General features: G+C 62.3%; 3 protein-coding genes across 3 annotated transcripts; 2 read left to right on the top strand and 1 right to left on the bottom strand.

Annotated features, from left to right (window-relative positions):
- Positions 1-20,615: 20,615 nt before the first annotated feature.
- Positions 20,616-25,453, top strand: C2H1orf174 (chromosome 2 C1orf174 homolog). The gene is made up of 4 exons (XM_004596141.2): positions 20,616-20,641; positions 23,051-23,152; positions 24,105-24,566; positions 24,959-25,453. Exons 1-4 carry the CDS (start codon positions 20,627-20,629, stop codon positions 25,064-25,066), a joined length of 687 nt encoding a protein of 228 aa, XP_004596198.2. The 5' UTR covers positions 20,616-20,626; the 3' UTR covers positions 25,067-25,453.
- Positions 25,454-27,971: 2,518 nt separating this feature from the next.
- DFFB (DNA fragmentation factor subunit beta) lies at positions 27,972-33,358 on the bottom strand. The gene is made up of 7 exons (XM_004596142.2): positions 33,147-33,358; positions 32,273-32,399; positions 31,342-31,530; positions 30,502-30,581; positions 29,168-29,338; positions 28,555-28,655; positions 27,972-28,263 (listed from the first exon to the last, which is right to left on the bottom strand). The coding sequence occupies exons 1-7, from the start codon at positions 33,258-33,260 to the stop codon at positions 27,972-27,974; spliced, it is 1,074 nt and encodes a 357-aa protein (XP_004596199.2). The 5' UTR covers positions 33,261-33,358.
- A 44-nt stretch (positions 33,359-33,402) lies between these two features.
- Positions 33,403-65,483, top strand: CEP104 (centrosomal protein 104). The gene is made up of 22 exons (XM_004596091.2): positions 33,403-33,554; positions 36,640-36,791; positions 41,199-41,372; positions 41,643-41,781; positions 41,938-42,000; positions 42,226-42,302; positions 44,039-44,207; positions 44,696-44,851; positions 45,959-46,183; positions 48,120-48,320; positions 49,708-49,875; positions 50,397-50,570; positions 53,641-53,817; positions 56,151-56,357; positions 56,669-56,776; positions 57,879-57,921; positions 58,633-58,699; positions 59,566-59,674; positions 61,834-61,972; positions 62,101-62,168; positions 64,332-64,422; positions 64,910-65,483. The coding sequence occupies exons 2-22, from the start codon at positions 36,679-36,681 to the stop codon at positions 65,023-65,025; spliced, it is 2,784 nt and encodes a 927-aa protein (XP_004596148.2). The 5' UTR covers positions 33,403-33,554; positions 36,640-36,678; the 3' UTR covers positions 65,026-65,483.
- Positions 65,484-67,902: the final 2,419 nt, after the last annotated feature.

Genomic DNA, 67,902 nt, shown 5'->3' with positions numbered 1-67,902 from the left:
ACCTGCACAGTTCCTCCCTCACGTCCCTTAGCTCCTTCAGGTGGTCATCACCTCTCACCTTCCCTGGCCACCTCATCTTACATCACAGCTCTCCTGTCTTCCAGACATCATGGCAGCACTTCCTCTCAGGCTCAGACATGCAGTTTGCTTTTTAAAAACAGATGTCTTGGGCCCGGCGGCGTGGCCTAGCAGCTAAAGTCCTCGCCTTGAAAGCCCCGGGATCCCATATGGGCTCCGGTTCTAATCCCAGCAGCTCCACTTCCCATCCAGCTCCCTGCTTGTGGCCTGGGAAAGCAGTTGAGGACGGCCCAAAGTTTTGGGACCCTGCATCCTCGTGGGAGACCCGGAAGAGGTTCCTGGTTCCCGGCATCGGATCGGCGCGCACCGGCCCGTTGCGGCTCACTTGGGGAGTGAAACATCGGATGGGAGATCTTCCTCTCTGTCTCTCCTCCTCTCTGTATATCTGGCCTTCCAATAATAATAAAATCTTTAAAAAAAATAAAAAAACAGCTGTCTTGCACTGGGGCATCAACTGCCCCTGTCACCACATGGTTCATCCCAGTCGGCAGTACCTGGCTCGGAGCAGCTCAGTGATGTTCTCAGCTGAGCAGCCACAGGCAGAGGGGCCACGCCCGGCGCACCTGCTGCCTTCCTCCCATCCTCCCAGACAGCGCCGGCCGTGTGCCTCCCACCCTTCCGGGCAGCATCTAATGCATGCCTCCCATCCTTCCGGGCAAGCCACTTCCAGCCACTACAGGCTGTCAGCCTCCCTGCCTCCCTGCCTCCCCCTCGGCATGGGAGCCGCCCAGACAGCACCTGCTCCTCACCCTCACTTCGCTTCCTGATGCATTGTAGAGTCTTCAGCAGGTCTGAGTCCAGGACTCCAAACCTTAAAAGAAAACCTGGAGCTTGTCACGCTGGAAAGTGTGTGCGTGTGTGTGTGTTCGCACACGCAGCTGTGAGGAGCCTGGGCCTGTGTGTGTGTGTGTGCAGGCACACAGCTGTGAGACACACACCAGCAGTTTGCCCCTGACTCCTCCCCAGCTTCATCTTGTGCTCAGGCCACTCAGTCCTGAGACAAAGAGGGGGTCTGCCTCACCTAGGACAACCTGCGGCCAGGGTTCCTCACCACCTCTGACATCATGGTTGATGAGGCCTCTCTCCCCACCCCTCTGCCCACCCTTGACCATCCTCAGTCCACACAGAGGCAACAACTGGGGATGCGGGCTGGCCGGCAGCAAGCTCAGCTCATGCTGCCTTCTACCCTTGGTCAAGGTCAGAGAATAATTGCTTTCTAGGCCTGTGTTTAACCTACTGCCCACCCCAGGACTGAACAAGCAGGAATCCATTGCCTGTGCTGCTGGCAGTCATGGTCACAGTCCCCCACAGCCACTAACTCCCCCAAGATTAGCAGCAAATCCCTCGCCAGGCCCCCAGCACCGCTGGGCCTGGAAACACCCCAGGGATGCTGAATGCCCAGCTGGCATGGTGTGTCAGGGCATGCTCAGGGGGCGGGAAGGGCACTGTTGTGGACCTGGACCAAAGTGGAGGATGTAGTGCCAGTACTGCTGTGCAGTGGTCTTCCTGCCAGTGACCTCAGGGCTCTGACTCCCAGCTTTGCCCCTAGTCCCTGTGTGGTCTCAGACTAGGACCTTCACCTCTCTGTATCGCCTCCTCGCAGAGTGAAATACAGGCGGGCAGCCATGCGCATGGCCTTCCTGCAGGCTGTGAGCAGCACAAGAACACACGCGAGCCAAGCTTCCCCAAGCTGGACACATACAAGCACCTGCAGCTGTGAATTCAGAAAGGGCAGCCCAGGTGTGGGGCTGGGGACCAGGTACAGTGAGTGGGATGCTGTGAGCAGGTGGGAAGCCCAGGTGTGGGGCTGGGACCAGGTACAGGGAGAGATGCTGTGAGCAGGTGGGCAGCCCAGGTGTGGGCCTGGGGACCAGGCAGTGAGTGGGATGCTGTGAGCAGGTGGGCAGCCCAGGTGTGAGGCTGGAGACCAGGCAGTGAGTGGGATGCTGTGAGCAGGTGGGCAGCCCAGGTGTGAGGCTGGAGACCAGGTATGGGGAGGGATGCTGTGAGCAGGTGGGAAGCCCGGGTGTGAGGCTGGGGACCAGGAATGGGGAGGGATACTGTGAGCAGGTGGGCAGCCCAGATGTGGGCCTGGGGACCAGGTATGGGGAGGGATGCTGTGAGCAGGTGGGCAGCCCAGGTGTGGGCCTGGGGACCAGGTACAGGGAGGGATGCTGTGAGCAGGTGGGCAGCCCAGGTGTGGGGCTGGGGACCAGGTACAGTGAGTGGGATGCTGTGAGCAGGTGGGCAGCCCAGGTGTGGGCCTGGGGACCAGGTACGGGGAGGGATGCTGTGAGCAGGTGGGCAGCCCAGGTGTGGGCCTGGGGACCAGGTACGGGGAGGGATGCTGTGAGCAGGTGGGGAGCCCAGGTGTGGGCCTGGGGACCGGTACGGGGAGGGATGCTGTGAGCAGGTGGGCAGCCCAGGTGTGGGCCTGGGGACCAGGTACGGGGAGGGATGCTGTGAGCAGGTGGGCAGTCCAGGTGTGGGCCTGGGGACCAGGTATGGGGAGGGATGCTGTGAGCAGGTGGGCAGCCCAGGTGTGGGGCTGGGGACCAGGTATGGGGAGGGATGCTGTGAGCATCCGTGGTGTCTCTGTCCAAAACCCCCAGAAGAAGTGCAGAAATGGGAGATAAGGATGAACACACCCCAGATGTCCTTGAGTCTCCTAATAGCAAGGAGCCCAGGCTGTGTCCTCCCCAGGGAGTGATCAAAGAGACAGCCAGCAGGCATGGATCACTCAACAAAGTTTAGACACAACCCTGCTGCAGGGGCTGGGCTGGGCTCAGGACCCGGAACCCCTGTCCTGCTGAGTCACTCACTTTCAACCCAAACCTCCTCGCAAGGTGGGGAGAAGAGGCCTGAGCTGGCCCCTGTCTGGGTTTCTTTGAGGGCAGTTTAGGGAATCCTGCAGAAGCAAAAGTCCACGGTAAGGCACCCCACGGAGAGAATGTTCCAAGCAGAGGGCAGCTCCTGGGGCTGCCAACATCAGAGGTGCCCACACAAGCTACATGGCTCCTGATCCCCAAGCCTGTGGGCGTGCCAGGCAGTGGCCTGTGGACGCCGGGGTATCCTTCCACCCAGGAATCACAGGTGACCCGTGGCACTCATCTGCAAACACACGCAGCTCCTCACGCATCCCCAGGCCAGGCCTCGTGCCCTGAGATGGACCAGGGCTCTGAGAGCCTCAGCATCTGGCAGGTGGACAGCTGAGGTCCCCACCCCCGCACCTCCTCGCTCCATATTGCCCACTAGGGGAGCAGCCCTGGGTCCTCCGCCCTCAGGAAATCCGAAGCTGGTGTGGAAGCTTCATCTCCTCGTGCTTTTCACTGGTGCTTGGGAGACCCACCCAGGGCCACCCACTCCCAGCATTCCCTCTGCCAGGCGCTTCTGCATGTCCGCGTGTCTGGTGCTTGGGAGACCCACCCAGGGCCACCCACTCCCAGCATTCCCTCTGCCAGGCGCTTCTGCATGTCCACGTGTCTGGGCTATCAGTCCCTTCGCCTGGGGTTTCTGCCGTAAGCAGGGTTGGACATGTGTAGCCCTTGGCGAGCATGCCAGGCCCGTCACTCGCGGACAGTAAGCCTGATGCCTCTGTTAGGATGGGGCGGCCAACAACTCTAGAGTGACACTGGCAGGAGAGAAAACTAGGACGCACTTGCCAGAGTGCAGGAGGAGCAGCGCCCTTCCCGCCGGGCTGCACTAATGCGCCCACCGCCTTTGTGAAACAGCTGACGTTGGTCCCCAAGAGCCCACACGGAGGAAAATGGGGCAGACACTGTTTACCACAGTCGGAGATTACTGTATCCTAACCCGCCACACCAGAGGCTCCAGCAGACCACTCAACCAAAGCACAAACAGCTGGGCTGGTGCGGGGGTCTTCACCGCACACAGCAACAGCTGATGCCCTTGGCTTCCTGTATGGACACAGCTTGGTGAACAAGTTACAAGCAGGCGCCCAGCTGGTGTGGGACACACGGTGCAGCTGTGTCCTGCTGGAACTCACTGGGATTTGGGGACCTCAGTGGAAGCACAAGGAGACAGGCAGACACCAGGAATGCAGAACAAACATGCTGTGCGTGGCAGGCAAAGCTTCTGGCAGCTGAGAAGATGTCAGGGTGACAGCCATGAGCTAGCTCTCAGCCTGCCTGACCTCACACAGTACAGGGGTGTAGCTCTCCCAGCCCCAGGCCCAGAGCATGGCTGTTTTCTTAGTTCACACCTGTCTGATGCAACAGAGGCCCTTGCCGCAGAAACACAGTCCAGTGAGAAGATAATTCCAAAGGAACCTGAAAAACCAGAGGACAAGAGTTGATGCATCAACAGCTGACTTCCCTTCCTGCAAGAGGACATTGAGAAACCTTCAGCATGGTCCCCGCTAAGTGCCCAGTACGCCTGACGCCCGCCGGATGCCCAGTGCACCTGATGCCTGCTAAGTGCCCAGTACGCCTGACGCCCGCCGGATGCCCAGTGCACCTGATGCCTGCTAAGTGCCCAGTACGCCTGACGCCCGCCGGATGCCCAGTGCACCTGATGCCTGCTAAGTGCCCAGTACGCCTGACGCCCGCCGGATGCCCAGTGCACCTGATGCCTGCTAAGTGCCCAGTACGCCTGACGCCCGCTGGATGCCCAGTGCACCTGATGCCTGCTAAGTGCCCAGTACGCCTGACGCCCGCCGGATGCCCAGTACACCTGATGCCTGCTCAGAACAACTAGAAGCATCGAGTAGCAAACCCTTTCACTGAGGTTTCCCCTGCCCTACTCCACTCCTGCCACCTCTTTCTCCCCTTGGGTCAGCTTCCCCGGAAGCAGCTGCACCAGAGAGCGGGTCTGAGGCTCAGCTCTGAGGGACCCTCAGGGCAAGCCTCAACGTGGAAACCTGGGACTCGAGTGCTCCCTGGTGGAGAAAGACCTCAAGCGATCTTCCTCAAGTCGCATCACCTAACATAATACATCAAATTAGCATCCCTTAGTGCTGCTAATCCCACTTGTAACAGGCATTCCCAAGCTCCCCCCACTGTGTGCTGAAATGATGTACAAGTGTGAGTGACAAACTTCTCCTATCACGGTAACTAGCTCTTGAAGTGTATGCGAATGGAAGCTACGGTAAGTCGCAAGAGGGGCACGTTTTTCTGGGCTTTGCTAACTGGCTTAGGATTGATGAAAGGGAATGACCAGCTCAGGTCAGCCAGTTACCAGCTCAGGGCACGGTCGAGGGCAGAGTGCCTCCCTCATCTCCTGCAGCCAGAGGGCAGATTCCTCCAAGATCGAAGCCTGTAATTAAGGGTGGGAAAGCTATCAGCAGATAGTGCGCAATCCAGCTTTCCTGGGCCAGTGTCAGTGAGGCCCTGAACCCGGCGATGGGTACCCTAGAGCCTGGGCCTTAGCTTAGGAATCCCTCAGGTGGGAGAAACAGCCCCCACCCGCGCCTTACAGAGCAAGCGAAGTGTCTCAGAAGACATGGCTTCCTCTGGGGAGGAGGCAGCTCTTCTCCCATCAACCCTGGGCGGCCAGCTGGTGTCAGCAGTGAGCACAGCCCTCGCAGGCTGGGCAGGCGGGAGCAGGAGCTGCTGCCCTTCCCTCAGGGTCGCTCAGACTCAGCTCAGCCCGCAGACCCCTCAGGTGTCAGCCTTAGAAAGTTCAACTGGCACCGGCTCAAAGCCTGGAGGATGCTGTGGCCCTGACGAGGGGCACGTGTGCTTCCGGACAGTCGGGGGACAGACTTGAGACCGTGTGACTGCAGTCCTGCCTCCTGCACAGCACCACGTTGTGGCAGCCCTGCCCTGGGGACAGCTCTGCTCTCACACTGTGCTGCCCTCCATGGTCTGCCTTTGCAGGAAGTTCCACGTGCCTCGGAGGTATCTCGCTTCAAGCCTGCACCGTCTTCACTTGCTGTGTTTTCTGCGCCAGCATTCGTCAGAATTGCTCAGGGGTTCTCTGGCAGAAGAGAGACCCGGTCACCCACAGCAAACACCAATCCCACAATGAATCCCTCACTGATGCCTCTCTCCCTCACCCCCTTGCACTCTGGAAATCCACTCAGTCCCTCTTGCTGCACAGAGTCCCTGCCTCAAGTCTTGTATATGCAGAACATCAGATAACATGTGCTGTGGCCGTCAGACAGGGTCACTCACAGGGCCCAAAATTCTGTTTAGGTAAAGGAGAAGCGGGGACTCTTGGGTCACCTACACTCTGGTTGGACCAGACATGGATATGTAAATGATTCTGCCAATATGCATGAGTGCCAAGTCTAGGGGAGGGCTGGGCCAGGCCACAGTGTCTACTGGCTCATGCCATATCCAGGTCTTAAGGCCAGCCTGATGGGGCCCTGGAATGCCACTTTAACCAGGACAGGGCATTTACCAGAGGGCACAAGAGTCAGGTCTGGGGGAGACTGTGTTGAGCTGTTATTTCCACTGGTGCGCAAGAAGACCAGCCTAGTAGGGCTCAGGGGTCGCCACAGCTGGGCCAGTTAACCCTGTGATACACACAAGAACTGGGGTTGGGGCAGACCAAATCAGACTGCTGCACCTGCAGCTCTCACAGGAATTGGGGCTAGGGGCTGACCAAGTAGGGGATCTGGACTCTCCTCCGCAACCAGGCCAACACATCCACAGATATATACAGCAGATAGGGTAGGCGGCTGTCTGGACAGGCTACAGCACCTGCCAAGGAGCGCGAGAGCTAGGGCTGGGAGCAGGCCAGAGGAGGTGACCTGGTCAGAAGAGGCCCCCTGAATCACATGAGTACCTCGAGCAAAAAGGATGCTAACCTCAGGGGACATCTTATGGACCTGTGGCCCAACCACACAGCACATGTTGGAATCAGGCCGACCCCATTGCTGAGGAAGGACGCACCCCAGATACACGTGAAAGGCAGGACACGTGGATTAGGTGAGCTCTGATTCAGCAGAAGACCAAGAGCACGTCTCCAACGGGTGGAAAGATGCAGTGGCGCTTCAGGCCAAGTTCTAGAGAGCATCCAGGCGTGGACATTCTGAGACAGCCAGCAGGCTTCAGAACTCATACCGGGAGAACAAGAAAGAACTCCCAGGAGGCTGGCTGGGACACATCACCTCTCCCGCAGTGACCACCCAACACCCCCAGGACATGGACAGCCAGCAGGCTTCAGAACTCACATGGAGAAACAGGAAATTCCAAGGCAGAGCCCTCAGTTCAAGAAGATGCTGACCCCAAAATGTCAACTAAAATGTAAATTAAAGTGGCCACCCCTCGCTGGCCAGCTCACCCTGCTTGGCCTGAGCACTTGTCCCAACATGGACACAGTGGGAACAAACGCAGAAGAGTCTGGGCAGCTTCCCGGGGTCCCAGGGTCACACAGCCCACGCCGAGCAGGGGCCTGAGCCTGCCCCCACAGTCCACACCAAGCAGCGGCCCGAGCCAGCCCCACAGCCCACGCCGAGCAGGGGCCCACACCGAGCAGCGGCCCGAGCCAGCCCCACAGCCCACGCCGAGCAGCAGCCTGAGCCTGCCCCCACAGCCCACGCCGAGCAGGGGCCCACGCCGAGCAGCGGCCCGAGCCAGCCCCACAGCCCACGCCGAGCAGCGACCTGAGCCAGCCCCACAGCCCTACCAGCTTCTCAAAGGAAAGAAGCAAGTTGTGACGCTAGCAGGCACGAATGCCCAAGCCACCATGTCACATGGCCTTGTGCAAGTACGTGTGAGCATGCCTGTTAGTGTATGGCGTGCAGGTGCGTATGTGCATTTGCAACTGTGGGTGTGAGCGGTTGTGAGCGTGTGTGTGTGGCTGTGTGCAGAGGTGTGAGCAGCTGTGAGTGCATGTAGCTGTGGGTGTGAGTGGGTATGTGTGCGTGTGGCTGTGGGAGGGTGTTGAGTGTGAGTGGTTTTGTGGGTTTCTGTGGTGTGAGTGGGTATGTGTTTCCCCAGAGTTCCCCATTTCCTACAGAGCCCAGCCGTACTGGATGAGGAGCAGCCTGCGGCTCCCCCACACCCACGGAGGTCACATCTGGGGTCCAGCTGGGAGAGTCATCCAGGCCCCACCCCCTAGGGCTGCACGTGCCACTGCGCGAGCTGGAAGGGGTCCTCCTGTCACCCGGCTAGGTGCACGGTGAACTGCCAGGTGCCCCAGTGACCGGCAGCTGGGCCCAGCAAGCGAGCGTATGGGGGAGTTGGGAGGAGCAGCGTGTCCCCTCGGGCGTCCCCGTCAGGTCCACACAGTGGCATTCCCAGAGGTCCCAGCTGTGCTGCCAGACGTGCTGTCGGCGGGAGCTTCACAGACTGCAGCATGGGCTATTTATCCCCGCACGAGAGTTTAAGTAATTTAAGTTTGTTGGAAATCAACATCGTGTTTCCATTTTTAATGAACCTCCTGTAAGCGGCCTCTTCTGTCACTGGCAGGTGTTGGAGCAGCAATGGTCCCTGCCAGCTTAGTTACCCTCACTTGGCGCACCACACTGAGGCACATGCCTCGTCTGCCAGAGCTCTGCCCAGGGCAGGCTTCTCAGCCCATGCAAACCCGACACTCCGCTGCCAAGGCTGAGCCTGGCACCTCCTGCCCGCCCACCCGCCTCCTCCACACCTTGGAAACAGCTTGTGCCTGAGACGCGATGCCTACATGCTGTGCAGCCCGAGGCTGGGTGCATGAGGGGCTGACCTGCAGCGGCCACCCCGCCATGGGCCCAAGCACAGCCAAGGCAGCGGGAGCGGGAGCTCTCTCCCAACCCTGGGCCAGTGCCTACCCACCTCGCTCTTCAGCCTGCCTGGCTCCCCAGGGACTTCTCCGCCTCCCAGGAACGTGAGCCTCATAGCATGACAAACTCTTAGGTGTCTGTGTTGACGTCCAGACAGGCGGGCCTGGCATTCATGGGCAGAGCTTCAGAAAGATTACAGGCAAGCAGGTGTCCACCTGCAGTGCCAACATTCCACACGGGCATCCGTTCCTGTGCAGGCTGCTCCACTCCCCACCCAGCCCCCGTCTGTGGCTTGGGAAGGAGGATGGCCCAAGTCCTTGAGGCCCCTGCCATCCATGTGAGAGACCCAAATGAAGCCCTTGGCTCCTAGCTTCAGCCCGTCTCAGGTCTGGTTGTTGTGGCCATCTGGGGAGTGAGCCAGGAAAAGGAAGCTTGTCTCTTTCTGGCTCTCCCTCTCTGTGTCACTCTGACATAAATCCTTTTTCAAACAGGCAGCGATGGTTAAGATAATCTGCACACACTGATGGCAGGTGGATGGGCGCAGACACGGGACAGAGGCCTGCATATACAGCAAGGTGGGTAAACAGCTAAGTGCAGATGACTGCAAGATAACCTCATAAATACACGCAGATAAATGAGCATTCAAGAGAGAGAAAAAGAAGTTTGAGGGCAAGATCCTGTTGGCTCTGTTTCTGTAGACAACCCTGGCTACTGTGGGAATTTGCCCGGAGTTCTCAGGCGCGTCCAACATAATCTTTCTACGGGGGTGGGGGAGAGGAGGCAGGGCTGGTGTGAACACCTGCCCAGACCCCGAGGGAGCAAATGTGTGCTGCTTCAAGCTCTGCTCAGGGCGCAGGAGGCAGATCCAGGGGCCACGCGGTGTCCTCGCCATGTGGGCCACACACCCTCCACCGCTGTTCCAGACGCTGTGACCAACCATGGGCCGCGACTTGTCCCGGCGGTGCCTGCGTGACCTCAGACGTTAGGATGGCAGCGTTCGCCCAGGGTCACACGGACTGAGTGTGAACAGCACCCCACGCCACAGTGCCCCTGCAGGGCTGTGTGAGGGTGACTGGTCACTCCCACACTGCACAGAAGGCGCTGGGCAAGGGGACAGCCCACACAGCAGAAGGCCAGGGGACGTGGGATGGCTTCCCATGCTTGCGTCGCCAGCTGTCTCAGAAAAGATGAGCGAAACATGACCATGTGGCTCCCACAGCCTGGCAGGAAGGTGTGGAACCACCAAGCCTGAGAGAGGCTAGGGGAGGGCTTGGGCGGGCAGGACTCTGGTGCTCACTCACCTTGGGGGGCCACCCACCTTCCTCCTGCTCCCAGCTCCTCCCTGAATATTCTGGCACGGAGCCCCTGTTCTGCTCCCTGGCGTGGAACTGACTGACCCCGGCTGAACCCCATGGGTAGAGAAGGAATTACAGTCACCCCTGGAAGACCCAGGCTAGCCACCGGGGTCACCTGTGGAGCCAGCACTCCCAGGTGGGGCCCGTCGGAGCCAGGGGTGGGGGGGAGCAGGTCCCACCTCCCCGAGGAGCTGAGTCGGCTCTGCGGGCATCATATGCCCGGTTGTAAACCTCCGGCACTCAGGAACAAATCCAGGCAATCCAGCCACGGGCACCTGCCCACGGCACCCCAGGGCCGTCCACCCAGGGCAGAGGGCAGGGTGCGGGCAGGCTCAGGGGCTGCTGGGCAAATACGATTCCCTCCACTGAGAGGGGGCCGGGAGGGAAAGGCGGTGGCAGTGGCTGGGTCAGCCAGGGGAAGGTTGTGCCCAGGACAATAGCTGAGTGTGGCATGGGGCTGCAGGCTTCCAGGTCTGGCCAACCCCACCACACAGTAAGGCAGCCCTGGCAGGGGCTCACTCGAAAACCCCTCAGCAGTGAGAAGAGCCCAGCCGGAGCTGCCAGGAGCCACTGTGAGCAGACCACACCCCTGCCTGCAACCAGCCCTGCGACCCAGCCCTGCGTCCCCACCCGGCCACTGAGAGCTGGAGGGCACCTGTGGGTTGCTCGCCCACTCTGGCAGGCAGTGCCTGGATGCCAGGTGCTGCTTCAAAGACAGCCTGGAGAGGCGGGGTGGAGGGCAAGCCGAGAGGACCAACCCTGCGGAGGGAGGGCTGCCCCCAGGCTGGCATCCTCCTGGGCTGGCCCTCGCAGCTGCCCCGGGGTCAGCTTCTCCCACAGAAGCCCCGGAGGACCAACTTCAAAAGGGTCCTCAGCCAGCAGCCGTCAAAATCCGCAAACTGAGACTTGAGCGTAATCCCTCTGACTGCGAGCATCTTACACAATCCATCCATCCGTCACCGGGTGGCGTGGAGTACAATGCACACCTGTCCCCACATGACCCTGGACCACACGCCGCTGGAACGGGACTGCCCCCCATTCTGCTTCCCACAGGCACAGGGGCATTCCCAAGAGGGAGAGGCCAAGAAAGGCCTGGTGCCATTGTGTCCCAGCACCCTGCCCAAGGCCGGAACACAGGGGTCGCTGTCTGCCAGCACCCCGCCAGAGGCTGGAGCGCAGGAGCCTCTGCTCTGCTCTGCTCACCAGGCAGCCCCTGCCTCTCGTCCTGTCTACCCCACCCCACCCTCTGTGACCTCAATGCAGGCGGTGCAGACTCCGGTGTGTCATTAGGGACCCAGCAGACCCAGCAGACCCCATGCGCAGGCTCCCAACCCAGACCCAGGGGGGATACCGGGTAGGTTCAGGATGAAGTGTGAGGACAGAGGGCGGGGCTCCATTAACTGGGAAGATGTCCCGAGCTGTGTCTAGGGCATGGGGGGCACAGGACCCCCCACAATCACTCCATCCCCTCCACCTTGGGGGCCTGAGGGAGGCAGCCTGCTCCGGGGTCTCTCGCCGTAATCTACCTATTGGTCAGATTAAGCCCGGGCATGCGCGCAGAGACTGGGTCCCCCACGGTCACCCTGCCAACCACTGCCCTGGTCTCTAAGAGGCCACAGGGGAAGCCCAGCCCATGCCCACATGCAAAGGGGCGCATCCTCAAGCTGGCTGCTGTGCTGGAGGGCAGGGTTGAGACGCAGGCACCCGGGCAGCCCTGTGGGTGGGGGTGGGGAGAGGGGATTGCTGGGGGAGGCGGCCTGTACTGCTGGCCTTCTTGGTCTGAACCAAGGAGACCCACGTGAACAGCAAAGCCACGAACAGCACAAGGTGGGGTGGGGGTGGAGGCGCAACGGGGACCCTTGCTGGGGGGTAAGGAGCCTGCGGCCTGGCATGTCAGCTCGGCCTCTGGTGCCTCCTGGGCCAGCCCGGGTGAGTAAGAGAAACCCCTCGGGAGAGACCAGCCCTCGGGAGGGCTCCTGGTCTCCGTGAGGTCCTGGCCTGTCACTGTCACTCCAGCCAGGGCTGCTGCCCGCAGGTATGTGTGGATGGCAGCTAGACCAGGAATTCGCTCAAGTGCCTCCAAGGAAACCTGCCTGGGGTGTCAGCAAACAGGCTGTGAGAGGCCGGAGACCGCTGCACTCAGCCCGGGCAGAGTGGCCGCGGTGGCCAGCCGCCTTCTGCACTGAGCAGGCAGCTGTGGACGGAGCCTGGCTCTGCAGCCAGCCGGGCAGGGCCCCATCAGAGCACACTCCGGAGGGCACCCGAACCGCTGAGGCACCTTGCGCCCCCACCCTATCCCTGCAAGTGCTGACAGCCATGTGGGGTACAGGCTGGGCCTGGACATGCTGTTCTCTAGCTTGTCCCTCGCCATCACTGGAGGCCAGGGAGCAGTGACCGACCCTCCGGCACAGGCAGATGAGGCTTGTGGCCAGGTGCCCAGAGCTGAGCTAACCTGGGTCTCCCTGGTCTGTCTGGAACAAACCACACACCCTTCTCGGTGGGCCAAATTGAAAACAAATTTCAAATGGTGCCACTTGTCACCTACAGCCCTAATTTAGAATTTGTCAGCCATGTCCCCACTTGATGACAAATGCGTAGGAGACGGAAAACACAGTGAGACAAATCCACCTTTCCATACTTCCTCGTGGTCAGAGCTGCTTCCCGAGACCAGCCACCCCTGCCAGCCAACGGCGTGGACACAGTGAGGTCTGCCAGGCACACCCAGCTGGCGTCAGGAACGGGGCATTTGCTCAGCGATGGTCTCTCACACACACGGCTGTGTGGAGGAGTCAAGTTCCCAGCACTTTGTGCCTGCCCGAGTTTGCACGCTGTCCTTTCCAGAAGGGGTCATGAGCAGGCTCCGGCCCTACACGCACCTGCTCGCTCCTGACCTCTCACTTGCTTCTGCACACAGCTCTGAGAGGAGCACCTCCCGGGGAGCCCCCAGGCTGAGGCAAGCACCCCAGCCACCAGCATTTCAGAGCAATGCCCAGACCTCATCTTCAGCTTGCAGCCCCCAGAGCCTGCGTGCCGGCTCTTTCCAAGGAGGGAAATACGCCGAGGTCGGGAACAGAGACAAAAGCAAAGCCATTGTGAAAACATGCCTACAGTCCTTGAGGAGACCCGACAATGTCACCCTTCTCCCCACCACGTTCCAAACCCAGCTAGAGAAGGCAGCCCAAGCGCCAGGAGCAGGCACTCCCCATGCTGGGGGTGCAGCGCTACAGGAGAAACAGAGGTTCCCGGGGGGCCTTCCCAGGCAGCCTCACCCGCTCACCTGAGCCGGCCCAGGGGGCCATGCCTTCAGCTCATCGGCAAAGTTGGATGCAGGGCTATATCCACACCACTGCCAGGCTTGAGGCCAGGGTGTCACCAGGGACCTCCCCCCGCCACACACACATCAGGGTGGGCAACAAAGCCCCCCACCCCGACCTATGCTGGCCATCTTGACTCCAGCGTGTCCAAGGCATCATCTCGTTCAGGGTTGTTGGGGAGCACACCAACAGCCCGGGCTACCAGGCAGCACAGGGGCTGGACAGGGGAGCAGCAGGCCCCCAGGACATATGACCCCCAACAAACTGCAAGCAAGGGGGCCGAGGAAGGGGCGGTCCGCAGGCGGAAGGGAGCAAAGCCACCTCATGTTGGTAGGCAGATGGAAGAGCGTAGCTGTGGATGGGGGGACCTCAGGCAGGCGGACACCTCAGCTGTGGACGGAGGGACCTCAGGCAGGTGGACACCTCAGCTGGGGGTAGGGGGACAGAGACCCTCAGAGCCAAGACCACATGTGTCTGGCCCCCAAGTAGTACCATGTCAAGGATGGACAGTCCAGGGGCTCAATCAAACCATGGGGTCAGACACGGTCCCGGCCAGAGACTGCCTGCTTACGGCACCTACGTGTGCGTGTATGTACTTGAACGGCAGAACTGGAGAGAGACGGAGAGGCAGGGAGAAAACGAGATCTTCCACCTGCTGGTTCACTCCCCACGTGGCTACAATGGCCAGAAAGGACCGCACTCCGGGACACAGCCCCCGCTGCCATGGGCCCCGAAGCCTGCAGGTCAGAGGTCAGAAGTCCATCCCCAGGAGCCCAAGCGGGCCACCTCCACAGCCTCCAGGGTCAACGGAGGTCAGTCCGACAGCAAAGGCACAAGCAGAGAGGCCCGCGATCCGGCCGCCAGTGGTCCAGGCCTGCCGGGGATGAGGCAGTTCAAAGAGGGGCTGGGGTTGGAAGAGAGTCCCCCCACCCCCGCCACACACACACACACACATACACACACACACACACCAAGCTGCAGGGCTGAGCAGTGGTTCCATGGGTGTGAGGACCAGGAAGGCCAGGCAGGCAGCACACAGCCCCTCTCCCAACGCTGGCTTCCTCCCGGGCCCGGAGCAGGTCGACAGGCAGCAGTGCTGCTCACCGCATCACTGGATCTGCATGGCTCTGCAAGCCGAACCGGAACCAGCCTCCCGGGCCTCCAGCACAGGCTGTGCCCAGCCACTGCCACACATGCTCTGGTCAGGACGGGCGGCAGCTCTGCCTCAACCTGGGAGATGAGCCTGCAGTGGGTGGCTGGGTGGAACAGACCTGCAGCCCCCACCCCAAGCCAGGTCAGGACCAAAATGTGTCCCCAAGCTGTGACTATACCCTCAGGTCGGGCCAAGCCTGTTCAGTGCCCCCGAAGCCCATGGCAGCAGCTGCTTGCTGGTATGGCCCATGCTGGCGTCTGTGTGGGTGTCGGCTCCTGGGTCCCAGGGGCAGCCCTGACCCAGCGGCTGGCAGGTAGCAGGCCAGATGCAGATCCTGATGCCAGGCCCATGACCCTCCAGAATCAGGGCACAGCCAGCTGCCCTGCCCAGGTCCCCGCAGGCAGCCAGCAGACCCGCGCCACACACACACACACACACACACACACAGAGCACCTGCGCTCCCCAGCGATGTGGGGCTGCTGGATGGAACTTCATGTCAACCCTGCCTCTTCCCCCTCGCTGACTACAGACTTGGGATAGACGTGCGAATATACACCTGGAAGTCCAGAGACAAAGGGCTTGTGGGGCCACCCTGGGGAGGGCTGGAGGAAGGGAGAGGGGTGCCAGGGAGGAGGAGGGGGTGGGAGTGACAGAGCTGAGGCCAAGGAGACAGACAGACACAGCTGGGCAGCCCAGCCAGTGGGCGCCGGGGTAGCAATGTGAGCTACACCTGCACCTCAAGCTCTTGGGGGTTTCCTGGGTCCCAATGGCAGAGGACCCTGTGAGTGTGGGGAGTTACAGCACTCGTCAAGGCCCTGGGCAGGGGGCTGGGCACCCAAGAAAGGCCCTGCATGCAAAACGGCAGAGAGGGAATGAAGGATGCTTAGCGCGCGTACACACACACACACACACACACACACACACGTGCGCGCGCACACCCAGGAGGCCCCCACGGCAGGGGAGGGTCAGGAGGGCAGGGAGTCTCTACAATGACAGATTACCCCGCTGGCATGGGCTCCCGGGGTGGGGCTGGCCCAGCAGGGAGCCCGTTCCCTCAATCCAACTCTCCTGTTCTGATTTCACCCCAGGAAACAGAGAAGCCTCGCTTTTCTTGCAGGCAGCCGCCGCCCACACCAGACTACCTGGGGGCTCCGAGGGTCACCAGAAGGGGAGCTGCTGCCCTCCCGTAACCAGAGAACCATCCCTGAGATCCAGACCTGGCTGACTTGGGAGAGACCACCAGCTTTGCCTTCTGCTGCCACCTGTTCTCCGGTCTCCTCCTGCCCCCTGCTGTCAGGGACAGGAGCTAAGAGGCCACGAGGTGGACTAAGCCAGGCTGAGGCCTAGGGGAGAGCTGCCCTCCACTCCCACCGGCTCTGCACCAAGCTCCCTCCCCAGCAGTGAGCTGTAGAGAGGAGGCAGTGAGGGAAAGGAGCAGCCAAGGTCCAAGCCAGGGGCTTGTGACAGCTCCTGGCTGCAAGACCTCCAGCAAGGTGCACGCCCCCTCCACTTCAGCATCCCCGCTCCTGCAGGATGAAGAGTCACGTGACAGGATGGACGCTGTGGGCCTGCCCCGCCCAGGTGGTGATGTCACAAAGCACCCAGCCCTTCAGAGTGACAGCCACGACATGGTTACTGGGTCAGTGGCCCCAACCAGCCGGGGCACCTCACCTGTGTGCCAGCCGCAGGTTCTCTGTGAAGGTGAGAGCCGGTGCCACCCGGGAGTGAGGTCCCAGCCATGGCTGAGGCTGGCCCATCCTGCCCACAGGCACGGTGCTGAACCCCGGGTCACACAGCTCAGAGTGTGCTGAGCACAGACACCCAAACAGGAGCATGGAAGGTGACCGCCAATCCCAGGCCAGCAGCTCAGGGCACCACTGCCAAGAACCCCTCACCCCACCTCCCACCCAGACACAGGGCCACCCACGAGCAGACCTGCCTCCCTGCGGACAGCCTGCAGCCCCTGGGCCAGGGGACCCACACCTGCAAATCAATTTTAAAAAAGAAAAAATCTCCAGAGAACACTTCCCCTGATAAGCAGGCACACGTTGTGAGCACCTGGCCCTTGTGGCCAGCCTGCAAAGAGGCGAGCTGCTACATACTCTCCCTGTGCCAGCATGTGGACCGCTCAGTGAGTAGCCCAGGGGGCTGGCATTTGACCTTGGGCATCGAGAGTAAACGCAGGTGTGTCGCAGCTTGCCGGGGGTCCTGGATCACCCCAGCAGTCCAGCAATTTTGGGATGGGGCGGCCTGTGCCAGGAAGACCAAGCAAGTGACCCAGGGTGTCAGCCTGCAGGAAGTGCAGGACTGGCCAAGCAGGCAATCGATCGGACGGCTGATCAAGCCCCCTTAAGAACTCTGGGGGCCCAGTTCACGCTCTGGCTGCTCCACTTCCACCCAGCTCCCTGCCGATGACCTGGGAAGGCAGCACGGGCATCCCACGCAGGAGGCCTGGCTGGAAGCCCAGGCTCCTGCACTCAGCCCGGCCCAGCCCGGCCCACTGCAGCCATTTGGGCAGTAATCCAATAGAGAAATGATCTCTCTTCCTCTCTCTGTCACTGTGCCTTTCAAGTAAGTAAATAAATAAGCCTTTAAAAACGTTTAAGAAAACAGAGCTCTGTCCCTAGGCTCAGGTGTCCTTGTGGACAGAGGGCAGCACACCCCCATGGCACAGGGATTTGGGGCCTGTCCCTTGTGTGCTTCCTGCCCCCTGTCCTGTAGGAAGTTATCAGTGTGGACCCAGCAGCCTCCAGGGACTTCTGTGTGTGTCTCCAACAAAGGATTAGAGAGGGTGGCCCTGGGATGCCCCAGACACATAATGGGTGGTCAAGGGAAGTCATGGATGGATGAGTCTTTAACTGTGTGTGTGTGTGAGAGAGAGAGAGAGAGAGAGAGAGAAAGAGAGAGAGAGGGAGAAAGAGAGCGAGCATCTTTCCCCAACCTCCTGAGTTGGCAGAATCCCACATCCTGGGCTTGGACGCTAACACCTCACCGTCTGCTGACCCCAGGGAAGGCCTGGCCCAAGAGCTTCACATCGAATCCAGACCAACAGTGGCAGCGGCAGGATGGACAGGAGCCCCGGACAAGCCTCGTGCCCGGCACCCCGCAGATGCAGAGGCAAGCGGGGGCATCCGTTTATACCTGCCGCCTGCAGGGGCAGGTGGCGCGGCCAGTGCCACTTTTCATACACATCTGGTGCCGCTTGCCTGAAGCAATGCTGGCTCTCTGCTCTGCAAGCTTGCAAGACAGCGGGTCAGGGCACGTGCGCCCTTTAAGAAAAAGGGTGTCTCCCATGCAGGAGAGCTGGCCACGGTGGACGCAGGCCAACGGGCGCCTCTTCACCCTGACAGCATGGGGACGCATGGCCCCCTCTCGCCTTTCCTGGACAGTTCCCACCGTCCCCACGCCCAACCTGCCAACTCTCTGCCAAACAGATGTGAAAACCCTTCCCCCACCAACCCCTGCCTTCGTGTAGGCCAGCAAGTGGAGCGTTCCGTCTGGAAGTCACTGTAGGCAGAATCTGCCGAACCCCCAGGGGACTGCAGGGAACACGTGAACACCCGGCCTTCCCAGTAGCTGGAAGGCCCCTGGGGGAGACCTCAGGGTGGGTGTCCCCCTCAGCAGGGACCTCTGCCATCCCCTGGCAGGGCACGCTGCCTGCCTCCCCCAGCAACCATGCTGATTTGCAGTCTGGTGCAGCTCAGCCCGGGAGGCAGCACTGGCCTCCTGAGGTCTCCGGTCTGGTTATCCTGCAACACCAGTGAGGGCCAGCAGAGGCCGCTCCGCCTGTCCTCCGCAGTGACCTTGCCGAGCTGTGGCAGCGGCAGCAGCTCCCTCACTCCGCACAGGTGATGTCTGGGACCAGGAGCCTGCTGGAGAAACTGTCCCAGGGCGTCTCAAGTCACATTCAGGGGCAAAATCCACCTCCGTGGCAGCTGTCCCTAACATGTCAAGAACCTTAGCCAAGTGAGTTAAGGGGCTGAGGGGGCCCAGGAACCCATGTGCGGGAGCGGGAGGCTGTGCCCCCCTCCAGGCTCAACAGCCCCCCCAGTGCCCCAGCCTGCCCAGAATGCCCCACACCCAGCGTCTCTCCATGTTTCCCTCACTATCTGCCCCAAGGTAAGGCTGAATTGGCAGTTTTGTACGGAGCCAGGAATCCAGGCTTTCCCAAGCTGTTTCTCCACAGGGTGTGGCCACAATGACCTGGTCACTGACCACCCATCGCAGCATGCAGTATCACTGGTCCCCAGCTGCTGACCTGGCACTGCCAGACTCCCTGCCCAGCAGGTGTCTCTGCTGCCAGTCCCGGGCCGCAGTCAGCACTCTCCCTGCCTGTTCCTCATGGTGCGGGAGCTCAGCTAAGGAGCCTGTCTGTCCCCATTAGCCTGAAATTCTTGTCAAGTCTCTGCCCAGTCCTGCTGTGTGTGCCGAAGGTAAATACGTCACCGTGGACACACGTTTGCACAGAGCACGCGTAATCATCAGGCACGAGGCCAGGCACACAGCCGAGTGTCCTCGCGCTAGGGTCTGGACAGGCAGCTAGTGCAGGGTCAGGAGTGGACGCCGCACCTTCCCTGCCCGGTAGCCCTTTCCGCTCACGCATGCGTCAGTGTGGCCATCATTCCCCGGGGCCACTGCCCTCGCAGGCCCTGGAACAGCAGCGTGGCAGGGGCCTGTCCTTCCCCGCATGCGTCCACGCTTGGCTTGCTCTCTTCACCTCCCCTCCCCACAGTCTCTTGCTTCCCGCAGGCCCGGCTCTTCCTTAAGAACAAAAGTCTCAATCGCTGTGCCTCACCCTTTCACTTCCGGGTTCACTCCCCCTGAACACAGTGGTTAGTTCGCGTTCCTTACCCTCTGAATAAATCTGCCACTTGTTTAAGCCCTCCAATAACCTGCGCTTAACATGCTTTTTAAGCAAAAGGTAAGAACCTAGGAAATAAACTTGTGGCCCAAACCTAGAGCACAGAGCTCGGACCCTGCGTCCCTCCCTCTCCTCCCGTCTCACGCTGGATGAGTGGCTGGCTTGGTGGATGGATGGACATGTAGATGAGTGGACGGACGGACGGATGGACGAGTGGCTGAGTGGACAGACGGGCGGATGGATGAGTGGCTGGCTGGGTGGATGGATGGACATGTAGATGAGTGGACGGACGGGCGGATGGACGAGTGGCTGAGTGGACAGACGGGCGGATGGATGAGTGGCTGGCTGGGTGGATGGATGGACATGTAGATGAGTGGACGGACGGGCGGATGGACGAGTGGCTGAGTGGACAGACGGGCGGATGGATGAGTGGACGGACGGGCGGATGGACGAGTGGCTGAGTGGACAGACGGGCGGATGGATGAGTGGCTGGCTGGGTGGATGGATGGACATGTAGATGAGTGGACGGAAGGACGGATGGACGAGTGGCTGAGTGGACAGACGGGCGGATGGATGAGTGGCTGGCTGGGTGGATGGATGGACATGTAGATGAGTGGACAGACGGGCGGATGGATGAGTGGCTGGCTGGGTGGATGGATGGACATGTAGATGAGTGGACGGACGGGCGGATGGACGAGTGGCTGAGTGGACAGACGGGCGGATGGATGAATGGCTGGCTGGGTGGATGGATGGATGGACGTGTGGATGTGTGAGTGGACGGACGGACGGACGGACGGATGCCTAGGTGGACGGCTGAGCGACACTGCGGCCTCCGAAGCGCTAGGGGCCGCCTTTCTCAAACATGGCCGCCGCCCTTGTGCGACATGGCCGCCTCGCCGTCAACCACGGCAGGACCCACCGCGGCCAGGACAGGCGGCCGCTCCGCCGGGGAGGACAGGGGCGCGCATGGACAGTAACCCTGCCAAACAGCGCGGCCCGGCCCGGCGCCCGCACCCTGATCCCGCAGGGCCCTGCGAGGCGCGCCCCGAACTCGCAGACTACGGGGCCAGCGCCGGGTCACGTGCCTGCGGTCGCCGGGCTGTGACGTCAGACGCCGCGGCGGCGCGTCCGGGTGCCGCGAGGGGTCGCTCCGCAGAGCAGCGTTGGGCAGGGCGCGGGCCGTCGCTCAGCCCCATGAGGAGCCGGAAGGTGAGGGTCCCCCGAAAGGTGGGGTTCCCGGGCGCTGCCCCGCTGTCGGGGCCTGGCCGAGGCCACAGGGAGCCTGGGCCGAGGGGCGCCCCTGCCGCACCCCCGCAAAGGTGGGGTTCCCGGGCTGGCTGCGCCCCCCAGGAGGGTGGGGTTCCCATCCAGGCCGTGCCCCCCGCAAAGGTGGGGTTCCTGGGCTGGCCGCATCCCCCTGCAAAGGTGGGGTTCCCATCCTGGCTGGCCCGTCCGTGCCCCCGCAAAGGTGGGGTTCCCATCCAGGCTGGCTGCACCAGGGGCTCTGCCCTACTGGGCATGGGGTTTGCAGGCGCCCAGGGGACTCGGCCTCCTGGCTCGGGGTGACCACAGGAGCTCACTCACTCCGGTGATGTGGGTAAAGTTGGGGTGCGGGGTCCCGTTTCCCTCTGTGGCCTGGGGAGACTTAGGGCTGTGTCTCCTGCTGCTGTTGGTCCGCACTGGGGAGGCTGCGGGGACCTGTCAGTCCCTCGTGTCCTCGGAGCCACACGACTTTATGTTTTTGGCAAATCTTCCATAGATTCATCTTGTCTATTATTTATTTTTTAGTAGATTTTTTTTTTTTAATTGAAAGACACAGTTACACAGAGAGAGGAGAGACGGATTCTCCTGCTGGTTCACTCCCCAAGTGGCCAGGACAGCCAGAGCTGAGCTGATCCAAAGCCAGGAACCTCTTCCAGGTTCCCCACACGGGTACAGGGTCCCAAGGCTTTGGGCCGACCTGACTGCCTTCCCAGACCACAAACAGGGAGCTGGATGGGAAGTAAAGCAGCCGCAGGTAGGGGATTAGCTTGCAAAGCCAGCACGCTCCGCCCCACCCCTTTATTTTAGCCACCCGGGGTCAGGCGTCTCAGAGAAGCTGCAGCTTGGAGAGCTGGCTCAGCTCGCGGCACCTGGCAGGGCCACACCACACTCAGGCCACTGCCTCTGGCAGGCAGGACCAGAGATGGGGGGACCCTGCCCTGCCATGGGGCATCTGAGGGACAGCCTTGTTCAGGACGGGGAGATGGGGTATCATCCCTGAGAAGTTTGTGGCTGCCCTGGAGCTGAGGCCCAGGCATAGCTGCCCTGTGAGCCACAGTAAGGAGCCCCCAGCAGGCAGGCCACACAGCAGGTGCGACCCCCAGCCCAGGAGCCCCTCCCCGGCCAGCCACACAGCAGGTGCCGCCCCCCAGCCAGGAGCCCCCCAAGAGGCCACACAGCAGGTGTTGCCCCCGGCCAGGAGCCCCCCAAGAGGCCACACAGCAGGTGTTGCCCCCGGCCAGGAGCCCCCCAAGAGGCCACACAGCAGGTGCCACCCCTGGCCAGGAGCCCCCAAGAGACCACACAGCAGGTGCCGCCCCTGGCCAGGAGTGCCTTCCTGGCCGGCCACACAGCAGGCCAGGTGCCTTCCCTTCCCACAGGTTGTAGGCCACTCTCCTTCCTTGGTGACATGCGCTGCCGCTCTCGCCAGCTCTGGGCGGCCTGCCTGTGTCACAGCCTGCAGCCACTGTCTCTCTTCCCTTCCTCTGTGTCCCTGTGTGCGTTTCTGGATCAGCTCTGTTTATTCCCCATGTCCTGCTGTCATTCAGGTGTTAGGGAGAGCTGTAAGGTGCACCACTTCCTACGTTTGGTTTGTTACCTTGCTTTGGATTCTGGGTCAGGTAGGGAGGTGGCAGATGCTATGGAATCGGACCTTGAGCCGGCAGTACTGCCGCCGTGGGGGGCTCCTAGCCGGCAGATGCGGGAGTAGGCCCGGGGCCACGTAGTAGGGGCTCCGAGCCGGCAGATGCGGGAGTAGGCCCGGGGCCACGTAGTAGGGGCTCCGAGCCGGCAGATGCGGGAGTAGGCCCGGGGCCACGTAGTAGGGGCTCCGAGCCGGCAGATGCGGGAGTAGGCCCGGGGCCACGTAGTAGGGGCTCCGAGCCGGCAGATGCGGGAGTAGGCCCGGGGCCACGTAGTAGGGGCTCCGAGCCGGCAGATGCGGGAGTAGGCCCAGGGCCACGCAGTAAGTGTCATCTTTCTTTCTGAAAAGTGCAGTGGTTCCTGCACATTCAGGATGAAGTAGAGGGGGCAGAGCCACTTGCTGCGGACCCCAGACTGTGATGGACCTGGGGGACGGGAGATGCCGCAGGGACCACGGGCATAGCGCCCAGGCATTAGGGCACCCCTGAGGCAGGGGCGTGGCTCTCTGAGCCCCGAGGTGACCTCATGGCTGTGAAATTGAGATGGTGGTTCCCAGGGTAGACTAGTGCAGGGCAGATCCTCCGCCTGACCCCAGGTGTCCTGGGAGGTGGGAAGGCTGGCAGTGGTGGTCTGCAGTGTCCTTCAAGTGCCCCACACCCTATCTGTGTGCCCGTGGCTGCACCACCACTGCCTCACCAATCCCGTGCTGTCCAGCTCACAGGTGAAGCACGGTCTTCGGCGCGCCTGAGAGCCCGAAGCTGCTCGGCCCCCACGCAGGATGCCACCGGTGCCACATCAGCCAAGACAGCATGCCAGGTGAGCCTGCGCCCCCCACAGCGGGCCCTGGGCTCCCGGCTCTGCCCTGTGCACGGCTGCAGCCTGCGCCCCCCACAGCGGGCCCTGGGCTCCCGGCTCTGCCCTGTGCACGGCTGCAGCCTGCGCCCCCCACAGCGGGCCCTGGGCTCCCGGCTCTGCCCTGTGCACGGCTGCAGCCTGCGCCCCCCACAGCGGGCCCTGGGCTCCCGGCTCTGCCCTGTGCACGGCTGCAGCCTGCGCCCCCCACAGCGGGCCCTGGGCTCCCGGCTCTGCCCTGTGCACGGCTGCAGCCTGCGCCCCCCACAGCGGGCCCTGGGCTCCCGGCTCTGCCCTATGCACAGCTGCAGCCTGACGCATTGTCAGGGAAACATGGCGCAGCCTCGTGTCTGAGCAAGGGATGGTGACAGCACAGAGAAGGAGCACCAAGCCCGGTGGGTCCAGAGGGCCTGGCACGACACCACCCTCAGCCGTAGGCTTGGAGGGAGAGGAAGGGTCCTGGGCAGAGGGATCCCCTCTCCCGGGCAGCCGGGGAGTGTGGGTGGCGGGCAGGCTGCGTGTGGCGGGCCGGGCCGTGGGGTGGGGGGGCCGGGTGCTGTTGTGCGGGACAGAGCCTTAGGTTGTTACTTGCGTGTTTGAAAGAGAGTGAGAAGCACATCACTGTCTCCTCCTGATGCCCAGTTACAGTTAGGCCAGGAGTCAGTGTGGGCTCCCATGGGGCAGCAGGGACCCCACGGGGCAGCGTGCATCAGCAGGAGGCTGGACCAGAAGCTGAGTCCAGACGTGAACCCAGGCTTTCCTGCTTGGGGTGAGGCATCCCATGTGCCCGCCCTGAGTGCTCTGATGACCTGTGCCACATCACCCGCCTGGCTGCTCTGGCCCTGAGCAGGAGGCCTCACCCCTGGTCTTCATCCCTGGGTCAGTCTGATTTGCCTTTAACGTCTCTTCCCAACAGACTTCCTTGTCACACAAGGCCATAGACAAACGATCCTCCAAGAAGTTCAAGTGTGACAAAGGCCATCTTGTGAAATCAGAATTACAGAAACTCGCCCCCAAAAATGATGGTGCCTCCTTGCCCAGAGTGGCACCCGGGACCCCTCCGGAGTGTGTGTTTGCTGCGGACAGTGCAGCGCTGTCGGGCCCCGTGGCTGATGCCACTGCCCACAAGGAGGTAGCCGGGCTGCCACTCAGTCCCTGCTCAGCCCAGACTGCAGACAACCCATCCGGGCTGCAGCCCGGGGCTGCGCACGGCCCCGAAGATGCCCAGGGCTGCTGCGCCCCCCAGGCCGAGCCTGGGCCGGAAGCAGAGGCTGCCCGGGCCCCAGGGCTGGTGATGGACAACAGTGTCTTCCTAGACGAGGACAGTAACCAGCCGCTGCCCGTGAGCCGCTTCTTCGGCAACGTGGAGCTCATGCAGGTGAGCGGCGCGCCCACGGGCTGCCCGCAGGTCACGTCTCCCCAGGCAGGCAGGGCGCTAACTTCACCGGCTCACAGGCGGAGAGTCAGCCACGGGAACGGCCTCAGTGGCCCCCACTGCAGTGGGCCGTCAGCCACAGGTGGGAGGGGAGCCCTCTGGTCACAGGGTTAGGGTGGAGAGCCCCATGACCACAGGATAGGACAGGAGCCACATGGTCGTAGGGTCAGGACAGAGCCCCGTGCCCTTCTGCTGAGGCAGTGCTGGGACTTGGTGGTCTTCACTGATCCTGGGGAGGGGAGAGGAGGACAACCCAGCCAGCTCCAGAGCTGATGGACAGTGTGGCCCCCAGGGTGCGAACCCTCAACTGAGGTCCTGTTTCCTTCCCCTCCAAGGACCTGCCGCCAGCGTCTTCCTTGTGTCCCTCCATGAGCAGACGAGAGTTCAGGAAAATGCATTTCAGAGCCAAGGAAGACGAGGAGGAGGATGGTGCTGACGGGTAGAGGACACGCTCGCCCGGTGCCCGGGAGGCGTCTGCCTGAGAGTGTAGTGAGGCCTCCGAAACCGGCCGGGCAGCACGCAGGGACAGCTGGGTGCTGCTGGCCATGCCAACGTCACAGCCTGTTCCTATGCGCATCCGAGATGACCCGGCCGGCTCCGAGACAGCTTTCAGTACGCGAGGCCTTAATGAAGACGAGCCCCTCCGCGGAAGCACGTCGGTTTTATAACATGCAGATGTAGTTTTCATTGTCTGAATTTGATCATTCATGTGATCCATGCCGTGCCAATGATTAAAGGACTTGCTTTTATTTCTGTATAGGAAGTTAACATTTGCCCTGGAAATTTTGCAAACTACTTATGAGAAAGAAATAAAATTATTTTGGAAATCATTTTCAAGAAGTCTCAGGTGTGAAACTGTTCCCGACAGCCAGGGAGGCGAGGGCTGGTGTCCTGCCGTGTCCCTGGTGTCCCTCGCGTGTGAACCCGCAGGAGGCTGCTGACCCGCTCCTGGTGGCCGCCACCTTGGGTCACAGGGCGCCTCGGGGCAGCTGACCCGGCTCCTGGTGACCGCCACCTTGGGTCACAGGGCGCCTCGGGGCAGCTGCAGGTGTTCCCAAGCTGGCCCGTCAGTGCATCGCACAGCCACCTCAGGTGTGTGTGTGGAGAGCTGCCAGCTGCGTCATCCTAGAGCCGGGGGGCTGGAGGACTTTACCTCCTGCTGGGAACACCTCCTTTCTAGAACAGGCACCTGGCACCTCCCCCAGTTTGGCCAGAGCAAGCAAAGGGCCATGTCTGAGGGGCACCTCAGAGGTGTCGGTCCAGCCTCCCGGTGCAGTGGCAGCTCCAGGGTTCCAGCAAGTTCTTCAGCCTTTGTGAGGGTGATCTGAGAGGAGCAGGTGCCGCCTGCCCTGCCCCTTAGTGCCCTGCTGGAACCCGTTTGTACCGGGGACTGTGCCCAGGGCCCCTGAATGTCCACACACCGGCCACCTCGTATTCCAGCGACGGCGAGAGCCCCCAGCCCACAAGCCCCCTCGGCTCCTGGGTGTCCTGGGTCTTAGCGTTCTCAGCCAGGGCAAACTTGAACCTGTCCTCAGAGTCTTTATCATGGGCCCCACTGCTGGCCTCAGGCAGGCCAGGAACACAACGTGTTCTAGGGGGTCGCCAGCTGTGCTAGGCCAGGGCCGGGGGTGGGGGGCAGCCCCCACTGATGGCCTTTGTGCTGCCAAGGAACCCGGGGTTCCCAGTCTCAGGACCAGAGACCGGGGTGTGTGTCCAGGCATCGGAACGCACGGTGCACAATGTGCCACCACCCGTGCTGGCCCTGGGCAGGGGAGGCAGTCATGCCCAGACACAACCCAGGGCGAGTCGGCCTGCTCCTGCCCACCACCCAAGGTCCTTGGATGCCACTTCAAAAGACAAAAAAGGCAGTGACCCCTCCCCGCGACGGTGACCGTGCGGGGACACGGCTAGCTACACTCCCTGCGGCTTGAGATGGACCCACTGGATGAGGTAATTTCCAAACCCGGGGCACACAAGGCTCCCGATTAGCAGGAAGCAGCCGCAGGAGAGACAACAGGACACCGCCAGCACCGTCCACAACGGGCAGGACCGGCAGGGGCGAGCGACGGGACAGGCAGGAGGCACGCCGAGCCACGAGCTGGCAGCCGCAGCTCCCATCCTGCGCCCCAGGGCGCACCCCTTGCAGGCCTAGCGAGGGGCGCCCGCTCCCCAGACAGCAGCTAAAAGCAGAAACATCTGCCCCGTTCCCCTTCCCGCCCCCTCTGGCCTTGAACGTCTGTGGTTTCCTCCTCACCTTGTAAATAAACTTCACAACAAAGGAGATACCTTCACTGCATTTTCTGATTCCACAACACATTGAAAATTAAGCTACAAAATGTATGGCTTGTAAAAATATATTTAAAATGTTATAAATGCCCATGTAAAAAATTCAAGTATTGGGGCCTGGTGTGATAGCCTAGTGGCTAAAGTCCTCACCTCACACGCTCCAGGATTCCATTTGGGCGCCGGTTCTAATCCTGGCTGAACCACTTCCCATCCAGCTCCCTGCCTGTGGCCTGGGAAAGCAGTCAAGGATGGCCCAAGGCCTTGGGGCCCTGCACCACGTGGGAGACCTGGAGGAGGTTCCAGACTCCTGCCTACAGATTGGCTCAGCTCTGGCTGTTGCAGCCACTTGGGGAGTGAATCAGCAGATGGAAGCTCTTCCTCTCTGTCTCTCCTCTCTGTATATCTGACTGTCCCATAAAAATAAATCTTAAAAAAATTTCAAGTATTATCAGATGCCTGACTCAGGACTGTCCCTCCCTGGGATTCCTGCTGCTGGCAAGGCCAGGTTTCCCACGTCCACGCAGACCCGCTCACCACACAGCCTCCGAGGCCAGCCGCTCGCATGCCCACGCAGCCTGTGAGGTCAACTGCTCCCACGTCCACGCAGACTGGCTGAGCACACAGCCTCCGAGGCCAGCCGCTCGCATGCCCACGCAGCCTGTGAGGGCAACTGCTCCCACGTCCACGCAGACTGGCTGAGCACACAGCCTCCGAGGCCAGCGCAGAGGGTTCGGGCTGAGCCGCAGCATGTTTCACCTGCAGAAATGCCTGTAGCCCAGCCTCATGCCCCATCGGCTACTCCCCCAGTCCTTGGCAGTGACTGTCCATGCATACGCTGTGTGGACTGGACATTTTGTCCTGGCCTCTCAAACATCTAGAAGTCTGGAACAGCCCAGGGATCTGAGCTGTCATGGCCACAACCATGGAACCGGCAGAGAGCAGAGACATAGGTAAGGCAGGTTAGACTCGCTCTGCCAGCCAGTGGCTGAGTGCAGCCAGGACGTCGCTGGAGTAGGGGTGCCACACCAGGGGGCACAGCCATGCGGCGGGCACGTCCTGAGCTCAGACCTCAGCACCTCGGCGACCCCCCAACAGGCTGCGGGCCCGGGCGGGCCGTGCGCGCCTCCGGCACTTCCTGGCGGGCCCTCCTCGCGGCCTCGACGCGCGTCTGTAGACCCTGCTGGGGTCACAGCTGAGCTTGTGGGTGGTCTTCTTGTGGCAGGCAATGTGGACCAGCTTCAGGTTCTCGGTGGTGAAGAGCAAGCTGTAGAAATACTGCCAGTCCACCTCCCTGCCGCCCGCGTCCTGGACGGCACCAGCCAGGGCGGGGACCACAGCGCGCTTCTTCTCGATTCTGCGGGCAGGATGGGTGCTGCTGCTTCCTGGGCCACAGGCTGTGTGCCCCGCTCCCCCAGAGCACAGCGAGGTCTGCCAGGCCCATGCGACCACCAGCAGCACCCGGGAGAGACAGGCCAAGCTGTCCTTGCAGCATGAACAACCCAAGCACCTCTGCCCGACACGCACCCCAGGGTCCCTCCCCGGGCCAGAACCGCTCAGGGTGGGCCCGCTGGCCTGGGCAAGGCCAGGCTGGGGAGGGGCGTGGCAGGTCCTGGACGTGGTCCTGTCCCCAGGGGTGGGCACTCACATGTGGTCCAGGTTCCACGTGCTGAAGAGGACACGGCTCTCCCTGTTGCTGTAGGGGTTGATGGAGTGTCGGGACGAGCAGTCGTCCACGTCAAAAGGACCCTGAGGACCGACAAGGGGAGGAGACCCCTGCAGCTGTCCACACCCGGGGAGCCAGGCAGAGCTACACTCCTGAGGGGACACCGAGCACCCCTCTCCCTCGTTGCCACGGACACTCCTCTGCGTTTCCAAAGAGGACAAATGAGGGGCCTGTGACTGTCATGTCGGTGCCTGTCGCTCCAGGCGGCCACAGGACCGCCATGCCAGCCTCCCTGAGCTTCAGGCGGCCACAGGACCGCCATGCCAGCCTCCCTGAGCTCCAGGTGGTGATAGGACCACCATGCCAGTCTCCCTGAGCTTGGCATTTCCAGGGCCCCAGCCAGCACCTGGCCAGCCAGACCCGCCCCCAATGAACAGCCTCTGCATTCACAGCCTCACAACAGCTCCCTATGGTCCCAACAAGGACACGGGGCTGCCAGGCTCAGCAGGCAATGCCATGGCCTCACCTCCCACACACGGTCAGTGGGCACACCTGGGCCACGGACCCTCCTCCCCGTGACGGGGCACATGCTCACCTGGCAGGAGAACCAGCCCTCCGGCGTGCAGAGCCGGCTGCCAGCAGCCGCCCCTCGGTCAAAGTAGCTGCCATTGTAGTGCACAGACCTGAGCTTCTGGCCCATGGCGCCCAGCACCCGCAGGAACTCCTCCCGGGCCTCAGGGTCCACCATGGTGACGTGAGAGCTCACCTGGAGACGCAAGGATCACACTGAGCCCGGATGCACCCCCCACCTGACACCTGGGCCCAGCCAGCCCACTGCACCCCCGGAGACAGGGATCACACCCAGGCAAGGGACCCAAGGACCAGCCCTCTGCGGAGAAAGAACACTCCCCTGGGAGGGTCACCAGGCTGCTGCTTGCCTGCTGAGCAGGAAGGGGTGAGGGGACCTCAGCAGCTCACAGCACCTGCCAAAGTGCTGCGGAGGCCAGTTGGCAGCCGGCATAGCCCGGGCCTCCCCACCCCCAGGGCAGGCAGCTGACCCAGCTATGCCCAGCCTGGTAGCTGGCACAGCCCGGGCCTCCCCACCCCCAGGGCAGGCCATCGTCTCAGCTATGCCAAGCTGGTAGCTGGCACGACCTGGGCCTGCCCACCCCCGGGGCAGGCAGCCATTATCAGCTGTGCTGGGGGAGGGGGCGCTCAGGAGGGGGCTCTCAGCATGAACAGCGCAGGGTGTTTATTTGGGGGAAATTCATGTCAAGACACAACAGAAAAATGAAGAAAACCAGATTTCTGGTCACAGCGGAGGCAACATGGCACCCCAGGCACAGGTGGCTGGCCTGGGGCTGCCCACACTGACGGGCACAGCGGAGGCAATGTGGCACCCCCAGGCATGGGTGGCTGACCTGGGGCTGCCTGAGCTCATGTCACAGCGAGTGACAGTGAGGCAGCAATGCCTCTGGTCCCCTGCTGGTTCAGCCTAGCAGGGCGGCCTGACCAGGAACCCTCAGGTGTCCAAAAGCCTGGGGACCAGGCCCTAGAGCCACACAGCTGGCACTAACACAGGCGCAGCCACCAGCTTTGTCATTACGGCAACATATTGGAGGGTATGACCTTGAGAGGAGAAAGGGTTTATTTAACCGGAGTTTTCAAGGTTCAAGTCCAGGACTTCACCGCCCCAGAGGTCTGGCCCCTGTGAGGGCAGTGGCTGACAATGGCAGAGTGGACAGAGGGAAGGCTGTACAGCAGGGCAGCAGGCAAACAGGCTCTGACGACCCTGAGAGCCACTGTCCAGGGGCACGCCCTGGTGGCCGCAAACCTCCCAAGAGGCCCAGCCAGCGCCTGGACCCACAGCTCTGTGCCGTTGACTGAAGCCCGGGGGCCAACTCGGCCAACCGCGAGCACCGGCCTCACCTCTCTCAGGTAACTCCGGATCCGGCTCTCACAGCTGTATCTCAGGTAGCTAGACTTACTCTGGAACCGTGATTCCAAGCCTGCCAGGAGGAAGAGACAACAGTGCCGAGTCCATGGGGCGGCCGGTGGCACTCCGGGCAGGGGCCCCCATGGAGACCATGATGGCCAGAGGCCCCACATGGCGAGACGGGCTCGGGGAGTGCAGCGTGTCTGGCCTTGACTTCCAGCGGCATCGTGCAGCTCCCAGGGCCTCTGCCCGCCACGCCCCGGCCCAGCTTGGCCTCCAACAGGCTTACAAGGCCAAGGGCAGCCCAGGAGGGGGAAGAGGCTCAAGCCCGGGTCCGTGATGCCGGCCCTCAACGGGAAGAGCTCTCAGGGCGGGCACCTGGGATCAGAGGGCTCGGAGCGCCACTTCCTGCTGCACGCAGAGGGGGCAGCAGCACCGGACAGCCGAGTCTCCAGCAGGCACGAGGCACGCTGGCCGTGGGCTTCCAGCTCCCTGGACAGCTGGGGAGCGCACCAGCAAACACCGGCACATTCTCTCTAATAAATGAACATTCCATTAAGAGGAAGACAGGCCCCCCAGCCGCCTGTGCAGCACACGTGAGCAAGGCTAACACACCACTCTCAGGGCCATGCTCTAACCACAGCCTAGAACCAGTAAATGCCAACCTGAGGGCGGCCCCAGCCTCGCCCCTCAGCAGGAACAGCACCTGCGCCCCAAGTCCTCGTGCCACACCTCGAGATATCAGGCTGGGATCTAACCTAACCGAGGTGTCCTCAATTCCCGAGAGCTTGGCCGTGCCCACCGCCACACCCCAAAGCCCAGCCCACACGCACCTTCAAACCAGGGCGGGTCCTCAGTGCGGTCCTCGGCTGGGATGTTCTGGCTGACGCTGTGCAGGAGGTCGGAGAGCAGCTTCCGCCGCAGCGGGGCCCGCTCAGCCGACAGAAGCTGCCGTGCTGCCGTGATGACCTCCGCGTGCGGCTCCTGGAACACGCTGAGGAAGCGGCTGATGTCGCTCACGTCTGCCACCCGTGGGGGACAAAGAAACGCACACGGTCCAGGACCTCAGGTCCCTGACCACATCCAAGACCTCCCAGTTCAGAGCTGAGACGGCCACAGCTCCCCCCCCCCCCCCCCCCGCAGCTGTGCAGGCCACGCCCATCTTTAGGTGCGCCCACCAAGGCAGGCGCAGGCAGCTGAGGCCGGGTGGGACTGTAGGCGTCCAAAGCCTGGCCGGCCCACCGCACGGACCCCTCTGGGCCTAAGCAGTGGCCTCTTCTTGGGACCTTCCTGGACACTTAGTCCCCCCCTCCCAGGCCCTCACAGAACTCCCCAGAGCAGGGATTCTCCTTGTGTGAACCGTAGTTCAATAAACACAAACCTCAATCCCTGCGGTCAGACTTCGCCATAGGGAGGAAACCACCAAACACAGGTGCCCTACTCTGGGTTTCAGAGCTCCAACAGGGGGTGTAGGGAAGAGTCTCCACGGGAAAGGGACAATCTGTGCATACAAGGAGGGATAGGGCTGGCGCTGGGCACAGTGGGCTAAACCACCATGGGGCGCCAGCAGCCCATAAAGGCACAGGTTTGAGTCCTGGCGGCTGCACTTCCAATGCAGCTACCTGCTGATGGCCCAAGTGCCCACAGCTACCCTCCAGAGTGGCGACAGCCGGCCCAGGGCACTGGGAACTCGTGGTGCTATCAGGAAGAGTGTAGCTGCTGCCCCCGGCGCCAGCGCCCACCTCCCGTGTCTTTGCCACTCACAGCCCAGCCAGCTCTGGCCCTCGGTGAGCAGCATAATCTCCGCATCGTCAGGGACACTGGGGAGGTAGTCCTCGCTCAGCTCGGTCCCATCCTCATACAGACACAGCCGGGAACCACGCTCGGGCAGCTGGGGGCGAGGCAGGGCAAGGCTGAGCCCCCACGTCCACCCCCGCGTGACACTGACCCCCGGCAACCCAAGCTCCAGCCCCCGGCCCCTGGACCACGACCCCAACTGCCCCAGCTCGGGCCCCCAGCCCCTGGACCAGGACCCCAACTGCCCCAGCTCGGGCCCCCAGCCCCTGGACCAGGAGGACCCTGGCCTCCAGACCACCCCAGATCCCCCCAGCCCCTGGACCAGGACCCCGGCCTCCAGACCACCCCCAGATCCCCCCAGCCCCTGGACCACGACTCCGGCCTCCAGACCACCCCAGATTCCCCCCAGCCCCTGGACCACGACCCCCTCCCGGCCTCCAGACCACCCCCAGATCCCCCCAGCCCCTGGACCAGGACCCCGGCCTCCAGACCATCCCAGATCCCCCCAGTCCCTGGACCAGGACCCCCCCGACCTCCAGACCACCCCAGATCCCCCCAGCCCCTGGACCAGGACCCCAGCCTCCAACCACCCCCAGATCCCCCCAGCCCCTGGACCACGACCCCCTCCCCCGGCCTCCAGACCACCCCAGATCCCCCCAGCCCCTGGACCAGGACCCCAGCCTCCAACCACCCCCAGATCCCCCCAGCCCCTGGACCACGACCCCCTCCCCCGGCCTCCAGACCACCCCAGATCCCCCCAGCCCCTGGACCAGGACCCCGGCCTCCAGACCACCCCCCGATCTCCCCAGCCCCTGGACCAGGACCCCGGCCTCCCGGCCACCTGGAAACGCGCGCAGCCCTTCCGCAGCAGCTCGCGGACGCTCCTGCCGGCCACCCCGAACTTGGTGGCGCCGTGCAGGGCGCGCAGCCTCACGCTCTTCGGTTTCTTGAGCATGGTTCGCTCGCCCCCGTCCGCGCGAGGACCGGACTGAGGAGCCGGAGCCGGGAAGCTGCGAGTCCCGCCCGTGCGCAGGCGCAGACCTGGAACACGGAAGCGACGGCGGCAGGCGGCATCTCGCTGCGCAGGCGCGGCGGGTCACGGCGGGGTCGCGCAGGCGCAGCACGGTCCGACCCGGGGCTGGTTGTCATGAGAGCGGCGTCCGCGGGCAGGGCGGAGGGTGCGCCGCCTCCCCGGAGCAAGCCCGGCCCGAGGCCCCCGGCGCTGCCAGGCGCGGCCCGGACACCACAGGTATCGGGCTGCGGGCCCGGAGCCGTGCGCGGGTCGCCAGCTCAGGCGTGGCGGGCGTGGGCCTCGGGGTACCGGACGTGGGCCTGGGTGACCGGGGGTGGACCTGGGTGACTGGGGATGGGCCTCGGGGTACCGGGCGTGGACCTGGGTGACTGGGGATGGACCTCGGGGTACCGGGCGTGGACCTGGGTGACCGGGTGTGGACCTGGGTGACCGGGGTGGACCTGGGTGACTGGGGGTTGTACCTGGGTGACCGGGCGTGGACCTGGGTGACTGGGGGTAGACATGGGTAACTGGGGGTGGACCTGGGTGACTGGGGGTTGTACCTGGGTGACCGGGCACAGGGGAGTGGACCCCGGGTGACGAGGCATGGAGGACGTGGGCCTCGGGTGACGAGGCGTGGTGGGCATGAGCCTTGGGTGACCAAGCACAGTGGGCGTGGGCCTCGGGTGACCAAGCTTGGCTCTTGGGTGACCAGGCACGGGGGAGTGGACCCCGGGTGACCAGGCGTGGACCTGGGTGCCTGAGCGTGGACCACGGGTGACTACGCATTGTGGGAGTGGGCCTTCGGCGACCAGGCATGGGTCTCAGGTGACTGGGCATGGGGGAGTGGACCCTGGGTGACCAGCCATGGACCTGGGTGACTGGGCGTGATGGGCATGGATCTCGGGTGACCAGGCGTGGCAAGCATGTGCAGGTGTGGGCTTCAGGTGACCAGGCATGGCAGCCATGGACACGCATTCACCAGGCATGGGCCTGGGGTGACCAGGCATGGCAAGCTTGGGTCTCACGTGGTTGGGCATGGGGGGTGGGGGAGTGGACACTGGGTAACCAGGCATGGTGGATGTGGTGGGCATGGGCCTCAGGTGACCAGGGGTGATGGGCGTGGGCCTTGGGTGACCAGGTGCTGGCAGGAACCCCCCCACCCAACCCCACCCCCAGGGGTCCAGGCCGGCCTGTCATTGGTGTCCTGCCAAGCTGCCAGTCTGAAGGACCTCTGGCCCTGACCCTGTGCCAGTCTTTTTTTTTTTTTTTTTTTTGATGTTGCTTAAGCCTCTGATTTTTTGAAACCCATCAAACTGAAGTGGTTACTTGTGTAACATTTCACTCTTACCAAGGCAACTGGAAACAAGGTTTGCTGTTGGAGGTTACTAAGTGGCCTTTTCGTGGATGGCAGATGACCTGTGGCCTGCAGCTCCCAACTGGTCCTCACTGCCCACGGCGCTCATGGCCCGCCTCGCTGTCAGTAGGGGCACTGACAGTGGGGCAGCCACCCACAGGAGTGCCCAGTACCCTTGTTAGCTGGACAGGTGTGTGTGTCTGCCTTGTGCGTGTCCTCCTCTGGGCGGGACCTTCAGGAAGGCTTTGTTTTGTTGTTGGTGGTGGTTGTCAAAAAAAAGAAAAAAGAAATTGAAATCCATGCATACAAGAGTTCTTTAAAAATTTTGTATGAAATGTACATTATGAAAAATGCAGATTTCAGAATTTTTGCACCAAATAAACATATCGTCATTCTGTTTCCCATGACCCTTTGAGGGCCTCATATAGGTTAGACCATTTCTAGGTTACGGGGGATGCCCAGTGGCTGTAGCGCCGTAAGGAGTTAGGACGGGCAGTCTGCACATGGGCAGTACCAAGGCAGAGGTGTCCTCGGGCTGAGAGCAGAGGCCGTGGGCGAGGCCGACTAGCCACAGGTGGCCTTTGTTGGGTCCTGTTGTGCTGGGGCAGCATCTTAACCGGAAAGCGGAGGCCTAAGGAAAGGAGACGGCTGTGGCTGTCTGGGGGAGAAGGGGCATCCTTGGGCACCAAGCTCTTCTTAGAAGACCTGTACTCTGATGTGCTGGGCGGCGGGGACAGGTGACAGGCCAGCGGAGCGGTGACTTTTGGCCTGAAGGACCCAGAAGTGCAGATCAGAAGAACGTGGGAGAAGCTGCCATGCTGGAATGCAGGGAGGCGGTGGGGGGGTGGCAGGGCTGCAGAGCAGTGGGTGGGACAGTGGGGCGGCGGGGGGGCTGCAGGGCAGTGGGTGGACCAGTGGGGCGGCGGGGGGTGCTGCAGGGCAGTGGGTGGACCAGTGGGACGACAGGCGGAGCTGCAGGGCAGTGGGTGGGACAGTGAGGCAGCAGGGGGGCTGCAGGACAGTGGGTGGACCAGTGGGGCGGCAGGGGGGCTGCAGGGCAGTGGGTGGACCAGTGGGACGGCAGGGGGGGCTGCAGGACACTGGGTGGGACAGTGAGGCGGCAGGCAGGGCTGCAGGGCAGTGGGTGGGACAGTGAGGCGGCAGGCGGGGCTGCAGAACACTGGGTGGACCAGTGGGACGACAGGGGGTGCTGCAGGACACTGGGTGGGACAGTGGTGCGGCAGGGGGGGAAGACCCCTCTCAGCCAATGCTTTGTGCTTTTTATTATGTTCTTGATTGGTTTGATTTTGCTTTTTTCTGGGAAACTATGATGGCCCATGTTAAACTTGGGGTAGAAATGACTAGAATCTTTAATAGCAAAGTGCTCTGTTTCTTAAGGTTAGTTTTTTGTTTACTTAATTGAAAGGCACAGAGAGACATACATCTTCCACCTGCTGACTCAATCCCCAACACTTCTGCCAGCCATGGTTGTGCCAAAGCCAGGAGGCTGCCAGGCAGTATGGGTCTCCTACGTGAGTGCCAGGGACCAGGAGCACCTGTTGCCCTCCCAGGACGTGCCTAGGCAGGGACTGTGCAGGCTGGCTAATGCCGGATGAGGACCCAGTCTCCCTTCTCATGAGGTACCACCCAACACCCTGGCTTTAGCTGGATGTCATCTACAAAGGGCTGCCTTCAGACACGTCCCGTTCCCAGGCCCCACCGGTCGGACACCGCAGCCTGCAGCGCGGGGGACGCAGCTCCGTCCGCAGCCTGCAGCGCGGGGGACGCAGCTCCGTCCGCAGCACTGGTCAAGCTTCTTGAGCAAATCTTTGGGAAGATTCAGCGAATGCCCTGGGTTAGAGGCATCAGTGCCGAGTGTTGAGCAAGACGGCGGAGTGCTTGCCAGGTGCTTGGGTGAGCCTCCCGCCTGGGAAGTGCATCTTCAGTGGCTCCCTGTCCTCGCAGGGACCCCGCTGCTCCTGATCAAAGGCCCGCACCTGCAGGATGCCCCACAAGATTGGATTTGTGGTCGTCAGCTCATCGGGACACGAGGACGGCTTCAGTGCCCGGGAACTCATGATCCATGCGCCCACTGTCAGCGGGTGGCGGTCACCCAGGTACAAGGACAGGCAGGGGCGGGCGGGGTCTGGAAGAGCTCCTGGTCCCGAGACCACCCGGCAGGGCTGCTGTGCGCAGTCCCATTCTGTGCCAGCTTGGTGTTCACTGGTTTTGTCCCCCTGCAGTGTGAACACACACTCCTTGGAACCGCGGGAGGGAGAGGGCTGACCTTGGCCTGCTGGGCTCTCTGACTGCTCAGACATGACACCACCCTTAGCCCAGGAAAGTCTCTTTCAAATCCTTCTTGAACATTCACGCATCTCTATAAAAAATACTTGCTTCTTTTTTTTTGAGAGTTTATCATTTTTCTGAAAGACATGGACCTGTGACAGGCTCTTTCCAGTCTTGGCGCTGACTCCGCCCACCACTCCCCGCAGCCTCGGCCCTCTGCCCTCCGCCCTCTACCCTCCGCCCTCTGCCCTCCGCCCTCCACCCTCTGCCCTGGCCCACAACTCACCACCCCTCTCCCTGTCCATGACCTGTCTGCCCACCACTCCCCTCGGCCTCTGCCCTCTACCCTCCATCCTCTGCCCTCCGCCTTCTGCCCTCCATCCTCTGCCTTCTGCCCTCTGCCCTCCGCCCTCTGCCCTGGCCCACAGCTCACCACCCTCTGCCTGTCCCTGACCTGTCTGCCCGCCCTCAGTCGCTGCCCCCTCCCTGTCCCTGACCTGTCCAGGTTCAGGTAGAAGTTACTGTTTATCCCCGACCCGTGACTGTGCTAACCTGTGTGACATTTTAGGTTTGGTCACGCACTGTCTTTCTTGATTCAGAAGGAAATTGCTAAAATTGAATATAAATCACATTTCAAATTGAAATGGACTTGCCTTTTTGGAGCTTTGAAGGCGACTCAACAAAGAGCACCTATTCCTGGTCAAGTGCTGAAGGAACTGAGCACTGAAAGGAGCAGAGCAGGGGCAGGACAGACCCCCAGCCCACACCGCTCCCTCGGGGCCGGGGGTCCTGCGGCAGGGCCAGGGCAGCCCCCCAGCACTGTGCTGTGAGCAGGGGCAGGACAGGCCCCCAGCCCACACCGCTCCCTCGGGGCCGGGGGTCCTGCGGCAGGGCCAGGGCAGCCCCCCAGCACTGTGCTGTGAGCAGGGGCACGACAGACCCCCAGCCCACACCACTCCCTCGGGGCCGGGGGTCCTGCGGCAGGGCCAGGGCAGCTCCCCAGCACTGTGCTGTGAGCAGGGGCAGGATAGGCCCCTGAGCCCACACCACTCCCTTGGGGGTGGGAGGCCCTGCGGCAGGGCTGGGGCAGGGCCAGGGCAGCCCCCCAGCACTGTGCTGTGAGCAGGGGCAGGGCAGGCCCCTGAGCCCACACCACTCCCTCGGGGGTGGGGAGCCCTGCGGCAGGGCCGGGGCAGCCCTCCAGCACTGTGCTGTGAGCAGGGCCCAGCCTGTGTCTTTCTTGGCACTGTGTCCTCTGACGGTTTGGGAGATTTTCATGGCAGACGCTGTTAGGTTAGAATACCGGGCCCACAGGAGGCTGTCTGCATGCCCCGCAGTAGCAGCACTACACCCCCGAGAAGGCTGCTTGGCTTCCCTGGGGACTCTGCCTGCCCCTCTGCCCTGCAGGCATCTCTGACAACCTCTGCAGCTTTGAAAGCTTAATGCTGGGCGCCATCAGGCAGCCAGCCACGCTTTCACATGGAGTTCAGGCTGTTCTCTGAGCCTGGGTGTTCTGCCAGCGCACCCACCTCACCTGTGCCCCACAGTGGACGCCCCTCCGCTCTGTGGATGCCCTGCCCCATTGTGGTCGCCCCGCCCCTCCGTGGATGCTCCACCCCACTATGGATGCCCCGCCCCTCCGTGGATGCCCCGCCCTGCCCCACTGTGGATGCCCTGCCCCACCCCTCCGTGGACGCCCCACCCCGCCCCACTGTGGATGGCCCGCCTCACCCCTCTGTGGACGCCTCACCCCTCTGTGGACGCCCCACCCCGCCCCACCCCTCCGTGGACGCCCCACCCCGCCCCACTGTGGATGGCCCGCCTCTCCGTGGATGCCCCGCCCTGTCCTGCCCTGCCTTGGACATCCCTGTCAGCCCAGTTGCTGCTCAGCGTCAAGTTTCCAGACTCACTGAGAGCTTTTCTTCGGATCTCCCCACTGGAAGTCGCTGACTGCAGGCATGGGGGATGCCAGCTGTGGCTTACAGCACAGAGCTGCCAGGAGTTGACCCTGTGACCCTGGTGTGGTCAGGTCAGGAGCCCTGGTGCTTCTGTCACATGTACCCCTACCAGCTCTGCATATGCACACGTGGCAGAGCGGGGGACTCAGGCCACGTGCTGGTGGGCTCCCTGCTACTCAAGGGCTTGTTCAGAGCCACTTGAGTGCCCATCGTAGTCTAGGGAGGAGAGAGGGTCCTGGAGCCTAGAGCGCGGGCAGAGGGAGAGGCTGAGAGGCAGGGGGAGGGCCAGGGCAGCAGCCTGGGCACTTGAGCAGGCCGGGGCTTTAGAAGAACACGGGCAGTTACAGGAGCTGAGCAGGTCGGGACCAGGAAGGAAACGTGTTTGCAATCCTGGGGCTGGGGGTGGCAGCTGGAGCAGGAAGAAGGGGCCAGCTGGTTTGTGACAGTTGCCTAGGCGCACCCAGCTCCTGAAGAGGGGTGGAGGGCCACGCCTGGACCCCTGGGAATGGGGCTGTCTGGAGTAGGTGTCAGCGGGAGGAGAGCGGTGGGAATACTGCAGGAAAGCCGAACACAGCCGGGGGGGGGACAAGGGACAGGCAGTCCTTGGGGCACTGCCACAGCATCAGGGGGTACAGAGGTGCCCTGTCTGGGGGCTCGCTCTCCAGAAAGTTTAGGGCAGCCCCTGAGCCCTCCCAGCCGGAAGGAGGCAGGTGTGGCCAGCAGGCAGGACCACGCACACCTGCCAGAGATGCTGGAGCCTTTCCTGACTGCTGTTCTGAGGCGCCACACAGCCACTGCATGTGCCTGCGCCGGCCCCAGTGCCAGCTGCTGGACATGGGCCAGTGCTGTGTTTCAGGCACAGTCGAGTTGCCTCAGCCATGGTTATAAATGGTGCTGTTAGATCTTGGCTGCCTGATACAGGTCTTCATCTTTGTATTTGCTGTGTAAACAAAATAAGGGGCTCCAGCCTGGGCCGCCATGCGGGCTTCTCCACGTCTGCCCTTGAGCACACCCGGCCGGTGCTCCTTAGGGACAGGACAGCTGTGGCCAGCGTCCGGTGCCGATGCAGCTCCCTGCTTATGGCCTGAGAAAGCAGCAGAGGCCAGCCCTCGGGCTTTGGCCCTGTGCCCTTGGGAAAACTCAGAAGAAGCCCTGGATTCAGACTAATCCAGCTCCAACCATGGTGGCCATTTGGGTAGTGAACCTGAGAGATCTCTGTCTCTCCCTCTCTGACTCTGCATTTCAAAAATAAATAATTGTTTAAGGGGAAAAGAAGAAGTAGCCTGGTGTCCAGGTCCTCACCCTGCGTGCACCAGGATCCCGTGTGGGCACCAGTTAGTGTCTCACTGCTCCACTTCCCGTCCTGCTCCCTGCTGTGGCCTGGGACCCTGCACCCATGTGGGAGACCTGGAAGAGGCTCCTGGCTCCTAGCTTCAGATTGGCGCAGTTCCGAACAATTTAGGCCATTTCGGCCGCTTGGGGAGTGAACCAGCAGATGGAGGATCTTTCTGTCTCTCCTTCTCTCTGTAAATCTGACTTTCCAAGAAAAAAAAAAGTAAGTCTTTTTTAAGAAGTCATGGAAAACAATTAAAATATAAATTTGTAAAAAGTACTAATATCTAAGGATGCTGGACACATGGTTTATCCCGAATTATTCAAGTTTTCATAAAAAATTCTGTGTCTCTCTTGCCTGTTATGTCAACTTTAAAAAAGATTGGTTGATTTGAGAAGTGGAGTAGTGGAGTTAGAGAGCAGAGAGAGGTCTCTGTCTTCCGGCCCACTCCCCAGGTGACTGCAGTGGCCAGGGCTGGACCTGGCTGAAGGCAGCAGCCACGAGCTGCTTCCGGGGCTCCCCCGCGGGTGCAGCAGCCCAGCCACGCGGGCCACCTGGGCTGGACGTGGGGCAGCGAGGTCTGAAACCTGCGTCAGTGTGAGCAGCCAGCGCTGCAGGTGGCAGATTTACCCACAACAGCACAGCTCCACCGGTTCGCTGCCCAAATGACCAGCCAGGGCCAGTAACTCAGACCTGGGGTGTCACATGGGTGGCAGGCCCATGCCATGGGTCGTCTGCTGTGCCACAGTCGCGACCCGGCATGGACAACCTGCCAGGCCGGTTCTGTCACGCAGTTTCAGTCCCGCTGCAGGCCATTTGCCGGCGCTGAAGCTCGTGCCACCGGGAGCCTGCAGCCCTGGCCGTGGAAGGCACGGGGAGTGGCGGGCTGGGCTGCGGCAGCGGCCACCTCAGCAGAGGTCGGTCAGAACAGCTGTGGTCCTCAGGTTTTGCCAGTTTCCACAAGAAATCGTCCTTCAGATGGTGGAGCGGTGCCGGATCCGGAAGCTGCAGCTGCTGGCTCACCAGTACATGATCGCGAGCAAGATCGAGTTCTACATCAGTGAGCGCCTGCCCGAGTACTTCGTGCCGCACCAAGCAGAGCGCTTTCGGAGACTTGGGTAAGACGGCTGCTACGGTTCCCGGCTCGCCTCCCGCTGGGCTCTCTCAGAGCTCTGACTGCGGGCTCCGCGCTGCTCCCACATTCCTCCCGCTCGGCTCACGGCGGCGGGATTTCTGGCTGTGCCGCGGGGCCGCCGTGGGCGGGGGCACGCCTCTTCGGGCCCCTGCAGGAGTGGGGCTGTTGTGCGGTTGCATTCTGCACGTGGCGTTCCCGTGAGCCTCCGCTGGGGCGGGAGCGGGCAGTTACTCTCCCGTCGCGTCTCCCTCAGCTACGTCTCCCTCTGCGACAATGAGAAGACGGGGTGCAGAGCCCGGGAGCTCAAGTCGGTGCACGTTGATGCAGTGGGGAGGTTTCTGAAGCTCATTTTCCACCAGAACCACGTGAACAAGTACAACGTGTACAACCAGGTAAGAGCCGTGCGTCCCGCCCCGGGGGCTGCGCTCGGCCAGCCCTGAGTGCGCAGGCGTCTCCGATGGCGCCCCGCGGAGCTGAGCCTAGGGCCTGGCTGGCGGGGCTGGGACGAGCGCTCCGTCTCACCCTTTCCTGCTGACTTGTCTGGCCAGGTCGCTCTGGTCGCGGTCAACATCATTGGAGAGCCCGTGGAGTTCTGCGAGGACAGCACTGCCGTGAGTCTGGGGGCTGTCCTCAGGGAGAAGGCGTCTCTGACAAGGGGGAGGAGGGAGTGACTGTTTCAGGGCCAAGTGTCGGTCCCCAACGAGCTCTGGTGTGTTGCCCTGGGCCTGGGCCTGGGCAGGGGAGGCGTCCCTCCTAGACGTGGGCCTGCGCGTGTGCATGAGACACATCTGTTTCTGCTTTGCTCGGAGATGCTAAGCAGGTGTTTGCTCCCCAAGTCTTCCAGAGAGAAGCTCCTCGACCACTACCTCGGGCACGGCTCAGAGGACCCAGCCCTGGAAGGGACCTACGCCGGGTAAGACCTGCCGCCTGGCATCCTCGGTGCCCAGCACCTCCAGTGGCTTCAGCACTTGAAGCCTCTTACACTTTGTGGAGCTGGAGTGCTTAGACTAGCTGTGCTGTTGTGATGTTAAACTCTCAGGAGCCTGAAGCCCACCCTGTTCTAGAACTTGAAGATCAGAGGTGATACTGAATCAGAGATGAGCAGTTAGAGGGGCATTGGGGTGAGGTGGTGGAGGGGCGTATGGGTGAGGGGGCTGGAGGGGGTGTTGGAGTGAGGTAGTGAGGGGGCATTGGGATGAGGTGGTGGGGCGCATTGGGATGAGGGGGCTGGAGGGGCATATGGGTGAGGGGGTGGAGGGGGCATTGGGGTGAGGTGGTGGAGGGGGCGTTGGGGAAGGTGGTGGAGGGGGCATTGGTGAGGGGGAGGGGGAGTTGGGGTGAAGGGCTGGAGGGGTGTAGGGGTGACGTGGTGGAGGGGGCATTGGGGTGAGGTGGTGAGGGGGTGTTGGGGTGAGGGGGTGGAGGGGGCATTGAGGTGGTGGAGGGCGTTGGGGTGAGGTGGTGAGGGGGCGTTGGGGAAGGTGGTGCAGGGGGCATTGAGGTGGTGGAGGGGGCATTGGAGTGAGGTGGTGGAGGGCGTTGGGGTGGCTGGAGGGGGCATTGGGGAAGGTGGTGGAGGGGGCGTTGGGGTGGAGTGGTGGATCAGCACTAGGGGCATCCTCCCTTAGGGGTGTAGGGTTGAGTCCTGTCTTGGCCTCCGCTCCAGCCTCTGTCAGCCTTGCCTCCTGGGAGACAGCAAGTGACGGACGGCCCGAGGGCTGGGGTCCCTGCTGCGCACAGGAGGTTCGCAATGGCCTCCCCGACTCCCAGCTTCCACCTGTCGCAGTCCCAGCTGTTGCTGGTGCTTGAGCAAACCAGAAAATGCAAGATCTCTTTGTCTTCTCTAAAGATTATTTTTATTAGAGGAGCAGACTTAAAGAAAAGGAGAGACAGAAGGTTCTGTGCGCTGGCTCACTCCCCAAGTGACTGCAACAGTGCAGCTCGCCAGGAGCGAAGAGCTGCCGGTCTCCCACGCAGGTGCAGGTCCAAGGCTTTGGGCCGTCCTCCACTGCTTTCCCAGGATGTAAGCAGAGAGCTGATGGGAAGGGTACTCCAGGACACAAACCAGTGCTCATGTGGGAAGCTGGCACTTTCAGGCAACAGGTTAGCCAGTTGAGCTATTATGCAGGCCCCTAATCTCTTATTTTAAAAGTTATTTAGTTAACTGAAAAGATTATTTACGCATGGAATTATTTTTCTGAGGGCACAATCATTGTTAGCCTACCACTTAATCCTTTGCGTGGAAACCCGGTCGTGGTGGCTCTCTGCCTGTCATGTTTGGCAGAGGTAGTTTGGGGCTGGAGCAGAGCCTGAGCCCAGCACGTCGCCCCTTGGGCCAGGAGCTGGGTCATCCTTGTGTCCCCCCCACCTCCTGTCTTGCAAGTGGTGTGCGCTCATTTCGTTCAGATCCCAAGTGCCTACCAGCAGGGCCTGGCCAGGTGCCTGCGCTGTGCATGCCTGGCGAACCCCAGGACGTGGGTGTCGGGACAAAAGCTCGTCCTTCGTAGGCAAGGCCCAGCAGCCGGCACCCTGAAACCCGTCGCTGACCTGTTGGGGAGCAGGGACTGTCTCCAGCACCAAGCCCTGGGGCTCCCTGCTGCGTGCCACCTCGTGGCTTGCACTAGCTCTAGGATATCCATTGCTTTCTAGGAAATCAGACTACATCTCTCCACTAGACGACTTAGCTTTCGACATGTACCAGGATCCCGAAGTCGCACAGATTATCCGCAAGTTAGATGAGCGGAAGAGGGAGGCAGTGCAGCAGGAGCGCTACGATCATGCCAAGAAGCTGAAGCAGGCCATGGCCGACCTGCAGAAGGTGCAGTGGGGAGACAGGCCGTGGCCGACCTGCAGAAGGTGCAGTGGGGAGACAGGCCGTGGCCCACCTGCAGAAGGTGCAGTGGGGAGACAGGCCGTGGCCGACCTGCAGAAGGTGCAGTGGGGGGAGACAGCCCTGTCATGCCCGTGCAGGATTTCTGTGTGTGGAAACCAAGGAAGGTTTCCCACAAGCTGTGGTGTTCGTGTGAGCTCGGCGTCTTGGTGGAGTCCGCCGCAGGGGAAGCAGGGGCCTCGCTCTCAGAGCTGGGAGGACGGACCACCCTCAGAACTCACTGGTCCACGGGTGCCACCCCACGCGGGGCAGCCTGTGTGAGAGGTGGCCAGGCTGTGCCTCCCCCACCCTGCACTGTGCCCCTGCCTCTGGGCCACACAGCAACGGCCCCAGGCCCTCAGGTGTTACTCGCTACGGTTTTCTTGCCCTTGTGAGAGGATCCCCGTGGGAAACACGGAGTCCCATCTGTGCCTCAGGTGGGCGAACGGCTCGGGCGGTACGAGGTGGAGAAGCGCTGTGCTGTGGAGAAGGAGGACTACGACCTGGCCAAGGAGAAGAAGCAGCAGATGGAGCAGTACCGCGCAGAGGCGTACGAGCAGCTGCAGCTGCACAGCCTGCTGGACGCCGAGCTGGTGGGCACATGGCCTCGGGCAGGGCCTGGGCACAGCGAGCCGGGGAGGCCTTCTGCCTGCGGGCCCTGAGCGTAGCGCAAAGGCTGGTCACACACGGGCGACAGTCACAGCGGGCAGCAGCTCTTGAGCCGTCCTCAGGATGCACAGCAGAGCTGGGGAGTGGGGAGGTCAGAGTCAGAAACACGGCGGCTCCAGCCCCTTCGCAGGAGTCCCTTCCCCACCCTCCCATCTCCCAACTCTAGTTAGCTTCGTCGTCCCCCCTGCCTGAGACAGGCCTGATCCTGACAGGTTCTGCGTCCTGAGCTTTCGCGTCTTGGAAACTCCTACAGGCAGGTGGCACCAACCCCACTCAACAGAGCTGGGAGGTGAGGCCTGTGCCACACGTTGGTGAGGAAAGCTTGGGCCTGGAGCTGAGCTGCCCCGGCCACATGCACGCCTTGGCTGTCACTGCATTAGCCAAGGCAGCTCCCCAGCCCTGGGCTTCGGTTGTCCCATTGGACTACAACAGCGAGACCATCGGTGTGCAGGCTTGGCCTGCCATGCCCAGGAATCGTGGCCACCGTGCCAGGGAATCGTGGCCACCGTGCCAGAAATCGTGGCCACCGTGCCCAGGGAACGTGGCCGCCGTGCCCAGGGATCGTGGCCGCCGTGCCCAGGGATCAAGGCCACCATGCCCGGGAATCGTGGCTGCTGGCTCCATTTGCCTAGGTTGCTGTTGGGACTCTACAGGCACAGGGTCTCACGGTGCTGGGTTTACCACTGGCTGTTTGCCTCCAGCCCACAGCTTCCTGCCAGCTGGCCTGCCCTCCATGGGCACTTGTGTGGACATATTGCTGTGCCCTGTAGTGACTGGTACCTGCAGGCTCGTGCATACCCTGCTTTCAGGGACACAGGTGCACTTGCCCACATGAGACGTGGAGAGACAGCTGAGGGCAGCGGTGTGGCTAAACAGGACTTGAGTCATTCTCTGTACAGGTTTTCCACTGGGCTAAAGCCTGTCCACTTCCACGGCATTTCTAAGTGCCAGGTGTCTGTCACTGGTGGCTAAGTCAGGCATGCCTGGCATGCTTGGCACGTTGGGAACCACATGCCCTCTCTGTCCTCTAGATGCGAAGACCTTTGGATTTGCCTGTCCAGCCCCTAGTTCGTTTGGGCAGTCCCCGCCACCAGAAACCAGTGCCCTCACTACCCCAGCCAGAGGAGAGAGTGCTGGAAAGCCACTTCGCAGAGCCTTACCTACAGGAAAAGCCAGCGTATTCTGCCCCCGCTTCCCCACAGCATCCTGCAGTGGCCCAGTTACCGCCAGCCACGAGGCCTCCTGCCAGAAGCAATGTAAGTAAAGCTGGTCTGCGTGGAGGTGGCAGGTGCCTGCTGGGAGGGCCAGGTATGGCTCGGGTACACAGAGACACAGGCAGGGCCTGGTCCTGGCCTGCTCTGCCAGAGCGAGGCAAGGCATGGATGTCCACAGTGCCCACTGCCCTGGCCCAGCACGCCCAGCCTTCCTGTGTCCGCTGTCAGCCTGTGGTTTTACACATCTGGTTGCTTGCAGCATTGTCCCAGGAGCCAAAGAGACTAGGGTGCCTGGTACTTGAGGGGCCACTACGGTCACAGTGCCTGGTACTTGAGGGGCCACCTCAGTCACAGACAGGGCTGTGCACGGTGAGCACTCCCACCACGCCCCTGCACCCTGTAGAACCAGTGACAGAGCACCAGGCTCCAAGAGCACTGTGGGTGACTGCCGGTCTGGGGAGCTGGGGTGTTCGTGTCTGCGGGACCAGGCAGTCTCAGGGTCAGGTGGCTTTGGGGATCGCTTCCCACTGGTGTCTTCTAGCACTCCACCCAACCTCCCACCCTGCTCCCCCCGCGCAGGGATTGCAGGCTCCACTCTCAACAGACATGCTCAAATTTACCCTGAGTAGCTCAGCCTTGGTCACTGCCCACATCCAGCAGTGATCAGGGCACCTCAGTCCTCACAGACACCCAGAGTCAGACCAGATGCCACCACACATGGGCATCTGTGCCCTTGGGTGAGCACCTCTGCCGTGGTGGCCACAGGCCTGTGCCGAGCAACTGGCCAGGCTTCCCCGGGCCCCCGCAGCAGCCACAGGCCTATGCTGAGCAGCCGGCTCACCTGCCCCAGGGTCCTGCAGTGGCCTTAGGCTTACCCTGAGCAGCTGGCCGGGCTGCCCCGGGATCCCCACTATGGCCATAGGCCTATACTGAACAGCTGGCCACACCTACCCCGGGTCCCCTGCAGCCACAGGCCTGTGCTGAGCAGCTGGCTGCACCTGCCCCAGGGACCCTGCCAGCCCAATGGGACTGAGCCTGGGGGCCATACAGGGGCAGAGAGAGGATACCAGCCACACCCAGACCAGTACCTGCTGTGGAGCCGGGAGGGCCTCTCACAACCATGTCCGTCCCCGCGTTGTCCCTGGGGTCACTGCCCACCAGGCTATCTGCATGACTTCAGCCTCTGGTCACTGTGGTCATGCTTTGTCGTCTGGAAGTATTTCACAGCCGTGAGGACGCTGGGAGTGAGCAACACTCAGGCCTGCTCATGCTCACTGGCGCCCCCCTCAGGAGCAGGGAGGACAGTGTCCTTGTCTGTACACAGCAGAGTCACCAGGACCCTGCCTGAGGACGGCGTCTGGAGCCAGACCTCCTTCCCACACACACTGTCTTCCCCCGTCCATTCTCTTGTGCTTAAGGGCCAAGGATGTACCAGTGGCCAGGCGGTGTGCACCTTTGTCTGCCTCTGGGGGCTGTTAGTGGATCCCAGGCATGGTTGAGGCCCGGAGCACCCCAGGTGTGCGTGGGTCAGCATGGTGGCAGGGTCTGCCCCAGGTGTGTGGCAGGGCACCGTGGTGGCAGGGTCTGCCCCAGGTGTGTGGCAGGGCACCGTGGTGGCAGGGTCTGCCCCAGGAGTGTGGCAGGGCAGCGTAGTGGCAGTGTCCGCCCTAGGCACCGTGTGAAGATGAGACCACCTAATAACGTGTGTATTTTCTTAAGGGGAGGGGCTCTTTCCTAAGCAGAAAACTGTCCGAAGATTGTCACAAACAGGCTGAAATAAGCTCTCCTTCATGGCTGCACAGCGCTGCTTTGCTGTCGCATCCTTGGCGAGGCTGGGCAGGAGCAGACAGCCCTGTTTTCATTGTCCTGCAGCGTGTCTGCTGTGTGACCATGCCAGCGCTTAGCACAACAGCATCCTGAGCAGGGCGGGCAGGGCACCCCCAGGCAGCCGCCAGAACCCCATTCCGCTCTCTCGCAGGCGGAGACCCTGCCCTACGATGAACGGCCTCTGCCAGCCGCTCACCGGCAGCCAGGGGAGGCGCCGAGACAACCGGAGACGGGCGACCCAGGTGTTGGTGAGGCTGTGCCGAGGACGGGCCCTTCTGGGGAGCCGGAGCCCTTGACGGAGAAGGCCTTGAGAGAAGCCAGCTCTGCCATCGATGTGTTGGGGGAAAGCTTGGTAAAGCACTTGAACGAGTTCCCCTGTGCTTTTCACAAGCGTGGGGTCCCCGGGGATGCGCGGGTCATGTGCAGCAGTGGGGGCTGGCGTGGGGTCCCCCAGGACTCACGTGTCATGTGCAGCAGTGGATGCTGGTGTGAGGGTCCCCCAGGACTCACGGGTCACGGGAGCTGGCGTGAGGGTCCCCCAGGACTCACAGGTCAGTGCAGCAGCAGGAGCTGGCGTGGGGTCCCCCAGGACTCACGGGTCACGGGAGCTGGCGTGAGGGTCCCCCAGGACTCACGGGTCACGTACAGCAGCGGGAGCTGGCGTGGGGTCCCCCAGAACTCACAGGTCACATGCAGCAGCAGGAGCTGGCGTGGGGTTCCCCAGGACTCGTGGGTCACGTGCAGCAGCGGGAGCTGGCGTGGGGTCCCCGGGGACTCGTGGGTCACATGCAGCAGCAGGAGCTGGCGTGGGGTCCCCTGGGACTTGTGGGTCACGTGCAGCAGCAGCTGGCGTGGGGTCCCCCAGGACTTGTGGGTCATGTACAGCAGCAGGAGCTGGCGTGGGGTCCCCCAGGACTCGTGGGTCACGTGCAGCAGCAGCAGGAGCTGGCGTGGGGTCCTCCAGGACTTGTGGGTCACGTGCAGCAGTGGGAGCTGGTGTGAGGGTCCCCCAGGACTCACGGGTCACGTGCAGCAGCAGGAGCTGGCGTGGGGTCCCCCAGGACTCGTGGGTCACGTGCAGCAGCAGGAACTGGCGTGGGGGCCCAGAGTTCAGATCTTGGGGCTAAGTGTTTAAGAGGTGAGATGACACGCTGGTACTCAGAGCTCCTATGAGACATGCATGTCCGCTAAGAGCCAGACACAGAGCAGGAGAGGGCCTGCTGGCAGGAGCGAGCTGTGGGGGGAAGACCTGGGCTCAGGGCTTGGCTACAGCTCTCACTGGATCCACCGTCCCCCCAGGTTGCACTCCTGCCGCCAAACCTCGGCCAGGTCCTCGGCTCGCCTTCCGGCCCGGCCCGGCCGTTGTGGGCACTTGGGCAGTGAGCTCCCAAAAGAGATTTCCCTCTTTCCTCCTCCTCCTCCTCCTCCTCCTCCTCCTCCTCCTCCTCCTCTTCCTCTTCCTCTTCCTCCTCTTCTCAGGTAAACATTAAAAAAAAAGAATGAACCTCCTGATTCTCAACCTGAAAATGTTTCTCTGGGTGAAATTTTCAATGCTCTCTACAGCAGAGAAAGTATTTCTCCTAAATGCAGGTGTTTGTTCTGTAGAGAGGTCTTCCTGTTTGAAGGTTCCTTAGTTTTTGTGGTTGTCTAAGTCATTCAGGCGGCCTAGGACGCGGAGCTGGCTGGGGGGTCGTGGACACGAATGCTGGAGACGAAACCAGAGCCCTGTCCCCTGGTAGGTCGCCGGGGCCTATTCCAAGACGTGGTCCTACAGGGAAGATGCGCTGCTCGCACTGTATAAAAGGATGATGGAGATGCCGGTGGGGACCCCCAAAGAGGACCTGAAGAACACACTCAGAGCGTCCATCTTCCTCATTAGAAGAGCCATCAAGGACATCGTGACCTCGGTGAGTCTCTGGGGTGAGGTCCCAGGGGAGCATGACAAGGCCCCCAGTGCAGTGGGAGCTGAGGCACTCCTAGGAGACGCGCCTCATGCTGTTGGGGTGTGGCTGCCCCGAGCTTCGTCCCAGCCCGGGGTTCTCTGACCTTAAACTGCGTTAGTTTCCGCCGGTCCTCAGCACCGGAGGTAGCTGGGGCAGCGCACTGCTCACAGCCTCACAGCTTCCGCTGGGGGGGTGGGCAGGCACCTGCAGGCACCCAGGAGCTCCTGCTGAACTGGCTAATCCCAAAGGGACCTTACGCGTGGACACCCCGCTTCGGCACTGTCCATGTCGGCACAGGAGCTCCGGCACCAGGCAGGGTGGGGCGCTGTGACCGCGGGCATCAGCCGAGTCCATGGTGGCACAGGTGTAAGGGTGCCTCCTCTCCAGTCTCCGGTTGGCAGCCTGGCTGCCCAGGTGGTGCTAGTATTTGTCACCAATGGTACATCTTGTTTTCGTTCAGGGATTCCCATATGCCTCTTTCTCAGGTCTTCCAGGCTTCCTTGAAACTGCTGAAGATGGTCATCACCCAGTACATTCCCAGACACCGGCTGGGCCGCCTGGAGACCACTCACTGTGTGGAGAGGACTGTCCCTGTCCTGCTTGCCCGGACAGGAGACTCTTCTGGCCGCCTCCGCGTCCTAGCGTGCAACTTCATCCAGGTCTGAACGTGCCCGAGGTGTGACCCCGTAGCTCACACACCCCCGTCCAGCAGCCTGATCCACTCCTTCCATAACCCTGCGAGGGGGATTTCGTCTTTGACCACATAGCTATGTTGTAATTAAATAAATGCACACGCTGGTGTGGTGGTACAGTGGGCTACGCCATCTCCTGTGATGCCGGCATCCCATCGAGCATCAGTTCAAGTCCTGGCTCCTCTGCTTTGAACCCAGCTCTCTGCTAATGCACCTGGGAAAGCAGCCGAAAGGTGGTGAGGCCCTGCACCCATGTTGGAGACCCAGATGAGGCTCCTGGCTCCAGCCTGCACAAGCTCTCACTGCTACAGCCATCTGGCAGTGACCCGGCACCCAGAGGATTCTCACACTCTCACTCTCTCTTTGTAACCTTGCCTTTTTTTAATATGTATTTATTCAAAAGACTGAGTTAGAGAGATCTTCTGCCACTGGTTCACTCTCCAGGCTGCTGCACAGCTGAGGCTGGACCAGGCTGGAGTCAGGAGCCGCACCCAGGTCTGCCCGGGGAGAGGCTGAGGAGCAGGGAGCTGCATGGGGTGGGGCAACTCCCGTGGGGTACCAGCACCACAGGCGGCTCAGCCCATGCCCAGGCCGTGCCAGCCCCGCAGGAGTTCTGGAGTTCAGGCCGTGTTGGGCTTGAGGAAATCTGAATTCCTAAAGTCTCTACAGGCATTGTCAGTCCGTCTGTCTGTCTGAGGAAGGAAAGGTTTGCAGAATTTTTCAGAGAAAACAACACTATAGAGCAGTCTCATCTAGTAACCGAGCAGTACTGAGTACTGAGAGTCCTCATGGGCACAGCTCAGTTCTGGTACACGTCATCTGTAGGGCATGGAATCCTTTTATCACTTCCTGTACTTTTAAAAAGTGTTTTTTGGGGAGGAGATTTATGGAGGGGAGGAGAGACAGAGAGATCTTGGGTGCACGAGCCTCCAGCATTTGTCCGAGGCACACTGGTTTCTGAGTGCTGGGCCGCCGGAGAGCTCTCTGCGTGAGGCCGCCCTCGCCCCGGGCCTGTCGCTGGAGCGCTGGCTGGTGACGGGGTGAGGAGGCTGGGTGCATGCTTCCTGCTGGAGTGCGGTGCACCTGCTGCTAGGGCAGAGACGGTGCCAGTCCCAGGGTCTTCTGGCTTGGCCCACCGGTCACCGTATCAGGAATAACGCGTTGCTGTGCATTTGGAAGACCTTGAATAAATGCTGAAACAATGAGGAGTGTGGCAGTGAAGTTGTGCTCCCATGTAGGAGTTTAGAGAAGAGACCTTTGGGCGGGATGAGGCCTGCTGAGAGCAGAGCTCGCTGCTCACTCAGCTAAGGCCCCGGGAAGCTTGTGTTGCTCTCCAAGTGGCCTCGCTTTTGTTCCTACGCCTCCGATGCTCACTCCTGACTGTTTCTGATGCACTTCAGGTGGACGTATCAGGGTCCAGGGGTGGGCATTTGGCGCCGCAGTGAGATTGCTGATTGAACCTGCCCGTGCCGGGTAGGAATGCGCAGGTTCACTCTGCGGCCACTCCTCATCCAGCTTCCTGTGCTCATGCTCCCTGGGCGGCAGCAGTGACAGCTCAGCCCCCTGCGGGAGGGCCAGGCCCCTGGCCCCTGGCCTCAGCCCCCACCTGCAGCTCTGGCCCCTGGCCCCTGGCCTCAGCCCCAACCTGCAGCTCTGGTTGCTGGCCCCTGGCCTCAGCCCCCACCTGCAGCTCTGGCCCCTGGCCTCAGCCCCCACCCACAGCTCTGACCCCTGGCCCCTGGCCCCTGGCTTCAGCCCTCACCCACAGCTCTGGCCCCTGGCCCCTGGCCTCAGCCCCAACCTGCAGCTCTGGCCCCTGGCCCCTGGCCTCAGCCCCCACCTGCAGCTCTGGTTGCTGGCCCCTGGCCTCAGCCGCCACCCACAGCTCTGACCTCTGGCCCCTGGCCTCAGCCGCCACCCGCAGCTCTGACCCCTGGCCCCTGGCCCCTGGCTTCAGCCCTCACCCACAGCTCTGGCCCCTGGCCTCAGTCTCTGCTCGCAGCTCTGGCCCCTGGCCCCTGGCCTCAGCCCCCACCTGCAGCTCTGGTTGCTGGCCCCTGGCCCCTGGCCTCAGCCGCCACCCGCAGCTCTGGCCCCTGGCCCCTGGCCCCTGGCCTCAGCCCCCACCTGCAGCTCTGGCCCCTGGCCCCTGGCCTCAGTCCCTGCGCGCAGCTCTGGTTGCTGGCCCCTGGCCCCTGGCCTCAGCCCCCACCTGCAGCTCTGGTTGCTGGCCCCTGGCCCCTGGCCTCAGCCCCCACCCACAGCTCTGACCCCTGGCCCCTGGCCCCTGGCCTCAGCCCCCACCCACCACTCTGGCCCCTGGCCCCTGGCCTCAGCCCCCACCCGCAGCTCTGGTTGCTGGCCCCTGGCCCCTGGCCTCAGCCCCCACCCACCACTCTGGCCCCTGGCCGCTGGCCTCAGCCCCTACCCGCAGCTCTGACCACTGGTCCCTGGCCTCAGCCCCCACCAGCAGCTCTGGTTGCTGCAGGCCTTGGGGGAGGGGCCCATCATCTGTATGTATGTCTCTCTCTGCCTTCAAATAAATGCAAACTAGGATGAAAAGGGGCTTCATTTTATTAAAAAGATAAAGAAATGTGAGTTTATAGATTGATGATTTTACCAATTTGTCCAATATTCTTACAGATTTTGTTGTTTCTTTCTTTGAAAGGCAAGTGAATAGAGTTCTTCCAGCCACTGGTTCACTCTACCGAGTACCCACCATAGCCACCATAGCCACCGTAGCCAGGGCTGGGCCAAAGCCACGAGCTGTCCACTCCATCTGGTCCCCGTGTGGGTGGGGCTGGATCCCTGCCTCCCAGGCCCCAGCAGGAAGCTGGGCTGGAGGACAGAGCGCTGCCCTCGGGATGCACGGGGCCCTGAGGGGACAGAGTGGCAGCACTGCAGCCCCACTCCTGCGCCTCCTGTCATTGCTTGTCCCTTGGCTTTCCTTTCATTATTCAGTTTCAAGTTTGATGAAATTGCCCTGAATCCCTCCCAGCTTTGCCTGTGAATGAGCAGAGGTGTCGGCTTCCCACAGGAATTGGCCTTGTTTAAGGAGGTCAGCTCCCTGCAGATGATCCCGTCTTACTTGGTGCAGCCGCTGAAAGCCAGCTCCTCCACTCACCTGGCCATGAGTCAGATGGACCTGCTGGCCCGGCTGCTGAGGGACCTGGGCACCGAGGGCTCCGGCTTCACCGTGGACAGCGTGATGAAGGTGAGCAGGCCCCTGGGAGCCGGTGCCCACGGCTCAGGGACCCCGGCCCTGCAGGGGGTGGGTGAGAGTTCAGGAGAGTGGTCAGGGGAGGGTCTCTCTGCACTGGAGTTCCCTTAGTGGGAGCACCGTGTGCCCAGCTCTTTGGCCACAGTGGGTTCAAAAAACACCTGCAAAAAATAAACTCGTGCTGGTGGTGCGTCGTCTGAGCAGGGTGCAGTTTGAGAGCGCAGGAAGTGGGAGGAGCTGTCCCAGCTGCCTGGGCTCTGCCAGCCTCAGCCAGCATCAGCTGGCAGTGGAGGAACCGTGGCTGCCTGTCAGAGAGTCGCGGGCCAGGCAGGTCAGGTGGACACAGATGGGACTGAAGGGGCAGCCTGCAGCCACGGCAGCCAGCCCCCCATCGGACAGGTCAGCTACTCCACGGATGCCCAGATGAGCTGTAGGCAGGAGCAGAGCTTTCAAAGTTATTTTTCTTTAAATGCTCATTTTCTTTGAAAGGCAGAGAGGTTGTCCATCTGCCAGCTCACTCCCCAGACTCCCTCAGACAGCCACGGCTGGGCCAGGCCGAAGCCAGGACCGGAACTCCGCTCACATCAGGGCGTGTGGGCGGTAGGATCCAGGTGCTAGGCCAACTGCTGCCGGCTGAGCACGTGGGAGCCGGAAGTGGGGTCCAGAAGCACAGGCAGGGGTCTCGGCACTCTGTGTGGGTGTTGTGCCCCTCCATGGAGGCAGGAGTCCCAGGGTCCCCAGGCGCCGGCCTGCAGGGCTCCTTTACTCTTTCTAAGGTCTGCTTCGCCCTGGTGAGGGAGGAAGGCTGGCTCGGTTCTTCCTGGATCTGAGAGGCAGAGTGGCAGAGACGGGTCCTCCATCTACTGGCTCACTCTCCACATGCCCTCAGTGCCCAGCACCAGGCCAGGCTGAGGGCAGGAGCCAAGACTCCATCCGCATCACACACGTGGTAGCAGCAGCCCAAATCCACTGCCTCCCAAGGCCCCATGGGCAGTGGAGGGGACTGAGCCCTGACCCCGGTGTGGGCAGTGGGGAGTGGGGGGGACTGAGCCCTGACTGCAGTGTGGGCAGTGGGAGGGACTGAGCCCTGACCCCGGCATGGGCAGTGGGAGGGACTGAGCCCTGACCCCGGTGTGGGCAGTGGGGGGGACTGAGCCCTGACCCCAGTGTGGGCAGTGGGAGGGACTGAGCCCTGACCCCGGCGTGGGCAGTGGGGAGTGGAAGGGACTGAGCCCTGACCCCGGTGTGGGCAGTGGGAGGGACTGAGCCCTGACCCCGGCGTGGGCAGTGGGAGGGACTGAGCCCTGACCCCAGTGTGGGCAGTGGGTAGTGGGGAGCAGGATGGACTGAGCCCTGACTCCGGTGTGGGCAGTGGGGGGGACTGAGCCCTGACCCCGGCGTGGGCAGTGGGAGGGACTGAGCCCTGACCCCGGTGTGGGCAGTGGGGGGGACTGAGCCCTGACCCCGGTGTGGGCAGTGGGTAGTGGGGAGCAGGATGGACTGAGCCCTGACTCCGGTGTGGGCAGTGGGGGGGACTGAGCCCTGACCCCGGCGTGGGCAGTGGGGGGGACTGAGCCCTGACCCCTGCGTGGGCAGTGTGGCAGCCAAGCAGCACTCAGCCCCTTATGCCGCACTGCCTGCCGCACGTGCCCTAAGCTTGACGGAGTGTGTCGAGACACAAAGTTGATGTTGTTTATATACTGTAGGTCTATAAGTCTGTTGTCCTGCAAACATCGGAAGTCCCCGCGCAGTGTTAAGCAGGGAGCCTGAGCAGTGCGTGTGCACTGGGCTGACGGGCGGCCCAGCACACTGGGCACCTCCGAGAAGATCCGGCTTCCCCGACGGGGACACCGTGCCCACAGGGTGTTCACGTCCAGAGCTGTAGTGGCCAGCTCTGTTGCCTCCGGGGTGCCTCTCAGGGCTGTCCCGTTTCTTCTGTGGTTTTGGAATACTTCCAACACCTAACGGGGAGTTGGTGGAAGGGTGCCACCTGCCTTGAGGTGCTGGAGCGTGCACCAAGCAGGCCACACGGCAAACACACAACCTGAGTTACTTGAGAGGTGGAGATTCTGGGAGGGAGAAAGAGGGGCCTTCTCTCCACGGGTCACTTTGCACTGGGCAGGGCTGGCGCCAGGGCTTCATCCGGGTCTCCCTCATGGGCGCAGAGGCCTGAGGACTCGCCGTCCTCCACTGCTCTCCAGGTGCGTTAACAGGGAGCTGGATCAGAAGTGGAGTTGCCAGGTCTTGAACCTGCGCCCATGAGGGATCCGGGGCCAGAGGCGTTGCCTCCTGTGCTTTGTGCTGAGAGGAAGTTCCCCTCTGCCTAGTTCTCGGTGAGCGCCCTGGAGCACAGAGTGTACGAGGTCCGGGAAGCGGCGGTGAGGGTCGTGCTGGAGCTGTACCAGCGGCACCCGGCCTCTGTCCTGGAGTACCTGCCCGCCGAGGACAGCAGCGCCCGCAGGAGCGTGCTCTACAAGACTCTGTTTGAGGGCTTCGCCAGGGTGGACGGCAGGCCCACGGACGCGGAGCTGCGGGTGAGCTGACATCCCCAGAGCCACACCCTGTCTCTGCAGTGTGCTGCTTGAGGAGCCCGGCGTGGGCGGCGCAGGTGCACTGAGCTCGGCCGGGCTTCAGGCTCCTTGGCTCCTTGCCTGTCCTTAAGGAGCTGGCACCAGCCGAGGGAGCTGCGGGCTCTCCTGTGGGGTCAGAGCGCCCGTTGCAGCCTCGTGCCAGCCTCGTGTCTGCGGATATTGTGTCCTTTAGGAGAGCTCATACACCCTGACTGTCGCAGTTCCCAAGGATGCCCCCACGAGCCTTCCTCACGGGAAAATTATCTTCTTATCAGGCACAAAAAAAAGCAGCGACAGAAGCGGCAGAGAAACAGAAGAAAGAAGAAATCAAAGCTTTACAGGAGCAGTTGGCAGCGCTGAAGGTAAGCCAGCCACAAGCCGAGGTGGGAGCCGGAGGGGCTCACGGGCAGGGCGGTATGCGACCCCTGGGCTCCTCTGGCCTCATTTGGGGAAGTGGAGGCGCTCTCTGGAGGGCTAGTTGGAGCTGGCTGCTGGGCTAGGTGCTGCGTAGCCCTCACGCCCTTCCACAGGCTGCGCTGAGCCCGGAGGTGGGGAGCTGGAGGAGCTGATGGAGGGGAGGGACCAAGCTGCCCGCGAGGCTCTCGGGGTCCTCTCCTAGAGGGACAGTCGAGTTTGTGGTTGCCCCGGGGGTTTGGTGGCTGTTGTCCATGGCCCACCCTACCCCCAGGCCCCTGGGAGTCTTCCGCTGTGCGGGGACGGTGCCGGCCCGGTGCGGTGCGGGATGGCACGGGGACGGGGCGGGGATGGCGCAGGGATGGGGTGCTTGAACAGACAGGCCCCTGCTGAAGGTCCTGCTTCTGCCGTGAGAGGCTCACCTGCTTGCTGTCAGGAGAGAGAACCGTGAGGGGAAACAGCTCCAGGCGCAAGCCAGGGAAGCTCTGGGCCTGCAGGGCTGAGGTTGCCGTGCCTGGAGCCTTGTGGGAAGTGTGCTTACGCCATCTTTCAAGGAAAGAAATGCTTGAGAATGACTGAAGGTTTGTGGGAAGGGCCTGTGGGAGCACTAGCGTCCAGTGAGGAGGATGGAGGGGCAGGCCCCATGCAAACATGCTGGGTCTGCATTGACCCGCCAGGTCATGTACACAGGCCTGGCTGCGGTTCCCAGAGGCGCAGCACCAGGCCACTGAAGGCCTCTGCTGGGGAACCCAGGCTGTCCTGGCTCAGCCCTGACCCACGTGCCTGCTGCCTGCTGCCTGCTGCCAGCACTCGCATCGCCACCCTGCCCCGGGCCGGCAGCCTCGGTGCTGTCAGAGCCCCAGCTCTCAGTGCTGTCTGCGGCATGCATACCTGTGCTACTGCGGGGCCCTGCTGGGCCGGGCCGCAGAGCTGAGAGCCCGGGAGGAGGCAGGCATGGCTCCGCCTCTGTCGCTGTGCGTGGGCATCTGAAGCCAAATCCACAGCCCGCCCCTGGCAGGCCTGGCTGCCACCCGGCCCCCTGTCACTGACCGCTCTGTTTCTGTGTCCTAGGAGGAGGGCTCTGCTGCCGCCATGGGGGAGCCACCGCACCAGGGTGCGTAAGTGCCTGGCTGGGGCCACGGGAAGCGGTGCCCGCGGCATGCAGGGAAGAACACCCCCTCTTTAGCGTGCACAGCAGTTCCAAAGTGGGGCGCTTGCCACAGTATTTCTACAAAAGTCATTCGTTTGTTCTTTAAAGATTATTTGAAAAACAGAGTTACAGAGAGTAAAGGAGAGAGAATCATGCAGCCGCTGGCTCATGCCCCAAATGGCTGCTTCAGACCAAGGCAGGGCATCCTGGGAGCCGAGGCAGGGCATCCCGGGAGCCGAGGCAGGGCTGCTTCAGACCAAGGCAGGGCATCCCGGGAGCCGAGGCAGGGCTGCTTCAGACCAAGGCAGGGCATCCTGAGAGCCGAAGCAGGGCATCCTGAGAGCCAAGGCTGGACATTCTGAGAGCTGAGGCAGGGCATCCTGGGAGCCAAGGCAGGGCATCCTGAGAGCCAAGGCTGGGCATTCTGAGAGCCGAGGCAGGGCATCCTGAGAGTCAAGGCTGGGCATTCTGAGAGCCGAGGCAGGGCATCCTGAGCGTCAAGGCTGGGCATTCTGAGAGCCGAGGCAGGGCATCCTGAGAACCGAGGCAGGAGCCTGGAGCTCTCTGGGTCTCCACGTGGCGCCAGGGGCCACTTCCCAGTGTTTTCCCAGCTAGGAGCTGGAGGGTTGGCCCCGGCACCATCCTCACTCCAGCCTGTTCCCATCGTCTCCTCAGATGTTCCGGACAAGAGGGCAGTCCCACCAGCCGCTCCAGCCCCTTTGGAGGAACACTTCCTGGACAAGTAAGTACTGTGTGCAGGCCTGCCGGTCCCGCACTCCCAGGGCCCTGTCACCTGCAGGCCTGCTGGTCCCGCACTCCCAGGGCCCTACACCCGGGAGCTCGGGAGGGCCTGTGTGCTCCCGGGTCGCAGGGTCCCATCAGTGAGCCAGCCCTGGGAGGAGCTCTGGGAGCTGGGAGGACAGCCTCTGTGTAAGTCAGGACAGGACAGCTGCCCTGCCTTGTCCCTGACAGACAGACCATCTGTGAGAGGCACAAAATGTCATGTTTTACTGTCCAGCGACCATGACAGACATCCCAGGAATTCACGGGGGAAGCCTTGCTCTTGGCACTTGCTGTGACTTGAAGCGCCGTGTCCTGGGTGGTGCTGGCGCCACTCACAGCCGGGGGCTCTGGCTGGTGCCCTTGAGCACCACTGGGTGACCTCTCCAAGACGCCAGACAGCAAGCAGGCCACACGAGAGGCCTTTATTTCAGCAGGGGAGGTAGCATGGGGCAGGCACAGAGGAGCAGAAAGGGCAGAGGCCCCTTCCTAGCCTCGAGGTGGGTGTGGGTGTGGGCAGTGCCAGTCAGGGCTTGGCAGATGCGCTGTGAGTGGATGCAGGGGTAACTGCCTCAGGGCATTGGTGGAGCGCAGTTTAAACCTGAAGGTCACCAAGCTCACTTAGGCAAGTGGGCCTTCAGGGGGTTTACAGGAGCACTGGGTCAGTGAGTTTCAAGGTGGCCGCTGGGTCCAGGATGGTGGCGTCAGTCTTGGGGTCACTCTTACAGCTGGCCGTGCTCACCCAGCCTCCACAGAGCTGCCTCCCAAAGCAGCAGGCCGAGGTGGTGACGGAGAGGCGTCCTGGGCTCACGCCCCGTTCCCTTCCAGTCTCTGCATTTTCTGCGGGGAGAGGAGCGAGGCGTTCACGGAGGAAGGCCTGGATCTGCACTACTGGAAACACTGCCTCATGCTGACACGCTGTGAGCACTGCCGACAGGTCAGGACGTGGGGGAGCACAGCTCGCGGGGGAGGGGAGGGGAGCACAGCTCGCGGGGGAGGGGAGGGGAGCACAGCTCACTGGGGGAGGGGAGCACAGCTCGCTGGGGAGGGGAGGGGAGCACAGCTCGCGGGGGAGGGGAGGGGAGCACAGCTCGCGGGGGAGGGGAAGGGAGCACAGCTCGCGGGGGGGAGGGGAGCACAGCTCGCGGGGGAGGGGAAGGGAGCACAGCTCGCGGGGGGAGGGGAGCACAGCTCGCGGGGGGAGGGGAGCACAGCTCGCGGGGGAGGGGAGGGGAGCACAGCTCACTGGGGGAGGGGAGGGGAGCACAGCTCACTGGGGGAGGGGAGGGGAGCACAGCTCGCGGGGGAGGGGAAGGGAGCACAGCTCGCGGGGGGGAGGGGAGCACAGCTCGCGGGGGAGGGGAAGGGAGCACAGCTCGCGGGGGGGGGAGGGGAGCACAGCTCACGGGGGAGGGGAGGGGAGCACAGCTCGCGGGGGAGGGGAGGGGAGCACAGCTTGCTAGGGGAGGGGATTGATGGCCAGCCACTGGCCGGAGGAAGCTGCCGTAGCCTGCCCAGACCCTGTCTTGCTGTGGTTGTGTGGAGAAGGCCTCCCAGGACACAGAATCCCTGTGCCACCCTGACTGGCACTGCCCCGGGTCGGCCCAGGCCCTGGTTGAATCGTTTGGTGCTGTTATGAACAATGTTACCACAGGCAGAGCCTGCCATGGTGCTGTTTCAGGGTGCCTGGAGCGCCCCCGCTGCCCAACCAGGTGCGAGGGCACACACTACCTCCTGGGGTGCTCATATCATTTCCAATGGTGGGCTGGCTGGATGAGCACCACCTGCTGTGGGCCTCCAGCCACCCCTGGACATGGCCGTCTGCTCCCCTGCCTCTGTGCTGGCTGTGCACGGGGTCCCTGCCGCTGCAACCCACAGCAGGCCTCTGCACGGGGTGCCCCGCCACTGCCCACAGCAGGCCCTCTGCACGGGGTCCCCCCCTACTGCCCACGGCAGGCCTCTGCACGGGGTGCCCCCCTGCTGCCCACAGCAGGCCCTCTGCACGGGGTCCCCCCCTGCTGCCCACGGCAGGCCCTCTGCACGGGGTCCCCGCTGCTGCCCAAGCAGGCCCTCTGCGCGGGATCCCCCCCTACTGCCCACGGCAGGCCCTCTGCGCGGGGTGCCCCCCTACTGCCCACGGCAGGCCCTCTGCACGGGGTGCCCCGCCACTGCCCACGGCAGGCCCTCTGCACGGAGTCCCCGCTGCTGCCCAAGCAGGCCCTCTGCGCGGGATCCCCCCCTACTGCCCACGGCAGGCCTCTGCACGGGGTGCCCCGCCACTGCCCACGGCAGGCCCTCTGCACGGGGTCCCCCCCTGCTGCCCACGGCAGGCCCTCTGCACGGGGTCCCCCCCTGCTGCCCACGGCAGGCCCTCTGCAGTGCCCCCCCCTGCCCAGGGCAGGCCCTCTCCCGTACTGTCTCCTCCCTCTTGGCCGTTGTCCTCAGGGGTCTGTGGATGAATGGAAGCTTACAGTGTCTCCCTCTTGCCAATCTTTTTTTATGGCTCCTGCTTTCTGTGTCTTGTCTAAGTAATTAGTCTCCAGTCCTAAGTTTTCGTCTCTTGCCCCAGGCCATGGGCCTTCCTCCCCTCTGCAACCCTCATCGACTGCCACCAGCTGAAAAGAAAGAACCAGGAAGGAAATGGAACCTCTTTCATTTACCTGGGGCATGTACCAGTGCCTGGAGCTCAGACAGGGACACCAGGGGGCGGCCTGGAGCCCGGCGGGGGGTGGGGCGGCCTGGAGCCCGAGGGGGCGGGAGCTCTGGCCACCGCTGGGGGCAGACAGTGCAAAAGACAGTCTCTTGCCCACAGTCTTGGAAATGGAATTTGGTTGGGATTTGAACCCAGGACCAACACTGAGCTGAGCTGCTCTGCCCCTTTGAGCCCCCGCAGTCCCCCTCTGCGCCCAGAGCGGTGACCTGGTGCGACACTGCAGTGACATCAAGAGAAGGCAGGGTCTTCAGCACACTGTGAGATGTGTACCCAGGTCTCACCGCTGCGTCCACGGCCCCGCCATGTCGTCCTGCCCTTTGGTGCCAGGAGCAGGTGCGCGGACAGCCAGGACACAGCCCCTGAGCGTGCACTGTGCTAACCAGGTAGTGGAGATCTCCAGCCTGACCGAGCACCTGCTGACAGAGTGTGACAGAAGGGATGGCTTTGGCAAGTGCTACCGCTGCTGCGAGGCCGTCCTGAAGGAGGAGTTGCCCAGCCACATAAAGACGAAGCAGTGCAACCGTGAGTGCCCGGGCTCCGGGCCTGGCTCGCTGCTGCCCCGGGGGCTGGTGTGCAGCAGGCAGTGTCCTCCCCCTGCTCGCTCAGGTTTCCCAAGGCCACTAACGCTTGTCTCCTGGGGATCGTTTCAGCCGCCAAGTCAGAGAAGCTGGCAAACCGGTGCCCTCTGTGCCATGAGAACTTCACGCCCGGAGAAGAGGTGAGGGGGTGAGGGGCAGCGGGTGACCGACACTGCCGCCAACAGGTGCAGCTCTCCCGCTACCTCCTCTTGCCCACGCACTGTGCTGCCTGGGCACTGGAGGCCTAGAGGAGGGGCTGGCAGACTGCACAGCTCTGCCTCAGCTGGTCAGTGATGCCCTCCGTGCCAGGCAGCAGCCGCCAAGCCCTGGGGCCTGCTCCTGGAGGCCGTGTGCTCAGCCACTTCCCTGCCGCTCTCAGAGAGGCTGCTCGCACCCTCGTCCCCACCTTGGGGGGCTTACTGCAGCTGTGGGCCGGCCTAGCACGCCTCTGCAGCCTGCTCACCCCACAGCACCCCATCAGCTCCCTGCCTGCAGAGCTTCAGCTAGACCACCGAGTAGCCCGCGGGAACCCCCCATGCCCCAGTCACAGCTCGGCCAGTCCTGCCTCCCTCTGCCCACAGGACCCTCGTTGGGAGAGCAGGGCCCGGCTGCATCTGCCTGAGCTGTCAGTGTGCCAGGACCGCCGAGCCCTCACCACAGGGAAACCTCCATCCCCATGTGGGGAATGGCTCTCTGCTGAAACACTCATTTATTTTTATTTTGAGGGCAGAGTTTCAGAGAGGGGGGGAAGGAAGGATGGAGAGATGGAAGCAGAGAACTTCTGTCTGCTGCTTCACTCCCCGAAACTGAGCCGGCCTGAAGCCAGGAGCCAGGAGCTTCTTCCGGTCTCACGTGGGTGCAGGTTCCTAAGGCTTTGGGCCGTCCTCCACTGCTTTCCAGGCCGCAGACAGGGAGCTGGATGGGAAGCAGGGCAGGCAGGACTTGAACCGCTGCCCATGTGGGACACAGAACCACAGCTTTACATCGCAAAGCCACAGGGCAGGTCCCCGATGTGTCTTTGTACAGGGTGGGTCTCCTGTTCGTTTTCTGGTATTTCTCTTCATGAGGAGAGGCCTGGAGTCCTCAGCTTTTCTGCAGTCTGTGGTGTGGGACAGGTGCCTGCTGTCCCCTGCACTGTGCGACACACACACTTCTGTCCCACACGCTGTGGGACCAGCAGGCCGCGATCCCCCGTGCTGTGGGACCTGCAGGCCGCGATCCCCCGTGCTGTGGGACAGGCAGGCCGCGATCCCCCGTGCTGTGGGACCTGCAGGCCGCGGTCCCCCGTGCTGTGGGACCTGCAGGCCGCGGTCCCCCGTGCTGTGGGACCTGCAGGCCGCGATCCCCCGTGCTGTGGGACAGGCAGGCCGCGATCCCCCGTGCTGTGGGACAGGCAGGCCGCGATCCCCCGTGCTGTGGGACAGGCAGGCCGCGATCCCCCGTGCTGTGGGACAGGCAGGCTATGATCCCCATGCTGTGGGACCGGCAGGCGGCGGGTGCCGGGTGAGCAGGTGGAGGCAGCGGGTGCCGGGTGAGCAGGTGGGAGGCGGCGGGTGCCGGGTGAGCAGGTGGAGGCGGTGGGTGCCGGGTGAGCAGGTGGAGGTGGCGGGTGCCGGGTGAGCAGGTGGAGGTGGTGGGTGCCAGGTGAGCACTGTGCTCCCCCGAGGTGGTGGTACAGACATCAAGGCCCGGTTCTTCAGTGTCAGAGTCAAGTCTGTGTGGGCAGCGCCCACTTTAGGGGTGTGCGCCTGGGGGTGACAGCTGGAACAGTGCGAGGTGACGCGGGGACAGAGCGGTGTGCGGTGAGGACAGGGCCGCCGCAGGCCTGGTGCATCCTTGCCAGCATTCAGCCCTACGTTCTCTGTTACGTTGTTTAGGTGTATTTCCTTGTTTGGAGGGCAGTTACAGGGAGATTTTCCATCTGCTGGTCCTCTCCCCAGACGGCCCCACAGCCGCGGCTGGAGCAGCCCGAGAGCAGTGCCTGGAACTCCATCCGGGTCTCCAGAGTCCCTCAGCCTGGCTGCTGCTTCTCCAGACCCCTTGGCAGCCCGGGGGAGGTGGCAGCACAGGTGGTGGCTTATCCCACAGTGCCACCAACCAGCTGTGCACCCTAACCTGTGCCTTTCCATGGGTGCCAGGGTGGAGCTCAGAGATGCCATCCGCGTGGCGAGAAGCCAAGATGCAGGCTGGCCAGGGGATCGTTCATGAGCTCCCTGAGTGTGTCTGATGGCCCACCAGCCTAAAGGGCATGCCCAGGCGCTTCCCAGGGGCCACCTGGCATGCTGCCTCCTCTTCCGTTTCAGGCCTGGAAAGCTCACCTCATGGGCCCTGCTGGCTGCACAATGAACCTGCGTAGGACACACGTGCTGCTCAAGGCCCCAGGCCTGCCGCCAGGTGAGGCTCTCGCCAGCCCACAGGGCTCCGCGTCCCCACCTCCTCGTGTCCCCTGCCCCTTAGGGAGCAGCCCGACCGTGTGGCCAGAGTTGGCCACATCACCACACTGTGGCCAGCCAGACCTGCAGGGCCATCCCAGGATGCACTGCAGCTCTGAGCGTCAAGACACGTGACATCTATGGGAGCCGAGGCCCTGCTGTGCCCATACAGGCCATCCTCTCAGGAGGCCTGGCAAGGAGACCCAGCATCTCCCCGACTGTTGCCCCCCACTCAGAGTGCCACTCTGCAGCAGTGCCGCATGGGTGTCGGGGGCTCACAGGGGGCTTCAGGCTGAGCTGAGCGCTGTGCTAAGGGCTGTCCGTGGGACCAGGCCTTCACCCAGCCCTGCCCTGTGTCTGGCTGCTCTGGTCATTCCCCTGCGGTCCTGGGGTTTACGGTGGTCCAGGCATGAGAGCCGCCCCTGATCCAGCCTCTGTGTCTTCCGCAGGTAAAGGCTCCACCGTGGCCAAGGTCGGTGCCTTGGGACTGCGAGGCGGGAGCAAGATCCCCACCCCAAAGGGAGGCCTGAGCAAGGGCTCCCACAGGAAGCACGCCAAGCGGTGACCTGGCAGCCGCTCTGTCCCTTTGTCCCCAGAGGGGCTGAGCGCCTCCTGAGGCTTAACCTTTTCTCCTGAAACCATCCTGTCCTGGCATCCTGGAGTCCGTGCCCTCCAGCCCTGGCTGCAGCATCAACGACACGTGTGGATCCAGCAAGCTAGCAGGGAGGGCCTCGCCACACTGCCCCTGAGCCTCAGGCGCTCGCTGCCCCAGCTGGCCAGGACCGACCACTCGGGCTGCTCAGCAGTGTCCTCTCCAATGGTCACTTGGTGTGACTTCCATGAAAAAGTCACAGCCAGCCTCTTGCGGGCAGGGGACTTTGGGCAGGGTCTGACATGGCTGGTCATGGCTGCAGGCCAGAGAGCGCCCATCTACCAGGGCACCTGTCACAGGGGAGCTGGCCTCAGTGCCACAGAACCTGTGTGTCCCCCTGACCACAAATAAAGCTACAAGGAAACTTCCAAGCAGCAGCAGTTACTGATAGCTGGCCCTGGCTGGACCCATGGTCCACCCCCAGGGGGTGCAGCGGATGCCTCTGCTCAGGGGTCCCCAGATCCTCTGCACTTGTGAATTCCCAAAGACAGGGCCACACGGGCTCTGTAACTCCAGTCCTGGTTGCCAGCCAGGGAGCGCCGCGCTCTGGCCACCCTGCACCACGGTGGATGCCACGCTGCTGCCAAGGCAGGTCGCCAGCTCAGGTTCCTGCTGCCCTGGCAGCTGTTCAGAGGACAGCACCTCAGCGGGCCTCGCAGGTCGCGCCCACAGGGAGGCTGCTCTTCCTCCCGGGAGCTTTAGTTAGATGCTTGGCCCCGCTCGGAGGGGCTGGGCCTGTGCAGGCACACTGCCTTGTGCCCACGGTCAGCAAGGCCCACACCCTCCCAGCCTCCCACGAGCAGGCCTGCAAAGTGCCAGTTGGAGATGGCAGGTTGGTGGCGTTCATGTCCTCTCGCCAAGCAAATGGAATCCAGAACCAACAGCAGTGTGCCCCTGGACAGCTGGCTGAGCTGGCATCTGGGCCACCACCGTCCAGCTCGGTCATCTGACATCTGGCGTGGCCGGCTCAGAATGCTGCCAGCTGCCGAGAGAAAAGCATTCAGCCACGCGCTGGCCGAGCAGCGTGAAGGCGTGCGGGGAGCAGCAGCGTGCTGGCTGTGCTGAGAAGGGCCTCTCAGAAGAGGCAGGGATGGCCCAGGACGCATGCTCCGCTCACGCCCCGCTCTGCCATGGCTTTAGGACAGACACCAGGGCGGCCTGTGTGTGGCAGGGGAAGACGCGTGGAGGCATTTCTGCGCCTGGCTCCCGGGAAGGACCCGGGCACCCAGCATGGCGGGGTCAGGGACAAAGGAGGAAGAGAGGCCCTGGGCCGCCCACGGATAAAGATGGCTACATTCAGGACCCTAAATAATAACTGGATTTCCATTCATGAATATGTTGTGGGTATTTAATATGTGTTACTTTCATATTTGGGGATATGATTAAACTAATTTAAAATAATTGTATATATAAATTTGGCATTAGAGTAAAAAATGTCAAAACTTTTTGTGAAAATCTGCAAGTTTCTAATGTTTCAGCACACTTTTCTATTTGTGTTTACTTCAGGTACCACAATTTTAAAATATCCAATTAATATATTTTTGTTGTTTTATGGCAAAAGGATTAAGTTACCCTGCACTTCTTAATATAATAAAAGGCTCATTCAGCATTTGGCCATTTTTATTTCAAGATGATACTTGAGAGACAGTTTCCAGATGGCATGGGTGTGGGTGACTTCCCTCGGGGCCACGTCGCTGTCGGCTGGTTCCAGCTGAGGAGGGGAGCTGCAGCTTGACCGGCGGCACCCTGCGCAGGGTCAGGGGTGTGCAGGGCTCTGCGTCTGGGGGGACTCCAGGCTCGTGTCTTCCCAGTTCCCACTCTTAAAGAGCGGGGACGTTTGGACCCATCACCGAAGGCTCCTGCTTTTCGTGAGTACAAATGCAGCATTCCACTGCAGATTCTGGCTGTTTGTAAGCTTGTGTCAGCTGTGACTTTAGAACTTGCTATCTTGAAATTCTGTGGTTTTCTTCACACAGATACAGAGTTACAGCAACATGTGGTTTAAACTACAAAAATTGCTTTAAACTAACTTTGGTGGTGGTGTGTGTGTATGTGTGTGAGAGAGGAGGAAGAAGAGGTGGGACAAACGTTATCATGTCTGGTATGTTCTCCTGAAAGTGACACCGACCCCCAAGAAAGGTCTTGATGCCAGTGGAGGAGGCAGCATGGGGACCAGCGCGGGGACCAAGAGTGTGCAGCTGCTTCCGGGGTGTCCCCACCTCAGACTTCCTGCCTCACTTTAGTAGTAACAGAATTACGGAGAGATCTTCCATGCCCCAGGTGCCCACCACGGCCAGGAGCCGGAACTCCATCCGGGTCTCCCACGTGGGTGCAGGGCCCAGCACTTGGACGGTCTTCTGCCTCCCCAGGTGCGTCAGCAGGGAGCTGGATGGGAAGTGGAGCAGCCGGAACTCTGCCCGCGGCAGTGACCCGCCTCAGCCTTCCACGGGACCCTACGGCACGAGGCAGCGCGGGCTTTCCTGCCGTGCAAGTCTGCGGTGTGGGTTCCTGGGGAGGAGCTGCAACCAAAAAGAAATGGGGCACAGTGCTCTCTCAGGCAACTGACCAAGTTTATTTCCAGGGTTCCAGTTCTTACACACTTAGTAAAGCAATAGTTCAGACACAACTCAGAATTAATCCACATCAAGGAGGTTAACAAGGCAACCTGGTCAAAGCATTACTGAAGCAGGGGGTAGATGAGTTCTGTCTGTCCTTGGGTAACTAGTGCACAGATGTTCGCCTGCCATCCAAGGACTCCCTGGGGTAGCAGCGCGCTCTGGCTGAGAGGCC

This window comes from Ochotona princeps, chromosome 2, assembly GCF_030435755.1.
Source record: "Ochotona princeps isolate mOchPri1 chromosome 2, mOchPri1.hap1, whole genome shotgun sequence".
Lineage (NCBI taxonomy): Eukaryota > Metazoa > Chordata > Mammalia > Lagomorpha > Ochotonidae > Ochotona > Ochotona princeps.
This window is presented reverse-complemented; position numbering and strand designations above follow the sequence as displayed.

Coding starts and splice junctions, on each gene's coding strand:
- C2H1orf174 (XM_004596141.2), top strand. Junction 23,153..24,104: donor CAGCCAAGACAGCATGCCAG/GTGAGCCTGCGC, acceptor TCTTCCCAACAG/ACTTCCTTGTCACACAAGGC. Junction 24,567..24,958: donor GCAACGTGGAGCTCATGCAG/GTGAGCGGCGCG, acceptor TTCCCCTCCAAG/GACCTGCCGCCAGCGTCTTC.
- DFFB (XM_004596142.2), bottom strand. CDS start 33,260: ATGCTCAAGAAACCGAAGAGCGTGAGGCTGCGCGCCCTGCACGGCGCC. Junction 32,400..33,146: donor AGGGCTGCGCGCGTTTCCAG/GTGGCCGGGAGG, acceptor CCTCGCCCCCAG/CTGCCCGAGCGTGGTTCCCG. Junction 28,264..28,554: donor ACGTGGAACCTGGACCACAT/GTGAGTGCCCAC, acceptor TCCTGCCCGCAG/AATCGAGAAGAAGCGCGCTG.
- CEP104 (XM_004596091.2), top strand. CDS start 36,679: ATGCCCCACAAGATTGGATTTGTGGTCGTCAGCTCATCGGGACACGAG. Junction 41,373..41,642: donor GAGCGCTTTCGGAGACTTGG/GTAAGACGGCTG, acceptor CGTCTCCCTCAG/CTACGTCTCCCTCTGCGACA. Junction 59,675..61,833: donor GCTGTGAGCACTGCCGACAG/GTCAGGACGTGG, acceptor TGTGCTAACCAG/GTAGTGGAGATCTCCAGCCT.